Genomic DNA, 71,578 nt, shown 5'->3' on the forward strand with positions numbered 1-71,578 from the left:
TGCGGAATCACAAGAGTCAAAGACGAATAACAGTTGTGATTACTCTTTATATTTTACTATCAGAGATAAATCTCGAGATAATCTTAGAGAAAATTAAACCCAATGCGATAAAAGAGTAAGATCAAGATACACAACTACAGAGAAAATACTTGGACCTGGATTTACGAATCCCAAGCGAAGTCTTTAAGTCGTTGAACCTAATAATGGTTTTCAGAAGAACTGAAAAACCTAGGTTTAGAGAAAACCGACTCTAGTTTGCAACTAGGACACACAGAAGTGTCTGGATTAGGTTTCCCAGATGCTAGAGCTTCTCTTTATATAGTCTTTTAAATCAGGGTTGCTTAAAATCAAAACTAAGATAGCTTATTAACAAAGCATTCAATATTCACCGTTAGATGAAAACCTGACTTAAGATTCAAGATAAGTTTGCTTAGAAATAAGCAATCAATCTCCATCGTTAGATGGTTTAGCTTGATATACACAAAGGAAATATACTTATATTCAGATATGGATGAACCGTACCTAAACTTGTATAACGAGTTGGCTCAATAACAGTTAACCGAAGATAGCCATATGAATACTTTTAGCTTAGCTATTTCATGTAACATTTCTAGACTCAATCTGGTAATCAACCAATTATGATAGTTGATCAAGTATATCTAAATGTGTTTTAACAGAATTGTTCAAATATTCACTATCTCATAAAAATATATGTGAAGCATTTGGAACATATTCGGCTTGGTTTGTATGTGTACAAAGTACGTACATTAAAACAAATACATGAACGTAATGGAACGGTTTGCAAACCGAGTTCCAATACCTTAAAGCTTTAAGAATTCAGGGACTTTAGTTCGCAAACAGAGTTCACAAACAAACATGAGTTCATCAGTATAGATAATTTAGTTTTCACGCAGAACTGACTGCTGACTCGGCACGAGTCAGGAATCATCACAGACCTAGACTGCAAGTCAACTACAAGCAAACAAGGTGTTATAGTCTACATACAATCCATGCGCCTGCAAATTGATAGGATTTTCTGGGACGTGCAACCACACAAACTGCAACTCACGGTGGACGAAATAACATAAGAAACAAAATCATGGTCAAACTTACGACGTTACACAACATTACTACAGCACCACCCAATGAAGTTGAACGATTGAATAATTGTTAATTTGACTAGTCTGGTATGCGTCTGGCCATTGACTTTTCTTCTTTTCTTTCTTTCTTTGTGGCGTTTTTGGGACGGACGACTGATATGCTAACAGCAAAACACGATCACGCGATCAAGGGGTCGACATACACAACGCTCCATAGTAATAAATAAAGTCAATGTGAATAAGTGATAACGAAATAACAGTTACCTTAATTAATTTTTTAATCCATCGTACTTTGTTGCTCAGACTAACTCAAGTAAACTTAACGCAAAGTATTTGCTTTTATACGGTTTTGTAGCTTTCATTAATCTTCAGTTGTTGCATGCAAACTCGAGTTGTTATATTGATAATTTTAATAGAGGAAAACTTCACTAATTTGAATATGACATGTTACATTTGTAACAGTACACAAAGATTAACGCTTATCTATGCTCCGAACATGGATTTGTTGCGAAGTGAGAATTGCCTGACGTAGGACTAACGTTTCACACTCCCAAAATATCATTAGAAAGAAGAAGACAAAACCCACCAACTGATAAAAAGTTCTGGCTAACCCTCCTATGCTATCTTTTCCCATTTCATTTTTAATATGCGGCTCCTCATTTCATGCTATTGTTTTCCAACTCAGTAAACAAAACTTAAATTAGGTAGGATTTCCGATTCCACACTGCAACCATATGTTGTATGTCGACCAGATAAGCGCGCGCCCAGCACGTTAAAACTAAGCTGAAGTGCTCAAATTTGATTTCCCTTGTTTATACATCGCATGTCTACACAAGCTAGAAATGCGCTCCCCACACTTCAAGACAAGATTTTTTTCATTCCATTTATATGTTGAAAAACACTTATTTGTATGGGCTCTAAATTAGAAAATTACATCATTATTTACATATTATCGGCAACAAATTTATCACCGATCCCTATAATATCCAAACAAAATATAATCTTAATAAATTATTTTCATTATTATTATCTATTGAATCCAACGACTGTGACAGTTGGGATCATTAAAAACACGTGAGGTTTGGTTGGTGGCAGCCACGTCCTGACCTTCTTTGTGTTTTGTGGAATCTCATTTCAATAATTCCATATATATACCGTTTCCTTTTTATCCAATACTCCTACTTTTCTAAGCCGTCCAATATTTAATCCAACGACTTACATGCATCATCGAATATTCAATGATCAAGATATTTTATCTTATCCTACGATGTTATACTATTTCGGGAAATTTATTGATAATTTTCCTAATCCTACTAAAAATTTAATAATGGCTTATTACGTAATTCTCCCGAAAAACAAGGTTAGTTTTATCCTAAACCTTGTCTGTGAATCAACAACTCTCTCAGACGCTCAGCCATATCCCTCCAACCTTTCTAATTACCACGTGTCATAATCCTAATACAATAAATTCTGCCAATGACGCGAACTTTACCATTACGATGTTGCCACATTAGTAGGGTACCCCAAAACAGGAAAATAAATTGATAGGACAGTTTTTATAAAATTAGTCAATGAATCTGTGATCTGCCCTTTGTTTCTCTCTTTCTCTTCTACTTCTCTTCTGAATCTCAAACTCAAGGTCTTCTTTTCTCTGCCACTACAAAAACCCCTTTCTCGATTTAATCGAAACAACAACAAAAAGAAAGCACTAGACGAACCCTGAAAATTCACACGAAAACCACACAAACAAATCTATCTCGAATCATGGAGGAGAATCATGAATCATCAGGTTTCAATGTTGAGGATTTCACCGTTTCCAATAACAATAATAAAGATCACGGATGGCAAAAAGTTGTTTATCCAAAACGTCAGAGGAAAACTGCAGCGGCGGATGCTGCGAAGGATGTAAAAGCAAATGGTGGTGGTGGTGCGAAATCTAATGTGTTTAGATCGGTGGAATTACATGCTGATGATAGACGTCGTCGGATAACGGAAGCACAGAAAGCGAATAATGTAGAACCTGTTGTTAGATCGAAGAAACAACATCGTGGTTCTGATGATGATTACGATTATGAAAGTGATGAGGAGGTTGTGGAGAATGGTAAAGTTGAAGAGAAGAAACCTAAAGTGAAGAAAATTAAGAAACCTAAAGTTACTGTTCAGGAAGCTGCTTCTAAAATTGATGCTTCAGATCTTGCTGCATTCCTTGTTGATGTTACGGTATGTTTCAATTTTGGTGAATTAAGTTTTGTATTTTAGGGTTTATTCTTTTTGAGTCTGATCTGTTATTGTTGTTTTTGGATTTTAGGCATCGTATGAAGCTCAGCAAGATATCCAGCTCATGCGATTTGCGGATTACTTCGCTAGAGCTTTTTCAAATGTAGCTGCATCACAATTCCCATGGACAAAGACTTTCAAGGAATCCCCAATTGCAAAGATAGCTGATGTGAGTTTCAATTAAAAATGTTTCTTTTTTTGTTAGATGGGAATTTTGAATTGATAATTTAGTAATTAAAAGTCGTCGGTCTCTTTCTCTTGATCAAATTGAAGTGATGTCTTCATTAATTCATTATTTGTTCTTGATCTATTTTCAATTAATATATGTCTACATCATGGGATTTTGGATTTTTATATATCTATTTGGTTGATATTAACAGATACCTCTCAACTATATCTCCGAGGATGTTTACAAAACATCAGTTGATTGGATTAACCAACGATCTCCTGAGGCACTTGGCTCCTTTGTTTTGTGGTCTTTGGACAGCATTCTCGCGGACCTAGCAGCACATCTACAAGTTGGTTCCAAGGGATCCAAAAAGGCTGTTCAACAGGTCTCCTCAAAGGCCCAGGTAAATAGCACCAGTGTCTATTAATTATTAAGCTAGATATGTTACAAAAATTTCCCTGTAACTTTTGTTATATAGCTCATATTTGGTAAACATCTTATACGACTACATCTATCCAAAGTGATGCTTGATAAAAATTGTCAGCACATATTTTTGTCTGCATTGCATGTTATATACCTTTTGAAGTTCGGTAGTGTTTCCAAGGAATGTCTCATGTAGCCTTAATAAGTCCGATGAGTTTAAATCTTAATTTCCATTGCACATATTTTTGTCTGCATTGCATGTTATATACCTTTTGAAGTTCGGTAGTGTTTCCAAGGAATGTCTTATGTAGCCTTAATAAGTCCGATGAGTTTAAATCTTAGTTTCCATTGCATGGTATCTATCCTTTGAGCTTTTGGAAGCTTTTGAAAATAAATCCATTTCTTCATTTGCTGCTTAAAACTAAGGTCACAAAGGTAGGAGTTACTAATAGTTGCTTGAATGTCTAACTTCTCACTACTAGGAGTTACTAGTAGTTGCTTGAGTTATTAGTCATTAGCCTTACTTGAATCTGTTTGGCATACTGAGGGGACCACTGCCTCTCAAGTCTATCTTCAAAGCAATCAAGCATAAATGCATATATGGATGTATCTGTTTATGCTTTGTAAATGCTTGAACAATTTTCACTTTTGGAAACAATATCCGTACGCTATACACGTGGCTATTTTGGATATGTTAATATTTTCAAATTCCTTAATTTTTTTTCAAAGCATGGCTGAGAAGTTTGACCAGCTTAGTTATGTTAGCTGGCAAGTTTAACCGTGTAGCAAGATTTGCTCTAGGATTTAATTGCAGTTTGATAGTTGTTGGTTTTCATGGTGGAGATGTTTTTCTCGGCGTCCTCTGGTTCTTGCTCATTTAGTCTTAGCCAAGAAATGAAAGTCGTCTCTTAAAGTTGTTGCTTCATGTAGCTGTATTAGAGATCATAACAACATGTTCTTTCTTGTCTTTCTTTGATTTCTTTTATCAAATTTCTGGCATAGGTTCTTTTGGTAGGGTAGGGTACATGTTATCCCATTTTTCTTTAGCTTGTAAATTAAGTACTAGAATTTGATCCTTGCTGAAACTTCAGGTTGCGATATTTGTGGTCTTAGCAATGACGTTGCGACGAAAGCCTGATGTTCTTGTCAGCTTGTTGCCAACTCTGAGGGAAAACCCAAGATATCAAGGTCAAGATAAACTGCCAGTTCTTGTATGGGCAGCCACTCAGGTGAGCTTTACAAACTCACATGCGGGAATAATATTGTTACATGATGAATCTGAATTTCCTTCCCCTGCTAGATTTTGAATTTTATAGTAATGTGCAGGCATGTCATGGAGACCTGGCTGTTGGGATGTTTGCATGGGCATATAACTTTTTACCCGTCATCAATGCAAAATCGTGTAATCCCCAGTCTAGGGATTTGATACTGCAGTTAGCGGAGAGGTAGGTTTTGGTCGAAAGTTTTTTTTTCTTTTTTCTTTTTTCTATCTAATATCATTATTATGTACCTAAAATTTTCATTTTTTTTTTTGTTTCAGAATCTTGTCAACCCCAAAAGCCCGCCCTATCTTGTTGAACAGCGCAGTCAGGAAGGGTGAGCGTATGGTTCCACCTTCAGCTTTTGAGCTTTTAATGCGACTTACCTTTCCAGCATCCTCAGCTCGAGTCAAGGTTAGCATCTCCAGCAGTATCAATCATGTTTTGTGGTTGCGTGTTCAAAGATGCTATTTCTAAACTTCCAAATGTAGACAACCTGATGATCATATATACATATATATGAATTTTTTTTTGCAGGCAACTGAGAGGTTTGAGGCTGTATACCCTGTCCTGAAAGAGGTGGCTCTTGCTGGTTCCCCTGGAAGCAAAGCAATGAAGCAAGTTACCCAGCAGATATTTACTTTCTCACTCAAAGCTGTCGGAGAAAGTGAGTAAAATGCTTCCTTTTAATGATACTTACTTTCAATAGGTAAACTTCACTTTATAGATATCTGCATTATGTGCTTGCAATCCGATAATTTTTGCTACCCAGGTGCTCCGGAATTATCTAAAGAAGCAGCTGGTGTTTGCATATGGTCGTTGACTCAAAACACCGATATTTACAAACATTGGGTGAGGAATTCTTGTTGCTCTCAGCAGTAGTAGCAATTTGCTTCATAATCATTATTTTCATTCTTTTACTTTTAATAGTGGTTTCGTTTTAGTTTTCCTGAGGTTTCCGGCTCACTAAAATATGTGCATATGTGCGACTACAGGAAAAAGTGTACTTGGAGACTGTAGGAGCAAGTGCTGCCGTTCTTAAAAGGCTGGCGAATGAATGGAAGGATCACTCTGCTAAACATTTATCTCTTGATCCTTTGAGGGAGGCTCTTAAGAGTTTCAGGCAGAAGGTAAAATACATAATTTTTTTAAGGCTGCTACTCAAGTTTATGCATGATATCATATTTAAAAGATTGTTTCAATTGATTTCAGAACGAAGAAGAGTTGGCCGATGCAGAGAAATCAAGCCAGCATGCATCCATCCGGGAAGCAAACAAGTATTGCAAGGTCTTATTAGGAAGAACTTCTCGAAACCATGGATGCTTGAAAGGCATGGCCGTTGCACTTGTTGCAGTTGCTGTTGGTGCCTTTGTGATGTCCCCAGAGATGATGGAGTCATTGGACTTGGAGAAGATTAAAGTTATGCTTGGTAACCTGGGATCCGTTTAAATGAAAGATAGCTACATTACCCAGTTTTCACTCGAGTTCCTTAATGGACATGTTATCTTAGTTGTCTTTTTTCTTCTTCTTTTATTTTTTTGACAAAGTGTGTCTTGTTTTAGAAAAACAGAACTTTTATCTTATGTGGCTCACAAAAGTTTCTATATCATACTAACTCTGTTTCTGTTCTTATACAAACTAGTATAAACCTGGGCTAAGCCTGGGATCAGCTTTTTATTGAGAGCTGTTAGGTTAAATCAAGCTGTATTTCCTTTAGCACATCTTATTGCTTGACATGTTTTAATCTAAGTTGAGACTAGTTTTTTTGGAACAATTTCCTTCTGTATTTTCTTTAAACAGCTGTAACTTCTTTGTAATTGTAACTTATTCTAAATCAGCCTTAATTCTCCAAGCAGCGTAAAAGGCTTGTCAATGATAAATGTAGAACATCGAGCATTAATACATATTTCTCATTTTTTTTCTTCATGTTGTCTTATGAGCATTATTCTCTATACAAGTTTTAATCATTAATCAAAAAAGTTGTACATGCAATGCAAGGCATGTTCTAACAATTCAGGAAAACTAGTGTTTCATCTATGGAAGGGCCAGACGGACTACAAGGGGTGCAGGGAATTTTAGCATTAATCCTGTTGGACCGGAAATGCTTCTTGTACGTTCAATGCCTTGCCGTCAGCAATCTTTGTGACGACGAAAAACCTTACCTTCTACTTTTACAGATGGGAATCGAACTCTAGAGAGAGGGATATGAATCTCCACAGTACTGAATTACGCGAGATCTGTAATATCTAAAGAATCCGTGTTAAAACGAGTCCCAGTAAAAATATGCCCGATTGGCAATGTTGGCATGGGAACGGGGAATTCCCAGAAGTGGAAATTGAATAAATATACTGTACTTTTCAAGCATATGAAGTTGTTTCATTAATCTAATTAGTCAATGATCTGGCTTCTGACACTGGAAGAAGAAAAACAACAGAGTTTACACTGAATGTTATATGTATTTATACAAAGTGATACAAGACATTGTATGCACATACAAGCAGCCTCTTTCCATTTAATCACTCTGTCAAAGACTGGTCAGAAGGCGTGGACCATGGATATTTCATATTTGGATCCTGGGGACGTTGCCTGAAGTTCAGAAATGGTGCCCAAAGCAGAATTCTGTCCAAACAAGAGTATGATAATTAGTCTGACATCACAAGTAATAGAAGCGGAAATGAAGCTGTTGAATTTACCCTGGAAAGAACATGAATGTGCACAAGAACTGAAAATACATCTCCACGAACTTCCTTTTATACCATCTGGTTCTCATCCAGTTCATTATTATAGGCTGCAATAGATAGATTATGTCTGGTCGTTAAACTATTTCACCTTGACTCAATGTACATACACATAGAGCAAAATTTCCATACTTGTGCTCACTTACCGGCATGATAAGGAAATACCAAAATGCAAGAATTCCTAGTTGTATCAATATCCATGACAATTCTTCTTCGTTGTTAACACCTGTTATTGCTAAAGCCGGTTGCTCAACCTGCATTTGCAAATATTCATCAATACCTATAGTATATATTGTTCTTTTAAAATTTTAAACTCTGATGGAACCACAACAAAAGTAAGTGAACTTTAGTCTTACAATGCTTAAAAGAGCTCCGATCTGAATCGCTAAGCCTGAATTCTTGGACAATATCCCTCCTGGTTTCAAACTAATTTGATTGATCAAGGTTTGTATCTTGTTTGGCTTGCCACTTTGTTGTTCTGTAACTTTACAAGTTATAGAGAGATTGCGAGAAAGCTTGGTTTTGTGAGGGATGGATGGAGAAGGTAAAGCCCTGGTGGCAGTTGAGAGGCTCAGTGAAGAAGTCATGTTTAGTTTGGTACAATTCTCTCCCTCCTCCTCTCCTCTCCTCTCCTCTTTCTCACTGTTTATTTTGTTGCCTTATCTCTTCTATGTGCTTGGGCGGACAGAAACACACATGGGATTTTTCCTAAGTCTGTACAAAATGTAAATGGTGCCAAAAAGGAAATTTCGGTCCCCATTGTAGTTAGGTGTTCTCTTGGCAAATTTGTACCAACCCTTGGGTTCAGTTAGTCAAATGAAAAACCTAGTAATTAAATGTTATGATACTCCAAGATTAAAAATGCTCGTGTTATTGATTTCTTTGCATCATTTTCGTGTACAGAAACTCTTCTTGGCGAAACTACTCTTCATTAATCTAATGGGCGATTATGAAAGAAAAATTTGATTGTCAATCAAATCCAATTCCAGATATTTTTCGTGTACCTTCTGCATTTTCACTTTGAAACTTTTTCCCAACATACACAGTATATATAATGTGCTTTTGATATTGTAAAAAATCGAGGGTCAAACCATGACTACTAAACAGTTGCACTCCCAAGAAAAAGAGAAAAGCATTCACTCAAAATATCTTAGGAGTTGGGCGTAATAATTAGAACTGCCAAAACATTACTTTTGAAATGCAATGCTAATCAAACCTACTCTTATATTTTGTGACCAGTACGGGTACATCTGCCGACACCGACTTTTACAGAGGCATTCGGCTGAAACCTTACTTCTTTTTTATCTGATCCGTAAAGAATTGTTGTTGTCGAGTCTCGAATTCAGGTCACTGGTAATTATAATTTTACATTCCATGCACAGATGAGAAGGGAACGTGATCATAAGTCATCACTCGTCATAGCTTGAAAGAATAATGCATAATCTCGGCCATGATCCAAGCCAACCAACAAAATCAACTAATACCTCCACATACACGCCTATATCAGCGTAATTTCTCGTTTTCTCCTTTTGTGATTGTGACCTTACCCTACATGACTTTTTAACCCTAATTATCTGCCACAAACAACGGTTTACTGTTCTTGATTTAGTGCCCGTGAGACATCTTCTAATCATTAACAGTAAACATTTATCACTATAAATGTAGCTTCAATATGGACTAATATTCTCACCCCATCTAAAGAGACTAAAGAGATCTCAGCTGGTAGAAATAGAGAGAAATGGCAGGATCATCATCAAGAAGAGCTACTTCCAATTCTCAATTGTTTCCTTTGTGTGTCATGTTCTTGTTTGCAACAATTCTGCTATCTCATGCAGTTGAGGTATTAGTATTACTACTTTGTTCCACTGTTACTACTGATATCATCACTCAACGATTTTATTAGTGCCTCACTAGATATACATTACATGCTTTTTTACTCTTTTTGTTCACTCATTACCTTGTCTATATTTTTCACAATTTATAAAGGGGATACATGTCCTACTAAGTGCTGGTACAATTTCATCGATCCAACGGCCGGGATCCGTGGGATTTTTTTGTCCTATATGAAATGGTATCTGCACTTAGTAGAACTGGTATCCCCTTTATAAATCATGATATTTTTAACTAGCTCATTTTGTTGATTTCTTTTTTGTTGCTGAATCACAGAGTTATGGGCTGTCGGTACTCCGTCCTTCAGGTAAACACATATGTTTTTGACTGCTGATATTCTCCGAATGTGCCTAAAATTCCATTGAACCTTGGAGACCTCTAGAATCAGCAATTGATGGACAACAAGAGCTTTTCCTTTTTCTTTATGATGAAACATTTTAAAATATTGGATTATGTCGCACAATTGTAATTGAATTTTAATATCACAGTCTAGCAACAAATACAGGGAATTGATATTATTTACTGTTTATTGTATACTCAGATTGCCAGCCAAAATGCACAAGTCGTTGCTCGGCGACATCACATAAAAAGCCATGCATGTTTTATTGTCTCAAGTGTTGCTCCAAATGCCTCTGTGTACCACCAGGAACCTTCGGGAACAAACAGACATGTCCATGTTACAACAACTGGAAGACTAAAGAAGGGAGACCTAAGTGTCCTTAAACTTTAATCATTCAGGGGAGAAAAGAAATGACAAGGTTTTGGCTTTGCTAGCTTCATTTTCAGTTGCTCACTCTCCATGAAAAGCTTAGTAGTAATGTAAAGCGCCAATTAATCATTAGATATTGGTTGCTTGTTCGGGTTTGTGTCGATTGAACTTTAAGATTTTAAAATTTTAACAATACTTATGTGTGAGACCAGCTTCATTTGTCATGCAAAACCCTAATTGATATTCGAATGGGCCGGTGAACTCAACTCCTTAACAAGTTCTTTTGAGTTTCTAGCATTTTACGCTTCAAGCAAATTTGTATTCCTTCTTCTAGTTTTAATTACTTTAGTTTAATCTTAGTCGAGTCTATAATTCGTCATGTTTGTCTTAGTGACCTTTGTAATAGCTTATTAGCACTTTTAGCACTAACCTTCAAGGATAGAAATGGGCTACTTCAAGACTCACTCAAAAACTAAAGACTCAACTTAGAATTATGGATCCAATGGAAAAACAAATGAGTAGACATATATTTCTCGAGCAGTCCACCACAACAGCATCAGCATGCAAAGGTCAGATTAACAACTTCAATCAACTGCATCGAACATCTTCACCACCAACTGAGTTCCCGTGGACACCGTTCTGTCCATCAAAAATACAACTTTTCTTGTGAAAAGCATTGACCGAAGGCTTTTCGACCTTCGACTCCAACATCCTCCCCTGGTGCAACTCCAATCCAAATATTGTTAATTCGCTCCAATGTCATGCCACTGTAGATTCATGGCTTACCAATCAAATTGTGATTGATGAATCTTGGGGTGTAATATACACTCGTGTAATAGTCCATTAGTAATGCAATGAATTCATGCTTTAAAAAAAAAAAAAAGCTTCACTTGTGGCTTACATCTATACTTGTTATTTTGTTTGGCCATTTGACTGCCGGGTAGGGACGGAGCCAAAAATTATGTGATGGGTGCAAAAATTTGTCATGGGGTGACTTTTTTCTTTAGGGCGTGCAAAGAAGTAAAAATAGACTTATATATATATATAAAAAGATTTTGTTAGTGGGCTTAAAATAGGCTTTGGAACCAGCTGGGCTGGGTGTGCAAGTGCACACCCTTGCACTAGGCTGGCTCCGCCTCCACTATCGGGATATACCGTTGGTCGAGACAAATTAAGTTTCGAATGCAACTCAAGTTCCTTTCTGATCTTAAATTGTGTAAACTTTGTTTTCTACGATACGAAGAAAAAAAAAAGTTATTCTTTTCGGAAAATCATAAATTTTTACTAACCAAAATTTACAACCAAGAATCAATACAAAAAGATGTCCCAAACTACAAAAGGATAGCCTCATGACACCAAACTTTAACAAAATCTAAATATTTATCATCTGGCCATTCTAATCTTCCCATAAATGGAGGTCTCTCACTATACCTCTATACTTGGCTCATGCTTAACCTCACTCCTCTTTTTGCTAGTGCATCCGCATAGAAATTAATTTCTTGGTAAGCCAGAATCGTAAAAAACTCAATATCCTTTGCGGTCTCCACCAACGAGCTGACATAAGGCACCTTATTTGATACGAAAGCTGAGATGTATCTGCCTCAGAATCCGACTGCAGAAGCATCCTGCAGTGACCACAGATTACTTCCCATTTTAGATCTTTAATCACTGCCATAACTTCACTCTACTCCCAAACATTCACCACTATTTTCCAGTATATAAATTCATATCCAGCCACTCCTAGGTTGCCTCTAGCTATACAAAGAAATTTTTATTAAGTAGAATAAGCATGATTCTTTAGAAACAAAAAATTAATTAGAATGAAGTTACATTTTTCATATTGTTGAGAAGTTGTTACCTAAGTCATGTACCTCTTAATAATCAACAGAATTATCATTTGATATGTTGGATAAGACAAAATAGCATTAATTTTAGACTTCCAACCCTGAACTGAATTATAGTACTTTTCCAGAAGAGATATTGTTTTTGTTCTTATCAAAAATAGAGGAGTACCTAAGCACTTATCATTTTTTGATATTTTCTTAATTTTTAAGATTTTGGATATGATTTTAGTGTGGTTATTAGGTAATTTAGGGGAAGGTAAACCCTTGATTTCTGAAGATTGACAACATGGCCAGGAATGTTGCCAAACTTCTTAAGGATATCCATTAGGTTTTTAGCATCAGACATACTTGCTTTCGAGAAAAGAAAACAGTCATCGGCGAAGAAAAGATGAGAGACAATTGGAGCATTCTTAAATTTTGATTCCATCCATATCTCATTTAACCTCAACCTTAATAAGTAATCTAGAAAAAAAAAATCCATGGTTAGAACGGGGGGGGGGGTTCTCTGGGTAGAAATGAAAAATAAGTGGTGATATACTAATTAGTACCAATCCTCTCAAAAACCAAAGGCTGAAAGGATATTTGCTATAAAATCCCACTCGACTCTATCAAAGGCTTTGATAGGTCAATTTTAGTGGTCATGTATCCCTTTCTGTAGTTTTCATAGTGTGAAGAATTTCGTGTGTTACAATTATAAAATCAGTGATCCGCCTTCCTGATATAAATGCAGATTGGTTTGGAGCCAACATGGGTTTTAACCTGTTAGCGAGAATTTTCGAAATTATTTGTAAGTTGTATTACTTAGACTGATTGGTCCAAAATCGTTTGAATTAATAGGATTTTGAACTTTTGGAATTAAATAATTATAAGTTTGATTTATAGTTTTTAGAATGTGTTTGTTTTTGAAGGTATCTTGTACTAGATTTACAATGTCCTTTTTAACAATTTTCCAATGATTTTTGAAAAATCCAGGTGGGTATCCATCCGGAACCGGAAATCCCCACAGGTTCATATCGAAGAGAGTAATTTTAATCTCATCGGAAATTTTACAAAAGTTAATATTATCAGTAGTATCTATGACCAGATTAATAATATCATTTATTAAGTTATTTTCACTTATATTATTAGAAGTCCCTATGTTTTTAAAGTGTCTAATTAAAAAAAATTGAATTTGGTGATTATCTTCAATCCATACACCATAATTATCTCTTAGTGTATTTATATGGTTCACTCTTCATCTACTAGAAGCTTGCTGATGAAAGGTAATATTTTATCATAATCAATTATACAACATATCAAGTTTTTCTAAGTGTGTTTAATTCCAATCACATGTAAAGGTGAGATTTTATGTAGGTTTTCAATTTTACTAGTTAAATCCTTTATTTTAATAAAATATTTCCAAAATCATACATGTTCCAATTTTAAGAATTTTTGCTAGATTTTTAATTTTGTTATTTAATTTGAAAGCATTAGAACCTCTAGCTTCAGTTCTCCAATTTTCTTGCACTAACTTATAAAAACTTTCATGATATTCCCAAACTCTAAGAATCTTGAAGGGTTTATTATTTAGATGGTAGTTTGGTTTTGTGTCAAGCATTATTGGAGTGTGATCAGATCCCACTCTGACAAGATGCTTGACAATGGTATTTGGATAGATATTAGTCCAAGCCGGAGAAGCAAGGACCCTATCTATCATTTTTTTTTAAATATTTTTTGCTTTCCTTCTCTGTTATTAGACCAAATGAAAGGGATTCCTTGGTGATTAAGGTCAATGAGTCCTAATTTTGTATAGAGTCATTTATTAACTTAGTTGCACTCGAGCTTTTTTCTTTTGGGTTTCCTCGATCATTTTCATTAACATGAAGAATGAAGTCTAAGTCACCCACAAATATTATTGTTTCTAAACCCAAAGTTATTTATTACATTCCATTGTCCATGTTTTTCTTGAGATAAAAGAGATACATAAATATAAAGAACATGTTCCACTTATTATCATGATTATCAATAACTTCAAAAGAACTAGTCTATCATAAACATAAATGCAATTCATTTTAATGAATTATGCCATGCAATCATCATTCCATTAGATAAACCAATTATAGGCACATAAAAAGCATCAGAAACCCAAAACGTCTCGTTAACTTTTCCATGTTTTCTATCTTGGCTTTTGTTTCGACTAGAAAGATTATGTCTGGATCATGTAATTTCAGTAAGTATCTTTAGTGATTTATAGCGACAGGAGGACCAATCCCCTGCACATTCCATGAGATTCACATCTCTTTTGGGAAGAATTTCTGTACCAAAAAGAAGATTACACCAAAGAAATCAATTAGAATTGAAGTGAAAATAAATCTCAATCAAATCTATAAGAATCGAAAATAAAGAGGAAGATAAAAAACTGAGAGACAAAATTAGAAAAACATCACAAACCTCAAAAACTTTGATATAGAGAAGAGGGAGAGAGAGACTGTAATTATGGAGTTGGCGTCCGAGAAAAGCAACTAAAACCCTAAAAACAAATACGAGAATATATATTAAAACCCTTGGATTTTGAAGCAACACTCAACCATAGGATTAAAGAAAATTTTCGGATTGAAAGTTTTACGGAACACATAACGGGTCAAGTCAAATTAATTTAATGACTGGTCACAAAAATTTAGGCATCAAAAATTATTGTTGTTCTAGTTTCCTTAGATGGACTTTTTTTTATCGGGTGCTGTGAGAAAAAAACCAAAGAAAAAAAAACGGACTTAAAAAACGAAAAAATCGGACTTAAGAAACAAAAAAACTGACAAAATAGAAAGATAAAAACGTTTACCGTTTTATTCTTTTCTCTTGAATCATTTTTTCCCCCTTATTTCTTTCCTTAATTCTTGTTCTTAGTTTTGAGAGAGCATATGCGACTTAATTCTTCTTTTTTCCTTAATTATTTTTTCATAACCTCGTTCTCTTCTTATTTGATCAAGACTTCTTCTTTTCATCTCTTTAAATTCTCCATAACCTTGTTCTCTTCTTATATGATCAAGATATATTCTCTTCATCACTTTAGATTCTTCAAATTTTATTTTTTGTAATTTTCATTGTATGAAGAATTTCATGTGTTACAATGATAAAATCAGTGATCCGCCTTCCTGATATAAATGCAGATTGGTTTGGAGCCAATATGGGTTTTAACCTGTTAGCGAGAATTTTTGAAATTATTTGTAAGTTGTATTACTTAGACTGATTGGTTCTAAAATCGTTTGAGTTAATAGGATTTTGAACTTTTGGAATTAAATAATTATAAGTTTGATTTATAGTTTTTAGAATGTGTTTGTTTTTGAAGAAATCTTGTACTGGATTAACAATGTCCTTTTTAACAATTTTCCAATGATTTTTGAAAAATCCAGGTGGGTAACCATCCGGACCCGAAATCCCCACAGGTTCATATCGAAGAGAGTAATTTTAGTCTCATCAGAAATTTTACAGAAGTTAATATTATTAGTAGTATCTATGACCAAATTAATAATATCATATATTAAGTTATTGTCACTTATATTATTATAAGTTCCTACCTTTTTAAAGTTTCTAATTAAAAAAAAAAATGAATTTGGTTATTATCTTCAATCGATACACCATAATTATCTCTTAGTGTATTTATATTGTTCACTCTTCATCTACTAGAAGCTTGCTGATGGAAGGTAATATTTTATCATAATCTCTTAGGTATTTATCTTTTGAGAGATGATTCCAGTAATCAGTCTCTCTATTGTGCCACATATCAAGTTTTTCTAAGTATGTTTAATTCCAATCACATGTAAGGGTGAGATTTTATGTAAGTTTTTCAATTTTACAAGTTAAGTCCTTTAATTTTAATAAAAATATTTCCAAAATCATGCATGTTCCAATTTTGAGAATTTTTGCTAGATTTTTCATTTTATTATTTAGTTTGAAAGCATTATAACCTCTAGCTTCATTTCTCCAATTTCTTGCACTATTTTATAAAAACTTTCGTGATATTCCCAAACTCTAAGAATCTTGAAGGGTTTATTATTTAGCTGGTAGTTTGGTTTTGTGTCAAGCATCATTGGAGTGTGATCAGATCCCACTATGACAAGATGCTTGACAATGGTATTTGGATAGATATTACTCCAAGCCAGAGAAGCAAGGACCCTATCTATCATATTTTTTTTAATATATTTTTTGCTTTCCTTCTCTGTTATTAGAACAAGTGAAAGGGATTCCTTGGTAATTAAGGTCAATGAATCCTAAATTTTGTATAGAGTCATTTATTAACTTAGTTGCACTCGAGCTTTTTTATTTTGGGTTTCCTCGATCATTTTCATTAACATGAAGAATGGAGTTTAAGTCACCCACAAGGATTATTGTTTCTAAACCCAAAGTTATTTATTACATCCCATTGTCCATGTTTTTCTTGAGATAAAAGATATCCATGAATATAAAGAACATGTTCCACTTATTATCATGATTATCAATAACTTCAAAAGAGCTAATCTATCATAAACACAAATGCAACTCATTTTAATGTATTATTCCGTGCAATCATCATTCCATTAGATAAACCAATTCTAGGCACATAGAAAGCATCAGAAACCCAAAACCTCTCGTTAACTTTTCCATATTTTCTATCTTGGATTTTGTTTCGACTAGAAAGATTATGTCTGGATCATGTAATTTCAGTAAGTATCTTTAGTGATTTATAGAGATTGGAGGACCAATCTCATGCACATTCCATGAGATTCATATCTCTTTTGGGAAGAATTTCTGTACCAAAAAGAAAATCACACCAAAGAAATCAATTAGAATTGAAGTGAAAAGAAATCTCAATCAAATCTATAAGAATCGAAAATAAAGAGGAAGATAAAAAACTGAGAAACAAAATTAGAAAAACATCACAAACCTCAAAAACTTTGATAGAAAGAAGAGGGAGAGAGAGACCGCAATTATGGCATTGGCGTCCGAGAAAAGAAACTAAAACCTTAAAAAGAAACACGTGAATTTATATTAAAACCCTTTGATTTTGAAGCAACACTCAACCATAGGATTAAAGAAATTTTTCGTATTGAAAGTTTTACGGAACACATAACGGGTCAAGTCAAATTAATTCAATGACTGGTCACAAAAATTTATGCATCAACAATTATTGTTGTTCTAGTTTCCTTATCTGGACTTTTCTTTATCGGGGGCTGGGAGAAAAAAAGATCGAAGGAAAAGAAAACGGACTTAAAAACCGAAAAAACAGAAAAACCGGACTTAAGAAACAAAAAAACTGACAAAATAGAAAGATAAAAAAACGTTTATCATTTTATTCTTTTCTCTTGAATCATTTTTTTCCCCTTATTTCTTTCCTTAATTCTTGTTCTTACTTTTGAGAGAGCATATGCAACTTAATTCTTCTTCCTTCTTTAATTATTTTTTCATAACCTTGTTCTCTTCTTATTTGATCAAGACTTCATCGAAGAGAGTAATTTTAATCTCATCAGAAATTTTACAGAAGTTAATATTATCAGTAGTATCTATGACCAGATTAATAATATCATTTATTAAGTTATTGTCACTTCTATTATGAGAAGTTCCTATGTTTTTAAAGTGTCAAATTAAAAAAAATTGAATTTGGTTATTATCTTCAATCCATACACCATAATTATCTCTTAGTGTATTTATATGGTTCACTCTTCATCTACTAGAAGCTTGCTAATGGAAGGTAATATTTTATCATAATCTCTTAGGTATTTATGTTTTAAGAGATGATTCCAGTAATCGGTCTCTCTATTATACCACATATCAAGTTTGTTCTAAGTATGTTTAATTCCAATCACATTTAAGGGTGAGATTTTACGTAGGTTTTCAATTTTACTAGTTAAATCCTTTATTTTAATAAAAATATTTCCAAAATCATGCATGTTCCAATTTTAGTATTTTTCGCTAGATTTTTCGTTTTGTTATTTAGTTTGAAAGCATTAGAACCTCTAGCTTCAGTTCTCCAATTTTCTTGCACTATTTTATAAAAACTTTCATGATATTCCCAAACTCTAAGAATCTTGAAGGGTTTATTATTTAGGTGGTAGTTTGGTTTTGTGTCAAGCATTATTAGAGTGTGATCAGATCCCACTCTTACACGATGCTTGACAATGGTATTTGGATAGATATTAGTCCAAGCCGGAGAAGCAAGGACCCTATCTATCATTTTTTATATATATATTTTTTGCTTTTCTTCTATATTATTAGACCAAGTAAAAGGGATTCCTTGGTAATTAAGGTCAATGAGTCCTAAATTTTGTATAGAGTCATTTATTAACTTAGTTGCCCTCGAGCTTTTTTATTTTCGGTTTCCTCGACGAAGAATGAAGTTTAAGTCACCCATAAGGATTATTGTTTTATACCCAAATTTATTTATTACATCCCATTGTCCAAGTTTTTCTTGAGATAAAAGAGATCCATAAATATAAAGAACATTTTACACTTATTATCATGATTATCAATAACTTCAAAAGAACTAGTCTATCATAAACATAAATGCGACTCATTTTAAAGTATTATGTCATGCAATCATCATTCCATTAGATAAACCAATTCTAGGCACATAGAAAGCATCAAAAACCCAAAACGTCTCGTTAACTTTTCCATGCTTTCTATCTTGGCTTTTGTTTCGACTAGAAAGATCATGTCTGGATCATGTAATTTCAGTAAGTATATTTAGTGATTTATAGCGATTGGAGGACCAATCCCCTGCAAATTTCATGAGATTGATTTCATTGTACTTATGTTATTGAAATCTGAAGAAATCTTAATATAACTTTGTGAGATGTGAATCTCTCTGGGATTTTGAAAATACATGTGAATCTCCCCAAGATTTTGAAGAGAGATTTGAGTCTCTACGAGATTTTGAAGAGAGATTTGAGTCTCTACGAGATTTTGCAGAGAGATTTCAATCTCTCTGAGATAGATTTTGTAGAGAGATGTGAATCTCTCTGAGATGGATTTTGTGGAGAGATATGGATCTCTCTGACATTTTGCATACGGATCAAAATCTCTATGAAGATTTTCTTAACAGATCCAAATCTCTATGTGGTCAGCTGGGACTCGTCCTGAAGAGGGAGAAAAAGCTTTGTACCCCCGATTAATGTCACCGCGCGAATTTGGCTCACTTGTCTTTGACCAACGTATCTTGGAGAGATGTGCTAGGAATCAGTTGTGTCCGTGTTTATGGGTCCGACAAGACTAGTGTATCTCGAAAGGATATTTTAGGAGTTTGTCTAAAGATCCCGGAGGCAGAATAACCAGTGTATCTCGCTGGGATGTACTAGGAATTATTCTGATGCCTCAGTAAGTCGAGTCAGAGCCTAGAGTAGACATGACCAGTGTATCTCGTGATGATGTACTAGGAATCAGTCTTTGATATCAAATAGGGTGAGTCGTGCTTACATGAGACATGTATGTCTCCGCTCTGGGTCATAAGTCCGGCGGGGACGTTTTTACGCATCTAAAGAGCCTACATGACCAGCAGTATCTCGTCGATGATGTATAGTAGGAATCATGGCATCACAATCAGTTACGTCTCGCGAATACATGCTGGGATTATGGCCGTTATGGTTCATAATTCTACCGGGGACATTGTACGCTCTATAGAACCTACGTGACCAGCAGTATCCCGTCGAGGACGTGCGCTAGGAGTCACGACATCTCGACCAGCAGTGTCTCGTGGGGACGTATACTAGAAATCGTGGCTATGAGTGCCTTTGGGACCAAGGTCTTAATCTCTCTTGTGAGATTTGAATTCGGTATATGGTCTTGAAATGACACTTTTGACCCTTATCCAAATTTCACCATGTACATACATTAACTGAAACTATGAAAACCGAGTTTTGTCATTCATTGCATATCTTGAGAATATTTTCGGTTTTGGAAATTACTTGGTGTCCCGACATCCTTGGTCTATAAATACCTAAGTTTGCATTTCTAACAAACTATCCTAAGAGCCAGGCAAATTTCATTTCTTGTTGTTTCTAGTGGAGCCATCTATTCAGAGAAGAAAGTATCATAATTAGGTAAAATCTCTTATGACCGCTCGTTTAAAGACTTTTGTAGGATCAAGAAGCTCTACGAGTACCGTTGGTGGGAAACTAGATAATTGCGGTGTTATCAGTTTTCGATTTGATTCGATTGACTAATGGTTGTTGAAACTTTGATTGCACCTAGTTTGTTTTTTCTTGAGAATCTTCTTTTCTGATATAAGATTCACTCAAACTAGATCGAAGTATCGACGGGATCTTTAAAACTGTTGTTAGATCTAAAGACATCTTGTGATAATCCATTGTTAGTAGACTTCGTTCTATGCATGATTGATCACAAGAGATTCAAGTGGTGTTGTGTAGGTTTTGAAGATAAAAGAAGATTTGGAGACGAACATGATTTCTTATTTGTTTTTGTATCTTGTGGATTTAGTGCACAAACCTTGGTCGTCTGGGATCCAACTAGAACCGATTTATCTTTTATAAATCTGATTGATTAGTTGCATGAGATCGACAATTATCATTTGGTGGTATTCTTCAATATCCGAATCTGATAATTGTAAATCTGAATCTAACTTACTGATTTGGATTGATCTAAACCCGACAAAGGAATTTATTAGATTAAACATAAGAGCCTTTGACAAACTCATATCACAAAGATTGAATAAAGTTGTTACCAAACAGTTTGTCATCCTTTGCTGTTTGGAATACGATCCAAAGGAGTTTGTGATTCACGTGTGTGACTCTAGAAGTCGAAGGCGTAGGGATACTGAGGGAACTAAGTATCTAGGGGCAGTCTGACTGGTCTCAACTATACGAAATTGGTATTAGATTTTGCATAACTGCTTAATTCTGAGAGTATTCAAAACTGGACCAGGTCCCGGGGTTTTTCTGCATTTGTAGTTTCCTCGTTAACAAAATCTTGCCGTGTCTTTTACTTTTCCGCGTTATAATTGTTATTATAATTAAGTAAAATACATAAGTACGTTAACTCCATAATACTTGATAGTGATCCTATAGAGTTTGGTTATTACCGAACCTATTATCAAGTAACACACTTTGTTGTTGTATTGTCTTGATCTTGTATCCATAGTCAATCACACAAATTATCTTGTTTTTGTATTGTCTCGATCTCGTATGGATAGACGATCACACGAAGTGTGAACCAAATTGTCGTATTGTCTCAACTATGCCAATAGACGATCACATTCGGTAGAGGACTTATAGGTTGATAAATAAAAGATTGTGGTGTATTTGGGTACCCTCGTCCTTTCAATACTTAAGGTTCATCTAGGAGATTTAAGATACAAGCATCCCCTACAAATTCCACAGCTACACACCCCACAAAGATATAACAATTAAGAACAAGTTCATTTAAGAACTCTCCTCCATTAGATGTCATTCCCAAGAGAACAACATGAGCGACCTTTCTTTAATGAAAAAGAAGGATTTTGTTGGACATTAAAAAATCACATGGATTTGTATCTTGAATATCGACTTAAATTAATCTCAACACCAGTTACGAACAAGGAGATAATTTTAATCGGTATGACTCAACATAAGAAAATCTTATGGAGTATATATTACAGTAATAACAAAAAAGGGTGATCACGAGTAGATCGATACTGCGATAAAATTTCTCAAAGAGTTTGTTATATTTTCAGTTTATAAAAAACGTAATAGATTTAACTTCTGAGCATATACGAAATATCGACTCGATTCACGAAAAACGTAAAGGAACATATATTTCATAAGACTTTTGCAATAATTAAACCAATAATGATCACATACTACAAGCTCATCTTCCAAAAACTCTATAATTTCAATAAATAAATCTAAAAACATGTAAGATGAAAAACATCAGAAATAACTTGTGTAATCATAATTTTCGCTATACCAAACCCTAGTTATCCTTCTCAAAAGTAAGAATAAATTCTCACAAGAAGTTTCCTAGTATTTAAAGTCTTTGACAAATTCTTTATCATCTCCAAACTCCTTATCAACGACGAGCATATGGACATACGGTTCATGAATGAAAGGTTAGTTCTTGCAAACCTGGTAGGTTGTTGATTGACAAGTGCTTCTTGTAGTTTAAGAGATGTTTGTAGAATCTTCTTCATTCCCTGCACCTCCTTCTTGGTTTTCTTAAGTTCTTGAAGAAGATTTTCGAACCTTTTCTGTTTGGAATGATCCGCTATAGGTTTCTTCTTATTCTTCCTTTTCCTTTTAAGAGATGAGTCAAAAGGATAGGACATCTCTTGTTCCTTTCTAGTTGGATGAGTATCAAAAACCATTGGAGCATAGATTTCACGAGAATATGTTGTGCTTGGAGTCTCCATCATTCGTGAGAATAAAATGGATTTATGAAAAAAAAACAAATATATTGCTTAACAAGCAAGACTTCTTGTGAAAGAGATACGAGCAGAAGATATCTATCATACATGATTTCGGAACATTAAAAGCTCACGTACTAGAGAAAATACATAAAACCTAAAAAAGAATGAAAATGTCACTTTTTATCAATCTTTAAGTTTCATAGATCAAAAATTCCAATACCATTACTTGAAACATAGATTAAGATGAATAGACAAGAGATGTTCGTCCAAGTAATAATATTCAATTTTGATCCAAAGCCTTGATGTGCACGGTTCTTGTCTCTTTTAAGGGCACATGAGACAAGATGCACTTTTTAACACAATTGAATTCTGTAAAGGTGAGCATTAGATTGCTCACCACTCGATTCCTCCACTGATTTAATAATATTATTCTTTACGAGACGTTTAGCTTGGACTCTTCTCTTTGTTTGAGATTTTACCTTAACCTTAGAATCAATCAATCTAGAAGAAGAAGAGTTAACTTTGCGTACCTCAGGATTGGACTTTTGAAAAAGTTTAAGAATGTTAGACAAACGACTATCCCTTCATTGCAGTTTGTTGACATACCTTAGTTTGTGTTTGTACTTGAAACATTGTGTGAGTCTATGACCTTCAATGGTACAGTAAGGACATGTCGGTTTGGAGATTTATTTAGGAACATCGTTAGAAGATAAACACAGGGTACTTGAAACGTTAAGAGAATTTTCATTAGTATACGTAAAATCCATAACATCCTCCGATGATTTTGATGAAGAGTCATCAATCAAATTATCAAGATTGATATGAGTGTTGCTACATTCATCAAAATTGATAATTTCTCTCAAGAGGGTTACACCTCTTCAGAATAATAATGATCAGATGTTTCATCAAGTGTTGCAGCCAAACTCTTGTTGCCAGTGTATTATTTCCTTCGATTTGAACACTCATTGGCAAAGTGACTGAACCCTTTACACTTGAAGCACTGTGGCATATCTTCATCGTCATTATCGTTAGAGTCTCTGTTTTTGACAGAAATACTATTATGTGGCTTAGCTGACGTTGGAGGCTTTTCTCTAGTGAACCATTTATTTCTCTTCCAAAGAAGTTATCTAAACTGTCTTGTGATCAATGAAACCGAGTTATCAAGATCTTCATCTGAAAAATCAGGATCAACAAGATTGTCCACGGAGTTATCAACACTTTTACTTTTAAGAGTTTTAGTGTTTTTAAGTGCCTTGAACGCAATATTCTTTCCAGCTTTGGATTGCAGTTCATGATCAAAGATCTTCAAATTTCCAACTAACGTGTTTCTGGAAAGTGTAAAAAGGTTATTTCCTTCCATAATGACATGTTTCTTAGAATCGTATCTTGCTGGTAAAGATCAGAGAATTTTTATCACAATGTCCTTTTGAGAGATAATCTTCTCTAATGCAAAACATGTATTAACAATTCCAGACACTTTTTGATTAAACTCATCAAACAAATCTTCATCAGCCATACGAAGATTCTCCCAGTCAGAATTTTGGTTTTGAAGCCTAGCTTATTTCTCTGAGGTGTCTCCTTCGAAAACGGTTACTAAGATATCCCAAGCATATTTAGAATTAGTGCACGAAGTCATATGGTGCTTAAGATACGGGCTTATGGCGTGGATAATAACATTCAACCCGTCATAATTATGCTTTTCAGCACTTATCTCGGTTTCACTATATTTTCCTAATGGCTTCGTAATAGTTATTCCGTCTACAACAACTGTCGGCGCATCATATCCAATAACTACAGGTTTCCATGTCTCAAAGTCACGGGCTTGTAAAAAAGAACGCATAACAATTTTCCACCACAAGTAATTTGTGCCATCAAATGCTGGCGGTATGTTTATCGATATTGCACTATTGTCCATATAGTCAGATTGCTTCAAACACAAACTTGTTAGGTCTTAAACGTGTTTTCCTGCTCTGATACCAATTGAAAATGCGGGGTTACCAAAATACACCACCAACTTTTTCTTAGGCAACCCGTATGGACAGACTCAAATATAATTATGAGAGTTCAACTTAATGAATCTCAATCAAGGAAGAATATTCATAGTTATATTTTTTTCTCTCCCAATCAGAAAGTTTACAGAACCAAGTCTGTGAACCTGATTTGCGGGTGAGAGTACTTGGTGATTCAAAAGATCAATTTCCAAGTATCAATCAAGTCGTATCCAACAAACAAGGATGGATGTATCTACTTTGATTGATTAGCGCACAACCTGTGATATTTCAATTATAAAGATAAACAATATAATGCAGAAAAAGAATAACACAGACACCAGAAGTTTTGTTAACGAGGAAACCGCGAATGCAGAAAAACCCGGGACCTAGTCCAGATTGAACACCAAACTGTATTAAGCCGCTACAGACACTATCTTACTACCAATTAACTTCAGACTGGAATGTAGTTGAGACCAAATTAAACCCTCACATCAATACAGTTACAGTCGCGCTCCTTGTGCCTCTTAAATCCCAGCAGAACTCCGCACAATTGATTCTCTTAGCCGACGTCACACCAACTAAGAGTTGCTTCAACTCTATTAAAGACTTTAAACTAATCTGCCTCCCACAATTAAGCCTATATGTGTGATTTCCTTTTTGACTATAGATCAAGATGATAGAAATAGATAGCAACAGACAAAGTCTAGCTAACCTCAGTATCCGGACTTATGCAATCCGAAGTGCAGCATAAATTATTATTCACCTCACAAGTATTAAACTTGTGGAATCAACGAAGTATGAGAGGAAGATAACTTTGATGAATTATATCTATCTTATTTAAGTGAGCAACTCAACAATCGAACAAGATCAGGATACTCGAGCTATCAAGATAAACAATAGTTGGACCTGACTTCACGAATCCTTATGAAGTCTTTGTAGTCGCTAAACCCTAAAAATGTTTTATGAAGAGGAAGGATCTAGTTTACAACTAGGACACACCAAGAAAAGTAGTGTCGGGATTTAAATATCCCAGTTATTTGAGGTTCTCCTTTTATAGACATTCAAAGCATATGTTGCTTTAGGTTTAAGCTAAGATAGCTTTGGAATCAAGCAACCAATATCCAGATGAATCTTTTAATCTGATTAATATAATAAAGATATACACTCTGGTTAGGATGAATCGCAATCGAACCATGTATAAGACCACGCTCATGAATGGTTAGCCGAAGATACCCAACTGAACTATAAGCTTGAGCAATTTCATAAACACTTAAGACTTAACTCGAAACACAAATATGTGATCAAATATGTCTGTGGTGTTTTTAGAGATTATTCAAATGCTAATTATCTCGGAGAAATAATTTATGTGCATATGAATTTAATCGACATGGAAAGTAGGCGTACAAGGTACGATTACTTAGCCTATTCGTGAACAGTTATGTCATGGTACGTGTACCACTATGTAAATTTTAAGACATAACCAAGTTCCGGAGTTGACAAAACTTTTTCGGTATGCGTACTGGTATAAATACCATTTAAACATAACGAGTTCCGGAGGCCACAGAACTTTCGTGGTATGCGTACTGGTATGGATACTATTTAAATATATCCATGTTCCGGAGTCCACAAAACTTTTGTGGTATGTGTACCGGTATGGATACAAAACTGGTTTCGTAACCAACAGTTCTTTTCTAGTACACGTACTGGTTTGCGTACCGATCCGGATTCACGAGTACACAGACCTTTAAGGTGTGCATACTAATATGCGTACCAAAAATTTGTTTGTCGACATATAGCTACTCCGTTATGTGTACTGAGTACATTTACTACGTCTTCAGACTTATAACAGTTTTCTCAGTTTGCAAGACTGGCATTTACACTGTCATATATCCGAATCTACAGTAGTTCTATATATCTTTCTAAATCGATTCGAAACATTCCCGAATAACATCAATGATACATGTCACTGTTTCGGGCTATTTTCGAATGACAATTCTTGAATCATGATTTTGATTGCAAACTATAAATTATCCTTAACTGAAATTCATCAAGTATGAATAAATGTTCATTAAGCTTAGTCATATTTGGAGAGCTAATTACAAGATGAATCTTGATTCGAAATTCTTGATATGCTTGTGATAGTCTAATTAGTTATGCGACATCGTCTCATAGATAGAAAGATGAATATAACTTGAGAAATAGGTGGTTCAGTCTCCACTTACCTTTTGCTGAAGAAGTCCTCTAAAAACTTCAATTGATCTTTGCCTTCAAACGGTAGACCACAATGATAACTGCCGTGATGTTCGTTTCTCAACTACACTTCAATCCTAATCCGAGACTTAACTAGTTGTAGACAAGAAATAAAGATATAATTTTTACAACTAAATTTTATAACAAGTTTGAGAAAGCAACACTTGTGAGTTCGACCGAGCAATGATCTAACACTAACTACACCACATCTTATTTTACTACTTTCCATTGAGTCTAATAATAGCCTAGAGGAGACCACTAGGACCTGGGAAGGTCTAGGCTTCCATGAACATCAATGCTCCATAAGTATCAGTTACATCAGGAATTTAGATTAATTCTCTATTGTATGTACTGAAGATAAAAAAAAACTATTATCAGGAGCAAATATGTACTTATGTTGTGGAAAGAAAAACTTCCAAAGATTCTTTGAGAAGTCAATATGGGCCATAATGAAGATTTTTGGTTTTATGGAAATTCAGGGACCCAAAATTTTGGGTAAGAGAGCATACGTTGGGTCACAATGGCAGGTTTTAGGTTAGATAGTTCAGAGTAGCCATTCTTGAGCAGCATGCTAGATTTTAGGTTCTGGGCATAATGCTAAATCTTGAGTTACGGGGCTTATATCAAGTAACAAGCCGAAAACTTAATCGAACTACAGAAATACAGTTCTCGCAGTTTAAAACTTGAACTAAAATCCCGTGAGAGGATAGAACACATGTAATCTGATATTCTATGGTAGTTTTTTGTCCATCAAGGAATGGTTTTATAAAATTTAGTACTTTGAAAGTTAAATTTACCTGTAGATTCCCCGAGACTTGAGTCAAGTTTCAAAAGACTCAACTCCAAACTCAAATACTCGGTTGTTTAGCGTAGCTAAGAGCATATCAACTTTGAACACACCATTTGCCGCACCGAGTACATCTTCGGACAATGCCTACCTCATACTTGAAAACCGAGTATGATGTTAAGCGTTTATTTTTCAACGTTGCTAATAGAACATCAATTTGTTTGGGCGTGTGTCAATCCTGACGAGAGATATTTTGTTTTATATGGATTTTGTGTATCCCCAAACAAATTATTTCTCCTTGCTCATTGGCGCCGTGTCATTTTGGTTGAGCTACAACGAGTTTTAAAATGTTAGATTTATTTCATGAGAAATCCCGAAGCGTCAACAAAAAAGAAAAAACGGAACCCACTTAACCACACCTATCCAGAGACTGTCGGATTTCTTTTCAGAAAAAATCTCGTAAATTTTGCGCTATGTCTAGCACGAATGTATAGTACAAGTCCCTAAACATATGTTTTTCCAAAAAACACAAAAACTAAACGGAAATGCTAAATATCTCGAGATTTCTCCGAGGATAAATTCTCCGGAAAATATTTCGCTCTAGCAGCACAATAATTGGACATGTGGCATTTTATGATGTCACTTAATCCATTATTTAACCACTGTTTAACCACAGGTATATGTAAACAGGTTTACCGTATTTCTAATAAGTTCCTGAATTTTTAACTGCCGCGTATTGTCTTTAGTTTCTGTTTTATTGGTACAACCTATCTTGCTCGTTTTACTTTTTTTTTTTTTTTATTTCCCTAGAGTTCCTTAATCAAGATGAATGTTTCATTGGTTTACAGTGGATTCACTCTCCTTCATTATCATGCCTATGACAAGTTCAACCTTGAGTACATATCATTACTAAGCTCCCACAACTATTTTATAGTATGAACAACTCTGTATTTGTACTTGTGAATTTCAGAAAACTACAAGGAACGTGATCACAGTTGTACAAGTCTTGATATACCCTTGCAGAACTATTGGATACAGAATAAAATTTTGAAATATAACAAACAATTGACAACTATTACCAACGAAAAATTCATATCTTGTTGAGTACTACAAAAGAGAGAATGAAAAAAAGGTATAATTTTTTTTGATGAAACCAAACAATTTAACGATCAAGGTATGATTACTTTTTTTTCCTCTGATATTGAAGTGGCGTGATTGGTCTGTGTTACTACTCTCTAGTCCTCAATTTGGGATTTTTCTTTTTTAAAATTGTTCTAAATCGGTTTAGATGCAATATACTCTTCCCAAAATCTGTGTATCTTCACATGTTGCTATCAAAGGTAGCGATATATGTAGATCTTCTTTAAGAATACACTGGATATTTTTGGCAGCTACAAGTGTGTTTCCATATAGTTATAGTTAGATATCGGGTTAGATGACATCACAAAATGCCACGTGCCCAACTACGGGGCTGCTATAGCAAAATCTTTTCCAAATTCTCAGGAAAGAGAGAAAGAGTGTGCTCTCACTTTGCCAGCACTAATCCAAATGCTATACGTGCCGGCCAAACACCGTACAATCACCTTTTGGGATGTTTCACCGAATAAAAGCCGATAAGTATAGAATGGTTGAAAATTAAAACCTACACATCACATGACACAATTTTGTAGTTTTTTTTTTTTTTTTGACCGCCACCAGATTGGACTGTGGAAGCTCCAGAGAGATAACTCAGCTCGTGAAGGAACACAAGTGGAGATATGTTGGATGCATCTGACATTTGAGCATCTCCCACTGTCTACCGACGTCCTCAAAATCCACTTCAAAGGCTGAAAAGAAACCTCTGAACGGTCTGGATTGAAAGTTCGATTTGTCATATAAACTGTACGTATGTGTAAAAAACTTGTATTGCGAACCTCTCATAGTCTCATCTCATATTATCTACTCCACTAGCAGTCAATAACAAACATGTTTTTTCGGACCACACAACTAACTAGTCATATTATTCTTCCAACTCTCTTGTTTGCTTTGAGGGTTGGCAAATGAGGGTCCATATACTTCATTTGTGGACTCAATTTCTTGCTTGTAAGTTTTTTTGTTTCTATGGTCCCTCTCTACTCTTATTTATCACCCCTTTCACTTCTTACACAAAACTTTCTTTCTTTTTCCATCCTCAACTTCTCTTCCAATCCTATACTTGCATCTTCCTCTCTGTCTCCTGGTTATCCACAGTTAACAAAACAGGTCAGTAATGGACTTCATGGTGTTTCTTATCCACACTTAAATAACCTGTATTTTCTTTAAAAAGATTTAAACTAAATGACCCTTTTCCTTTGTTTTTGGGATGTACATGCTTCAGTTGATACTAAATCACTATTTCCAGGTTATTACAGGAAAAAAAAATAATCAAATCATGCTAATATAGTTTTTCTTTCTTTTCATTGAGCAATTGAACTTGTCTTGGACAAATTAGTATCCCCACCTTTTCTGTTGTTTGACAATTTTATGGGAGGAATTTTTGATTCAGTTTTACTTGTGATGGGTACTTGGAACTAGGCAGCATATCTAAAATTTTAACTTGGTTTTTCTATGAACTAGGGTCCTTTTGGATTAACATTTTTGTTTTAGTTTGTGGAACATCCCAGATTGAAGTATGGATTAGCTAGGGTCTCATTGTCCATGTTCTCAAAACGCCCCATCATGTGTAGCATTGTCCTAAGCCTAAGATAGTTACATGATTCTGAACTTGTGTCTCAACAAATGTAAACCCTTAATTTGTCTGACAATATGTCTGAGTTAAAATTGCATAACAAAAAAATTTACTCTACTTTAATCAGTTTCTTCGCAAATTTAATTTGAAATCTTGTATCAGTATAATGTACTGATAATTTCACTTGTTTCAGGGTTGAGTTGTGGTAATATAGTTCTGGTTAAGAGGGATATTGATGATTGATTCAGTCTTACTACATTGATGAGCTTAATGGCACTCACGACAAGCAAGATTTTAGCCGGTCCAATGGTTGCTAATAGAGCAAATGGCAGTGAACAATGTGGGATCATTAGTTCCTTTTGCAAGTCCACACAACAGAATGGATTGTATTCCAACTTCCATAGAATTGAATTGCGGAGACCTGGATGTGGATATCTATTGTCTGCGAAGCTCATGTTATCTTCTGAGGCTTTGTGGCGCATTTCTGTGAAGCCATGTACTTATAATGTAAATCAGGAAACTTCTTTTGTATGCCATTCAAGAGGAACACATAACGCAGAAGCTAAAGAATGTGTTAGGAACTCTGATGATTGCACTGTGAGGTAAAGGAGTAAATTTTAGTTCTATTATCTGTTTGCTGTGACAAAGTAAATGTTATTAATAAACATACGTATTAGTTACAGAGCTCAAATTGGAGATGAGGAAAACACTTCTATTTACTCAACTCAGGGCTTAGGTGGCATCGGTAAATTTGTTGACAACGATGCGAAGTTTGTAAATGAAAGAGCACGTAATGACCTTGTCTTGCTTTCACGGTAAATTTCACTTTCCTTTTCATCTGTCTTATATACTGTTTGTTTAGAAGTGTTTACTTATTATTGTTCAATCATGACTCAGTGGCCTAATGAGGTTGAATGACCGTGCATGCCAAGATGTTGCAGTTCTTGGACTGGGTGTTCTTAAGCTTGATGGTAATTTCTTTTGCTTTTGATTGAGTCGTTGGAATCAGAACATTATATATCTATTACATTTTGATCTAATTATACGAGTCATGTTCTAATCTGGGCTCTTCTCATTACCTTCATTTTCACTGGGTAGCTCGCGCAAGAGAGGATACTGAGAAGATCGACAATGGTGTGAAGGAAAAAGCTGAGCGCTTACATCATATAACAACAGTATGTTTTTCTACCATAATTCACAACTTAGCTATCAGTACTGAATCTATGGTATACCACATAATGGTTGTGCGATTGAGTCAACTCTTAATAACTTCGTCTCCATCCACCACCCCCAGATTCTGAAAGAGATAGCTGAATCCAAATTGTTGAGTGTTGCTAACAAGCACTGGAATGATGGGGCGTTAGAGGTGCTTTCGTGATCCCTCTTACAACTTTATGCATAGTTTTTTCTTACTCTTTTTCCAGAATGCTGAACTTAAGTGTTGTACAAAGCTTCACGCCCTCTAAATGCATGTGATACTTTGGATAATCAAAGCTATCTTTTGATTCCTTTCTAGGCTGATTTGAGGCGTGCTGACTTCTTGGCTAAAAGACGTGCCATGGAAGATGCCTATACGGCTTTGGAGGTAATGAAACTTAACGATTCTGTGTTTTTGTGTAAGCCTTTACGAATTAGACCTAACTTCTCTGTACCTTGTCTTCTTACAGTTTGTGAAGAACATCCATGACATGATGGTTACTAAGATGTACAAACTGTAAGTATAAAGTTCCTGCTCTGATGATTGCGTTTGTTTCTTTATCTTGACATTTTGTAATAAGCTGAAGTTTTGTGTGTAGACCTATACGTAGGAATTCAGATTCTTCATCAGCAAATGACATCAGAAGTGTAATGCTTGAAAAGAATGGGAAGACTGCTGATTTTTTTCCTGGGGAAATTTCGTCCAGCAGCATAAACTCCATTAAGGTTTGTCTTACTGATCATATGGAGTCATTTGTTTTGATCGGTCAGTAGGAACCTGAGTGCTTATGACTTTTGAACTGAAGTTGTGGGTATCAACACCCAATGCCTTCACTACTACTATCTTCCATCTGCCTTATCATGTCTGTTACTGTATGGCATTTTTGTACCTTTACTCAATTCTTCAATATTAACAGGAAGTTTATTTGAGCATGGCGTCTGCTCTATCTGAAGCTGATGGAATTGACTACACTGACCCTGAGGAGGTTTATTCATCTTACTCATTCTCATTTTGTTTATGGTATCATATCAGTTTGTCCATTCCAAATGACTACTTTGTTCACAGAATCTCTCATTATATTGGTGCAGCTTGAATTGTTAGTTTCAGCTCTTATAGATCTTGATGCAATGGATGGTAAAAGTAGTGTCTCGTTATTGGCGGAGTGCTCAAGCTCTCCTGATGATAGCACAAGGTAATTTGCAATGCCTAGTCATAATGTGTCTACAACCTAATCCTATCTGAAATTTCTGCAATAGTGGTTTATGTGCTGAATTGATAATGTTCAGTTCGACTCAAACTTATTGAGTTCAAGCGTTGATTCAACACTTAGTGCTGACACGTTTTTTCTTTTTACATTTTGCTTTTGTAGGCAAGCACTTGCAAATGCATTGTCATCAGCTCCATCAATGTGGACTCTTGGGAATGCTGGTATGGGAGCATTACAGGTAAACTTAGCAGCTTAAAATTCAAGATATGGTTTCTGTGCTAATTTAAACTTATAGAAGTCCACTTTCCTTTGGGAAAAAAAGTTAATAGCGGTGTTTTTCATCTTGGTGTCTCTGAAAACAGAGATTGGCAGAAGATGACAGCCCAGCTATTGCTGCAGCAGCATCAAGAACTATAGATGAACTAAAGAAACAATGGGAAATTGAAGAAGGAGATAGTTTGAGATTCATGATGAACGACAAGCCATGGAAGGATACAGATCTCACAGACGATGAGGAAGACGACACAGATGTTAAGAAAGACTGAGAAACTCATTGCTTTTTTTATTGTAAATATATAGAAGAAGTTCACAGAATGATGATCAATAGACTGTTAATTCTTCAAGAACTGAAACAAGCTGATAATATGTTATGATAAAAGCTGTCTCATTTCTTGTTTTGTCATGTCTCTAGACTCTCAGACGATTAATTCTCTAAATAAACAAGTTCTAATCTAATTCCATAAGTTCACTTGATCTTTGTAAGAGATTATTGTCCATTAAAAAGAGTGTTTGTGTAAACTGAAAAGCTCCAGTGAAGCTAGAACCAGAACTCACGGGCATATATGTACATGGTTTTGGCATCGAAAATTGATGGTCCCAGAGCTCAGGAGTTGCTATCTCTATCTTATCATCTCTGTCTAGAGATATAGGGCTTGTGGTTCAAAGTTGAAATTTGTAGAGGATTAACAGAACAGAATGGCTAGTCTAAGATGTTCTTCTTCTGTAATCACCAACTCCATTTTCGCAACTCTACCTAACAGCAACAACAACAATGTCTCCAAAAGGTCACCTGGTTCTTCTGTTCCAACAACCCAAAGCAAGACAAGACAGCAGGGTCTGAAGGGGATAAAACAACAGCCGTCTAAAGCAGAAGTCGAAAAGGCTATTGGTGCCGGCATGTACCGCAACAGAGATTCAGAGTATGTCCTTACTTTTTCTCCTCTCTAATCTATATCTATGTTCTATACGATGGGATACGAATTGACTGTGAACAGATATGAACATTGATAGAGACTCTGGAGAAAAAACCCTGTTTGATAAGATTCTGACAAACCCATTTGGAGAAGAAGAAGGACCTGTTGAGCAGAAACTTCGAGAAACCGGTGAATGGATCCTCGACACTACAGAAGGGCCTACTCGTTCAGCTGGTATTATTCCAATCCATTCTTCTTTCCCACTCTTTTCTAATTTATTATCCTGATTTCATTTTGGTCTCTTGTAATTAATCTCTTGATCTGCTGCTGCAGGTAAAGACATTTTTGTGATACTATGTACATGGGTGCTACCTGTCTGGGTTTTGTGCCTCTTGGTTGCTTGCGGCTTTGTAAAGTTGCCATTTGATGTCCCATTTCTTGATGACTTGATAATGTAAAAAATTTCAACACATGCAAATAACCTCATTTTCTGCTGCATTATCCCAACTCGCCCAAGCAGATCCACCAAGCTGTTGCGGGAGTCGATCCTCCTACCTCTCCGCTGCACTATAGACTAAACGGAATGGGTATTTCCACTTATAACTATGCTCGACAGTGGAACCCAATTTAAAGGCAATACTTGAGCAGTAATCAAAGAATATATGTACTTATGTAGTGTATGTACCAGATGATGGTGGTTGTACTCATGGTTTTTGATTATGGGCATAAGTTTCTTTTAAGGAAGCATCAAATCTTTGTTGTCTATTTTACCTTTTGAATGATTAATAATTATGTGCATACATGAATCAAGTACGATTAATGCTTGCTTACGTATAAAGCAACCTTAGTCTCTGCTTAATGTTTTTTCTTGCAGAGTCCTGTTTTTTTTTTAACTAAGAGAGGTTCTAAAATGGCATATGTTAAACTACTGTTTGTTCTTGAAAGTTGCATTTCACTTGCAATATATACTATGAAATTTTAGGTGACAACTCAGACTCAAGATTAGTTAACCAAGAAATTTGTGGGGTGTGGTTAGTTAACAAATCTCTTCTGCCCGCACTTTTTGTTGTCATTGTTGTTGTCATTGAAAGCATAAAAAATAAGATTAAGATATACTATGTTTTATTAAGGATGTCAAACAAGATTGATTACCCTAAGAACTGCGTTGTCATACACTCATAGTCGGTGGTATATAAAAAATAAATATATAAACATGTTTTATCTTAGCTCTATTCAGTGGGAAGTTTTAAGTCACCTTTGAAAATTCTGCTTGGTTCTCTACTTCCTTGTACGGTCCAAAAGTAAGATGGCGAAGGTAGTTAGCCTAACAATTTTAACGACTCTTTAACAATTTGGAAGATCCTAAGAAAGTCAACGGCCGTCAAAGGAAAAAGAGTCAAAAGTCAAAGATTTGAATACATCTAAACGACTCAAAAGTGCAAGATTTTAGTTCTCTGAGCAAGCAGCCGAGCAAGGCTTTTGCTCCACTCTGACTTCATTGTGCATGATAAGATGTAAGTAGTAAGCACCCATTTTTAGACGTAAGATTGTTGCAATTTTAATGTCCTCCTTTAACAAGTAAAAATCCTATTAAGAGAAAGCGGAGAAAATGGAACGCATCAACATATAGAATTGCATTTTATGGTTTGTTGCAGCTACCCAAACATCTTTACCATCACATTCAAAAACAAAAAAACAAAAAACAAAATGCTCAAGTAAATTTCACGGAAAATGATTCATTTGTCCAAATATTTTTAAAACATGGTTCAAATGGACGAGTAAAAATTAGTATGGGTGAAATGGACAACAAAAAAATAGCAAGGATGAAACTGGATTCATCCTGACTAAAACTTAAAAAATAACAAGGATGAAACTGGATGCATCCTGATGTAAATTAAAAATAAGAAAAAGTATTTGAAAATGGGTAGGATGAAACTGCTTACATCCTGGTTATTTTTACATTCTCGTTCATTTAAACAGTATCAAATTTTACATGTCTTTTTCACCCATAAATTGTTGATTTTGGTCTTTTTAACCAATTTTGTTAATACATAATAACAATTTAGCCTAACAATTTCTGCGTCTTTTTGTTTTTTAAAATATAAACTTCTTTCGTTAAAAGTGAAGTAAAATATGGTAACCTGTTATAGGGGCGGCATGGTTTATTAGAGGGGCGGCAGTGTCATAGTAATGTCCCTCTAGTTGATTAGGGGATGTCCTATAAAAGGTGTAAATTAACTAGATTACCCTCCCCATTTTTTAACCTAAATCAAAGCTAAATTGAAAACTTGTTTTCTTTCTTCTTCTCTTCTCCTCCTCCCATCAACCGTAACCTCCATTAAAACTCAAAATTTCATCATCTTCGATTAATCGACGATTCGAAAATTAATCAAGTGTAGTGTAATGACTTATATGAGGTATGTTTTGAAAACCCAGTTATGATTTGGTTTATTTTGTTCGATTTAAGTTTAATTTCTATCAAAAATTAGGGTTTTAGATGAAAATTGAAATTGAAATTTCTGGATTTATGTGAGTTACGGTTGATTTTAACTCAATTACGAACCGTAACTGGATATTTTGATGTTGTTACGGTTGGTAATAGTTCAATTACCAATCGTATGTTTTTATATCTGATAATTTTCTTCAGTTACGGTTGGTAACCATTTTAGTTTACGAACTGTAACTCAGTTACGGTTGGTATCGAGCATTTATTTACCAACCGCAACTCAGTTACGGTTGGTATCGAGCATTTGGTTACCAACCGTAGCTGGTTTTACTATTGGGTTTTCTTCAAATTTAACCAGTTACGGTTGGTAGTTCATCTTTTACGAACCGTAACTTCGATTTACGGTTGGTTATGAGCAAAATTCCAACCGTAATTAGCTCTGAAAATGTAAAAAAAATAATTTTTTTTATGTATTTTAGATAACTTTGAGCAACAAAAGCTAGTTGGCACTAATTTGGAAGTATACCCGATCATTTTCAGGTCCTGGTTCTTCATTTTGTTGGTTAATTTCTTCAATTGATTGAGATTGACCTTCTCCTCTAATTTTTTTTTTTTTTTAACTCTAAAAATCTGATTTTGATTTTGAGTTAATATAAGTGAAATTAATCATTAACACTAAATTTGATTATCATCATTAAACTAGGTTATCAATTATGAGGATTAATTTATCATTTACAGTATTTTTTTTTATAACGGACATCTTGAATGATCGTGTAATGACCCTTTTGTCCTATTAAAATGTCGCCCCTCTAATGAACCGTGCCATCCCTGTTAGGTTACAAAATAAGAGGCAAGAAGACACTACACAGATCAATGTTATTCGAAATGGCCACGGAGACAACTAAAGTCCAAAAGACTCCAAACAAACCAGCTGGAAAAAATTCTTGTTGGAACATAGATATACAAGCTACGAAAATCTTTCTTTTGGGGCAGTAGAGACGGGCAGCATCGAATGCATGCTATCGGCTGGGATAAGATAAGTACGCCTCTAGAAAGTGGTGGTTTGGGAATCAGGAATTTAGAATTCCACAATCTTGCTTTTCTAGCCAAAACGGCATGGAAAGTGCTCATGAACACTCTCAGTCTGGTCCATTCAATTTTTACCGCTAAATATGCTGGTAATGATAGCTTATGGGATTGTCCAGTTGCTAAAAATAGTTCTTGGTGTTGGAAGAGTATACTGAGAGGCCGGGAAATTGTTAAGGCTGGTTTACGATGGTGTGTTGGGGATGGTTCGGATATTAAGGTGTCGGATGAGGCTTGGGTTTTCAGCTGCCTTCCTCATATGTTGTCATCAAGTGGGTAATCACTATGTGCCAATATCATCCACGAGGTATGAGGCATTTAAGTCAAATGATCAATACCTTTTCTTCTATGACATATCTGGATTGCTAGAAATCAAACAGTTTTTCATAATCAGCCTTTCAATACTGAACTAGTTGTCCATTTGGCGTTTTCTCAAGCCTCTGAATTTGCTGTTGTCACCTCTACAACAAATCGTATTCCCCTATCTGTTCAATACTATGGTTGGACCTTTCCCTCACCGGGTTACCACAAACTTAATACGGATGGTGCGGCAAATTTATCTCATGATGCAGGTATAGGTGGAGTTATCAGATCTGATCAGGGAGCGTTTGTTGCAGCCTTCGCCAAACACATCTTTAAGAACGGCAGTAATATGGCTGAACTGGTTGCTATTAAGGAGGGTTTGCAACTAGCCCTTTCCTTGGGTATTCATAAGATTGAGGTTGTCAGTGACTCGACATATATAGTTAGCCTAGTGAACAATAAGTCTATTGTTCCTTGGTACTTTGTAAACCTTTTAAAGGATATTAGATATCTTGTTTCTCTTTTTGACCATGTATCCTTCTGTCAGGAGTATCGCGAAGGTAATTTTGCAACCGACAATCTGGCTAAATATGTTGTCTATCCAAATGTAAATCAGCGATGGGTTTCTAGTCCACCTAGATTTTTGAATTATGTTCTAGCTGATGATGTAATGGGGAGAGCTTTCCCCCGTGCTGTGAAGCTCGTGTAGTTTTCGTTTAATAAATTACTCTTACCAAAAAAACACAAAAAACATATATATACAAGGCAATGAAAAAGAAAAGAAAAACTATTTAAAATGTAGTGGGAATCACTAGGACCACTCAGTTGGATGATAGGAACTACTTGCCGTTGTATCAGTCATTGTGCCGGAATAAGCTTATGTTGTTACTAGCATCTTCACTTTCCCGTGTCTTCTCTGTATCGGTTTTTGCAGATTACAGAAAATTGGACTAGTACAGGAAATCCCACTCAAAACATGAATAATACCACTTCAGACAACCCACATTCAGGTGTCGAATGAACCCCAGTCCACATGTCATCCTCCAGCTTGTTAGTAGGGTCTTACCATATGTAATAAAGTAATAGTATTTCTTAGAAAATAAACCAAAAAAATAATCATAAGAAAGTACCAAATCATAGGGCCAATAGCCCATCACAGCAAAATAAAATAAAGTGACAATACACATGAATTATGAAGCAATACACCTAGACATAATTTTGATACGGTCGACGAGTCACATGAGCATCATTTCTCCGATTTTTCACATTCATTTCGTTTGGTTCTCTTCTCTGTCAAAAATAAACTATCCACGTAAGAACCAAACGACCCCCAAAAGAAGGGTTCTTTCTTCTTTCGTCTTCTTCTTCGTCTTCCCTCTTTTACCAAGAAAGAGAGCGATCGATTCGCAGAGTTGAAGGGAAGAGAGAAACTGTCGGGATTTGGATAGATTGATGGCGACTTTACAGTCATTGAGGAAAGCATATGGTGCTCTCAAAGACTCTACTACTGTTGGTTTAGCCAAAGTTAATAGCGAATTCAAGGTCTGTCAGTCAGTCAGTCTTCCTTAGATTTCATTTTTCTATTTTTAGTTTCCTTCTTTTTTCTCATTCCTTTTTATAAATCTTAATTTTCTGATTTTTTTTTCTATTTTTTTGGGGGGGTAATTTGAAGGATGTTGATGTCGCAATTGTTAAAGCAACAAATCATGTTGAATGTCCACCAAAGGAAAGACATCTTAGAAGTGAGGGAATCATAATACTTCTTTAATTGAATTTTGAAGTTATTTTGGTGACAAATTTTATCTAATTGAATTGTTTTTTTTTTGTTTCTCTTTTGATTTGATACAGAAATTTTGGCTAATACTTCTGTGGTTCGTCCACGAGCGGATGTTGCTTATTGTATACATGCTTTATCTAGGCGATTGGCAAAGACTCATAACTGGACGGTATGCTATACACTTTTTTCTCTCTCTTTAGAATGTTGGATTTTTAGATCTTAGGCTGCTGTTGAATTTTGAATGAATTCTATTGTGAAGGAGGAGCACTTAAATTTGGTTAAGATACTGGAATTTACTGGGATTTTTTATGTGAGCGGGTCGACATTTAAGAAAACTCAGAAGATCTTGAAACTAGTTATAAAAGGAATTGGAAATTACAACTTTTGGTCGAAATTCAGTGTGACATTGTATACACTAGTAGTGCTGTTTATTTGGATGAATGACTGTTAAATGCATATCAGAAAACACCGCCGCAAACAACGTCTAACTGTCACCTTCCTGTGTTTGGGCATTTACTCTATTTATGTTCATTTTGTAACTATTATGTTCTTATTGTGTGGTGTCCGCAGGTGGCATTGAAAACACTTATAGTTATCCATAGAATGTTACGAGAGGGAGATCCTACTTTCAGGGAAGAGCTCTTGAACTATTCTCAGAGAGGACGTATTTTACAACTATCCAACTTCAAGGATGACTCAAGTCCTATTGGTTAGTTTGTCATTGTCCACCTTCCTCACAGAATTCTCCGTTATTTACGTATTCTTTTTATAGTTTAGTAACTATTTATTTCTTAATTAAGGAGTAGCAGAACATACAGTTGAATGTATTTGTTTCCTTTTCAGCTTGGGATTGCTCTGCATGGGTTCGTACATATGCACTTTTCCTGGAGGAAAGACTAGAATGCTTTAGGGTTTTGAAGTATGATATTGAAGCTGAACGTTTACCAAGACCTGTCCAAGGTCAGGATAAGGTATGTGCTTGAAGTAAGATTCTTGCTCCATCGAAATATATATAGGCTGTCTTGCTAGGCAATGAGGTGTATGATAGAATAGTAGAAGCAAAAGACTAGGAAGCAATCAGGTTTCGGAAGAAAGATTATTAACTACTGAAAGATAAAGGTTAATAACAATGTGAAGTAGTTTAGTTTTAGATGGCATCAACTGTAAAGTTTCTCCACGACATGAAGCTCATATAGTATTTAACAATTGTTTTTTTCCTTTGGAAAGACTGGAATTTCTGTTGGACGTGTAGGGTAGTTAGGGTACCATCTGACTTGGAGATATGATTGTAGTGTGTCCCAAGACGCAGTAAGAAACCCACATCTTTTTGAAATTCAGTCAGTAGAGAATAGTAGAGAGGCCTGCGGTTTTATTTTTAGAGCATGTTGAATTTTGGTTATGGCAGCATCTGTAGTTCGTATGCTAGAAACTAAGATGGTTTCTGGATGAAAGCTTACTCAGTCTCTGTCGCATCATACTTCAGTTTTTTATTTTCACCACTCGCGGTTGAGTAACATTTATAGCCTTTCTTGCTTTTATTATCAGGGGTACAGCAGGACTAGGGATTTGGACAGTGAAGAATTGTTGGAGCAGTTGCCTGCCTTGCAGCAGCTGCTGTATCGTCTTATTGGATGTCGGGTAATGCATGCATTTCTGATAAAAAAGATTGTTCCTTTTAGTCGCATATTACACCAAGCGATTTTCACTTTTCTTTCTTTGTAAAATGCAGTTTGAATTTTGTTTTCATTTCTTTGTTTTGTAAGACTGACATTTGATTTTGACTCTACAGCCAGAAGGGGCGGCGGTTGTCAATTATGTGATACAATATGCCCTTGCTCTGGTAAGTCCATGTGATACTATATATTTTATGTTGTCATAATGATCTCGCTAAAAAGTGCAAGTTTCTGAGTGACAGCTAAATTAAGTAGTAGTAGAAGTTACAAGATAATACAGGGTTGGTTAAATTAATTAGTAGATATGAAAATAATACTCTTCCCTTTCCATTCAATAAAATGATTACCTAGTTAAACGGCATGGAGGGAGTTAGAAACTTGTTATATTTGGAGGATGGAGGTAAATGCTTTCCTGTTCCACCCATCTGTCAGCAACATTAAATAATGCGTGGAAATGCCTGACCATGGTTCTTATCGGCTTTTTAATAACTGCATGATCCCCATTCCCCTGCTCAACCTTTTTGTTACTCTTTCAGGTACTAAAGGAGAGCTTTAAAATTTATTGTGCCATCAATGACGGCATTATAAATCTTGTTGATAAGGTATGTTATCTTCTTGTATCATAGTTAACTAATCTTTATAGTTCCAAGCAACATCTTGCATATTCTTTACCTTACCTGTTTGTATCTTTCACAGTTTTTTGAGATGCCAAGGCATGAAGCCGTGAAGGCCCTCGATATCTACAGACGAGCTGGGCAACAGGTATTACTGCAGGCTTGGTTGAAAATAAATCCTGGAGTTAATTCTTTGGATTGTATACATCTCCTCTTTGCACTGAGGGGTAGTGTCTCTTGAGGGCCTAAGCATAATGAACCTTAAACGAAAGCTTTTATGTTTATTCTGGTTTACTAAAGAAATTTGTGTTTTTTTTTTTAGGCTGGGGGACTTTCTGATTTTTATGAGATTTGCAAAGGATTAGAACTTGCCAGGAATTTCCAGTTTCCAGCCTTGAAAGAGGTAATCCTTCTAAAAGGGACCAAAGTTCATTTCGTTTATTTTCCTTTTAGGAGACTCTTTTGTTGAAACTAACCTGTTCTTCTTTCCCCATCCAGCCACCCCAGTCTTTTCTTGCAACAATGGAAGAGTACATAAGAGAGGCACCGAGGATGGTTACTGTTAGGGAGCCATTGGTTAGTTTTAACACCCTCTTCGCATTCACATTCACATTCACATTCTATCAGCATGAGAATTTGGTTTCAGAGAAAATTCTTGATCTTGATTTGGTAGTCATGATATTTTTGTAACAAAATTTCATTCGATTACCAAACAAGCTGAAGAGAGAAATCTTTTCACTTGTAACAAAACTTGGATTTGCTTGAGAAGATTTATATTGAGTGACAATTGGTCATCCTGAAACAGGAAATGCCTGAGAGGCTCCTCTTGACATACAAACCGGAAGAAGGTCCCTCTATTTCAGATGATATAGAACCATCTTTGGAGGAACCAAATCAACTGCCGCCTGATGTGGAATCTGCATCTGACATGGACGCTCCTCCTCCTCAGGCTAACAATCACCTGGATGACAGTGATCTGCTGGTACAACCCCTCGGTTGATTACATTAGCTCTTTTTTGTGTCTTTTTATTTTTATTTTTCGTGGTAAGTTGTACCGATGCGTATTGTTTTGTTGCTTTATTGTGAGTAGGGGTTAAATTCTACACATCCGAATGCATCTGCAATTGAGGAAAGCAATGCATTGGCTCTTGCCATAGTTTCATCTGGTAAATCTTGCTCGTTAAGTTCTGTTTCTTGTACCTTATTATAGTCGTACAGGCCCATTTATGCTTTATATTTTACAACATGCAGATAGCTCTGCTCCTGCTCCACCAAACGCATTTGATCCTTCTGGATGGGAGCTTGCTCTGGTTACCACTCCTGGAACCGACATTTCTTCTGCCAACAATAGACAATTGGTTGGTCCACTCTACATATCTTTGTTTGTTTTTTTTTGTTCCCTAGCGTATTTTTCGTGCATGATTTGTGATGAACTAGAAGAAACACTGTCCACATAGATATGCCATCTTTATGAAGAGTTTCAACTATTTGTCTTCCGAGATGTGTTGCACATGTTGGAGTTAAATCTTGAATTTGAAATGGAAACTTGTGAAATTATTCACAGGGTGGTGGACTGGACACACTGACTCTGAATAGTTTATTCGACGAAGGAGCCTACAGAGCATCACAGCAGCCTGTTTATGGAGCGCCTGCCCCGAATCCGTTTGAGACGATGCAAGATCCTTTTGCAGTATCAAACAATATTGCACCTTCTCCAGCAGTTCAAATGGCAGGGATGAATCAGCAGCAGATGAATCCCTTTGGTCAGTATCCACCACAACAGCCAACAACAGCTTATCAAGGACACCAGGATCTAATCATGGGTCCTTCAAATCCAAACTTAAATATGAATGCATCAAATCCATTTGGTGATATGGGATTTGGGCCTTTCCCTGCGAACCAGAACCCTTCTCATTCTCACAACAATCCTTTCGGAGCCACCGGTCTCCTGTAACCGCGTCAATCGCGCTAAACTTACACACAAGCGAGGTTCGGCTGGGTTATCTTTTCTTTCTTTTTTTACTCAATGTGTATTCTATTCATGTATTAGGCTTTGTTTTGCCGATGTTTTTGAGTTGGAAAAAAGAAAGAAAGAACAGGAGTTGTAATATTTGGATTGCATAGAAAGCTGTAAGATTTTTCAAGTTTTATATAGTAGTTTATATGCTGATAATTGAACCTGTGTTGTAAATGCAGGTTGGAGACATGGACTGCTTCTAATCTCTGTAAATTTGGGGAAGTTTTCCAACAATAAGATAACAGAGGAGAAAGTCATAAGCTTCTAGATCATTGAATTGAATATAATTTGAAACTCTTTTCAACTATTTCCTTCCATAAATTCCTCAAGCTATTCTCTGACTATATCTCTATGCTTCACATACTTCTCAAATTATCCGTTGAAAATATCAACCAAGAACAAGCCGAAAATTTAAATTTATCGAACACAATTTTGCAACAATGAGTTGTCACTGAAACAACAATGAGATGTCAGTTGTCACTGACCCACTACTGCTGCAGCGGCGCAGCCATCATCCAAAAACCAATTTTTGGAGTACATGGATGGGCAATAAGAAGTGGTTCTGAAATATTTGTCCCTGCGGTGTCTGGTATGTTGATCATGATAATCATTCTTAATTAACTTCTAAAACAAAATAAATAAAAGCTACAGTGTACCAGTTAATTCAGAACAATGGTCCATAGGGACCACAATTGCATGCTTTATCAGAAATAATCACGATGCATCACATTGCCTTAAAAAAGAATCAGTGACGTTTCACCTTCAACCGGATATAATTGATTGATTGGAACATGTTTTTATTACACCTTTAACATTTCTAGCAACAGTTCGTCAGAGTTAACGTTTCTAATTACAGGTTTTTACAGCTATGCTGCAGCGAATAATCAGTATCTCATGTTCCCCTATTAAACTGGCAGCGTCAGCTTGGACGAGATTTTGGAGGTTGCCTATTTATAACATTTTCTTTGGACAGAATTTAGGAGTTTTGAGTCCATAGAACTCAGTCTAAAATACTTGCTCTCAAACAATTTGGTTAGAGTCCCGGAGTTCTTTGAATAGCTTTTCAAAAGTAAAAGAGAAGGTGCTAAAATTAGCAGGAAAAAAATCTAGACAGAGAAAGAAAAAAAAGGAGAAACCTCAAAAAGATTATTCATTCAAAGTTTCATATACATATATATATATATGGTTCCTTCTCTTTAATTACTTTTCCTTTGTCCACAGTACCCGGGCCTTCTTTTTCAAATTCATAAGCGTACATTTGTTGACAGCTAGGGCCATCATCTCATTTACTTACTGATTCATTTCTTTTTTTCTGTACAAAAAAGAACTCGGAGTATTTTGGATCCAAAATTTCTGTTTAATATAGAAGATTTGTTAAAAATCATAGAAATGTAGAAAACATTCCATATGGATGGGCAGCTACAATGGGTGAAACCTGACAATAACAAACAATGAGAATTACATTTTTTTTTTGTGTAAAACAATTTACCAAAGCATTTGTTTAGCATGTTGGACAGTGGCGGAGCCAGGATTTTTATTTGGGTGGGGCATTATGAAAAAAAATCCTTTAACCTTAGTTAATCATTTTTTCTTTTGGTAAATAAGTTACATCCGTTTGCATCATACACTGTAAAATAAAACTTAATGAAAAAATAAATGAACTTTTTACCTTAAAAAATCAATTGTTCATAATACCAAAGGTAAAAGGATTTATAATGGTAAAATGAAATATTAAAAAATCAATTGTCCATAGTATCAATTGATATAGTATTCGATATTGGTTAGGTAAATTGGTACAACTACAGTATAGAGACTATAGTACTTACAACCCTGTAAGGGAAGGCAACCGACTAGGTTCACAAAAGAGAGGAGGAGATTATCGATTTGATGAAATTCCTGATGAACACTAAATAGAAACCCTATGGGTTGTGGCCTTATATTGACGTCTGTATTGTATTTCTCCTACTCGCATACTCACGTACCAAATGACTCACTACCAAACATGTAACACTAGGTACGAGATTTCAAAATTTTAGGTGGGGCCATGGCACCACCCACCCCACTAACAGCTCCGTCTCTGCTGTTGGAGGATTAAATCTTTGACACCATGGATAGAAAGCTTCATCTATTTGGATGAGATATCTTGTGCCCACCTAAGTCTTAGGCCTATTCCTATGGACATGCCAAAAAAATGCTATTTGGCATGCCATGTGGCATGGCAAATGAGTTTCCCCACTATGGTAGATATGTCAAATTTGATTAAAAACATATATTTAATTGTGTTGGGTGGGACCCTAATGAATAAAATATATTTGTGTTTGTATTTAATTAGTTGTATAAAGGGGTTTGGCGGGGTTGGTCTAGCAGTGGGGCTAGTCCAGCTGGCTGGATTTGGGTAGGGGCCTGGGTCCGACTTTAGCCCATAAAAAAAATAATTGAGTGGGACCTTTTAAATATAAAAATATATTAGAATAATGAAAAAGTAAGAAATCTTTTCTTTCACCCCTTCTCAAAAGCGTAGAGAAACTCATCATTTTCTTCCTCCTTTGCTCAAATCTAGTCCCGAAAGGACTAAGATCTGAGCAAAGATTGTTTGTTTTTAGGAGCTATTTAGTTATTTTGAATAAATTTCTTCGCTATTAGAGCGATTTTTTTCTTCGTTGTTAGGGCGATTATTCTCTTCGTTATTAGGGCGATTTTATCTGCACTTTTGATAGTGTTTCATTCTATAGATTTTTTCGTGATTTGGTTTGTTGGATACAAGTACATCAGCGATTTGACGGAGGCAAGATCAAATTATTCTTCAAAAAAATAATAAATCTAGAGTTTCTGGGCTTCTCGCTACGCATGAGTTTTTGGGCAAATCACTCCTCTCTCATAGGAGTATCTCTTTTCAAGAAGAAAATCAATCAAAATGGTCGAACTATGATTTCGAATACCATTCCTTCTCCAATATCTACATACAAGATTTGGGTGCTACCGTTGTGGATCGCTCTTTCTCTTCGCGATTTATTTTCATTTTGCATACATCACTGTAGTTGTTTCATGCTTATTTTGTACTTGTTTTTTTCTTAAAAACCATCATGTAAACGTTTCTTGTTTGGAATGAAATACTAATGGTTTGATTATCCAAAAAAAAAAAAGTAGGAGAGAAGGATAATTTATACATATATATATAATTACTCAGCGATGGAAAGACCAACGTTGGCGGTTGACTGACCAACGAGCGACGAAAAGACCATCGAGCGATGAAATCTCTATCGCTGGATGGAAACTCTGTCGTCTGTGCCTATATGCCAGGACTGACATATAGACATACGAGTTTGGCAGTTTGGCATACCCATAGTGGGTGCATATATGCCAAATTTCATATTTTGACATGTGCATAGGAATAGGCCTTAAGGTGGCCTAAGATTTAGGAAAGGTGAGCTAAGCAATTTATAACTCATAGGTATGAAGTTGGTGAAGGGCCTAAATTTTATTAGGAAGTGCTCCGAGGTCTAAATACTTTTCTCAACCCCAGAATGATAAAATAAGTACTTTTTTAATGTTTTTTTTTCCTTTTTTTTGTAAATTAAATAATCATTCGAAAAAGCTAACTAAGTGAGTTAGCAACCCTTATATCAAAGTGAGTAGAGCCATCGAATGTTCGGATTACAGAGTTTTCCTAATATTTGATTTATTTACTCCAAGAGTTGCAATACAAGGAGGAGGGACATTCACCCAATCCAAATCGGATGTAAAAGATCTAGCCTCCTAAGCTAGTATATCAACCACATTGTTTATTGTTCTAGGAATAAAGAAAAAATCCCAAAAAAAATTGAACAAAAATTAATTTCCTGTTTCACCTCTTCCATGAGGTTCTGATTTTTCCAAGATAAGTACTTTTCTAATGTTGGTTGAATGATTCCCTAATTCTGCTTGTCCAAAATCTTGTTCTTGGAACTTGAAAGTGTCTGATCACTATTAGGGAGCTCATTAAAGCTTTCAACTTTTGGATTGTGGGTGATGACCAATTTATAGATCCTTGGTGTTATAAATGGATTTCATTCTTCGGAATTGTTACTCTCAAATATTTGTCCTCTCCTGATGTTCCTTTTAGAGTTGTTGGTATTGATCATGTCACTAAAACTTCCAAATGAAAAATACTACAACCCCCTACTATATGGGTTCAACATATAGAAACCAAACAAAATGGATCCTTCATTGTCAACTCCATACTTTAAGAAAATGCTACTACTAGGCCCAAAATATCAAATTTTCTTCAGATCTGGCCCATAATTAATTATTATGGATTTTAATAAAACCAAGACTTCCCTTTAGTATATGTAGGTAATAAAACTAGGTATAGATTTCATTTTTCGGTTTCATTTTATTTTTCACTTTCTCTCTCTCATTTTCTTTTGCTCTCTCCGGATGAAGAAACATGTCGCGAAAAAACGATTTCTTAGCGAAATTTGCAGCGAAAAATGGTTTCAAAACCTAGATCTAAGCTTTACAAACAAAGATCCTGATTATCTAAACATGAATTCGACATCAACATCACCTGTTCTTCGGAGATTCAATGAAACGCAATAGAAAATGAATGATAATCATCATCAACAACAACTAAATCTGAAGATTCTCCTAGAAAATCAGACGAACGGGTGACATTTCAATTCAATTATGAGATTTCAATTGAATTGGTTGATTTAATTCTAAGATTTCGAATTTTTATTTTCTGAAAAATCATTTGGGAAACTTTAATAGTTTGATTTCAGTTCAAATCTGTTACAGAAATTATAATCAGTGTTAGATCTATTATAATCTCACCTCTATTTTACTTTTGAGAGAAAATTTTCACAGAAATTTTAAAGAAAATTTTCTAGGGTTCTTGAACAGAATTCGATCTATCTTTTAACCTCACATCTCGATCGATTATCGGTTTTCAGATTCGAAATATGTGAATCATTATCCGTTTTACCCATGTATTTGATATGAATTTCATTTACTTTAATTTTCGAACTGATTTGAGCTCATCTTTCATGGATTTTGTTCTTTGCAGATTGTTTTAAGTTCAATCTATATTGGATTTGGTATTGAGTAGAAGCCATGAAGAATTGTTACAGTTGGTGGCTGCAGAGAAGAGAAGATTGAGATGTTTGTGGTTGACTATGCTGAATTTCAGGCAGTGAAACTGATGGTGGTTGCAATTGAAGCTGCAGAATGGACTGGTGGTGAGATTAGGTGTATGCTTAGGTTGCAGTTACAAAGTTCAGGTGCAAGCTAGTAAGGCAGCAGGATGAGCTGCAGTGATGATTGAGTTTAATTGACTGAATGCTTTGAGCAGAGCCAATAAAGCATAGGCAGTGAAACTGATGGTGGTTGCAATTGAAGTTGCAGAATAGACTTGGTGGTGAGATTAGATTTATGTTGAGGTATGTCTATCTAAATATGAGGCCATTGCGCCTTATTCTGCTTCTAGGTGGCACACAACAGGTACATTTGAGTTTTTTTTTTTAAAATTCTTTTCGTGTACCTGTCTTTTTATTCTCGATTGTCTATATAGATACATCTATTCCAGGTTTATTATATGAAGCGAAAGGCTGTCATAAAGAGGCCGTATTCACTTGTAATGTTGGATGCTAAGTATGTTGTACTAGGTTTTCGGTTATTCAAACTTGAAATCATAGTTTTTCGTTATCTTTAGGCAATATACAAAAGAGACTCTTATAAGGAAAAGAACATTCTTATTGTTTTCAGTTCTTCTACCACAAAGGTATATAACTTATAGATGTGTAACTTCTAGTTACACATGCTAATTAGATATGTAACTTTTACTTACACATACTGATTGAATGTGTATTTTTTCACAGAATCATTTAAATCACTCTCAGACGATAATTAGATCAGTATTGTAATAGGCTTGTGTTTTGCTTTCTCAATTAGTTTTGGTGCACTAAATGATATCTGAATTTGTCTTTTAGCTTGTAAGCATTGTTCTATTCAGTATGTGAAATTGATAAGGTTTATCTTGTCTTCCTAATGGTTTATAAATATAGTTGAATCGTGTCAATTCAAATCAAAGTAAAACGTGCAGATGATGAAGTTAATTTAATATTTATTCACTTTGAACTTAAAAGGGTTGTTTCATCACTTCTCCTTGAGGATCAATTCAATTTTCTGAGGCACAGTCTTCGAAATTTATGTGCTTTTGTATTTTGAAGTCACATGTCTGAACCGTGTATTCATTTGAACTTTGTATTAGGAAGAGAAATGTTTATTTGTTGTAAGTTACCTGACCTTTTTTGGATGTGTAACTATTAGTTACACATGCTAATTAGATATGTAACTTTTAGTTACACAAGTGAAATGGATGTGTAGCTACTAGTTACACATGATAATTAGATGTGTAACTTATATATACACATGATAAAATGCAGTTTACACAAGATGTGGAACTGCAGTTTACATAAGATGTGTAACTGCAGTTTACATAAGATGTGCATATGATATGTGAAGACGTTGAGGTGAAACTTTATTACAAGCAGTGTGCATATGAGATGCAAGCAGTGCTGAGCTTCAATGCTCGTGTTGTTGGAAGTATACAGTGAATACATTGAAGTGAAATTTTATTTCAAGTTTTTTTTTACTTTTTGTTCTTTATTAAACAAGAGGTTATTTACTACTTTTCAAGTGTTTTTCATCTTTGCTTTGCATTTTTGTTTTGTCTCCTGATTTATGATTATTGAAAAGTTAATTTGAACATGAACTTGTGATCCATTGATTGTTTATGTTGAGGCAAATATTTGAGTTTTTTTCATGGTTAAATGTTATTAAATGGTGGTTGTAGACCTTAGAGGATGAACAAGTATTTCGAGTGTTTACTTGAAATGAGGATGGTTAGTTCTGTTATTGCAATGTCTGGGGATTATATATTTCAATACCGATTGAGGCTTTGTTGTACATTTTATGCTGCAGGCGATTTTTTGGACAGTTCATGTGTTGGTTTATGGAGTATCTACCTTAAACAGTGCAGTTGCTTGTAAGAAATGCTAAAAGGTCAGTCTTGTGCCTTATTATACATTTCATGTAGTTTTTGAAACATTAAACAAAATAAGCAAAATGTAAATGTGCTAGGGTAGTAGTAATAATTAGCGGATATATTTGTTGAATTCTTTGTATTGTGTTGCGTCTTCGGTAGCTGAATAGATGGTATCTGAAGACCTCTAGTTTTCATACATTGTTTCTGCTACATAATTTTTTGCAATATTACTTGCTTACACAGGAAAATCATATCTTAGAATGTGAATGGTGACTACTACATTGGTTGACATTGATGTCTTTGAAACTTGTTAGTTTTGATGCTTTGATGAATTTTTTTCCAGAGGTACAAAATTAGGCTTAGTATTTGCTGATTACGTAAGTCATATGTATGTGTAATTCCTAGTTACACATGCTATATGCATGTGTAACTTCCAGTTACACTAGCCAGATGCATGTGTATCTCCTAGTTACAGATGTTAAATGCACATGCAAAAAGTGTTATTCTTATTTTTGGTAATTTTATTAACAGAAAGTTGATTCATTTCTCATGAAATATTATATGTAAGGTTCTATAGAATCTAAAAAAATATTATATGTTCTATATACACTGAAACTATTTTTGTGTTCTACGGAGACAGGAACCGTAGTCATGGTTTGCTTATTTGTGGTATTGGTCTCGCTGGAACTGGAGTTGACGCTGAATACACAAGTCAGATGCATGTGTAACTCTCAATTACACTAGATAGACGCATATGTAACTCTCGATTACACTAGACAGATGTGTGTGTAAAGTCTAGTTACACATGCTAAAAAATTGTTGTAAACGAATATTAAAGTAATACATGTATTTTTTTATGTTTTCTTTTTGATGTCTATTTTTTGCATATATATACAAGTGTAACTTTGCATTACACATGTCACAAGGATGTGTAACTTCTGGATACACATGCCATATGCATGTGTAACTTCTTTTTACACATTCGCACTGTACTTTAATAATTTCGGTCCTAGATTTAATAATTTTGGGCTAGATTTAAATAATATTTAATTACGGGCTTGACAATATACATAAGGGTATAAAAGTCTTTTAATAATTTGGGGGCTAGATATAAACTTCTTTTAATTAAGGGCCTCATATTATGGGTTACCCATGGGTGGGGCCTGAGCCTAATTTTCCCAACTTCCAAAGTATTATGGTTAACTCTGATGATGCTTTTATTCGGAAGATCATTTTTGTTCCCTTGAGAAAGTCATGTACTCCATATATGACGGTTTGAGTTTTTTCTAAAGGACAATAAGTTCTCTTATAAATCTGCATATTTGGGGATTTTAGAGGACTTAAGTCCTCTCCAAATATGAATCTTTGGAAATGTGTTCGGAAAATCAGGACTCATTATAGAGTCCAGTTACTTGTTTGGAACGCTGCTAGGAATCATATTTGTAAGGATGGTTCTTAGTTTTGGAGCACCAATTGTTTTTATTACCTGTTTCAGATATTTTTGAGTGACGCTTCAAGCGGGTCAGGGTTTGACACACTTGACAAGCGCCAACTTCCAGATACACCACTTGAGAAATCCGATTTCAAATTTTGTGTTTCAATCTAATTTCACCAAGTAAATGTTCATCGATTATTAATTTTGATTACCAACTTATCCAATAATTTACCTTTTAAACAGTTGTTCATAGAGTTGTCCCAGATGCTTTATAAACACACAAACAAACAACATCAAAATAAACAAATGATACGAATTACCTTACCTTAATACGTAATAATCATCTCCTAACAGACACCAATGCTTCTTAAGGAGGATTCACATTAAAATCCTAAAAAGGGGTTTCCACCAAAACTGCAGTCTGCAGATAGTTCTAAACACTTAGAGCATGTTTGGTACAATTTTCAAAAATAGTTTTCCACTGTTTTAAAAACATACATTTTTTTCCTTTTTTTCATTTTCTAAATATTGTTTGGTAAAATGTTTTTAAAAACAAGGAAAATCAACTAAATCGGATCAAATGTAAAGATTCGTCTAAGAGATAGTGATATTAGCCATGACTCACTTGCAATCGTTTCTCCGATCTCTTATTTTGTTCTGAAAAGAAAAAAAGAACAAAGAAAAGAAAAAGAGAAAACACAGGAAACAATATTTGTTGTTTTCATTTTTTGGTTTTCAAAAACAGAAAACAGATGGAAAACATTTTCTGAAAATATCCCTACCAAACGCGTTTTCTCCTGTTTTCTGTTTTATCTGTTTTTGAAAACTGTACCAAACATGACCTTAGATTCTATTGGACAACTACTTAGTTTTAATTACCTCATGCAGTCTCCGTGGAGCTCTGGGCCTATATATGTGAAACCCATATTGATGTAGCCAGTACTTACCTCTTAGCTATATACAGATGCTTAAATCTATCTAATATATGCAACTCACCTCTAATGAATAAGAGTTCTCCTTTTCCCCTTCTTCCATATTCTAGTAATAATAACACAACATCCTCTTGAATTAATGATTACAAAAATAGTTTTCTTTTACCAGAGAGTTAATTTTAAGGTTTTAAAAATAAAATAAAACTGAATATGAGATTTATTAAATGTAAAATTAAGTGAAATTGTCTCCCTCAATTGAGGTTAATAACCATAAAAGAAAATCATTTTGCCTAAGTAAAGTAAACATACAACCATAAGCTTGTTTAGCTAGTAGGTCTGCAGAACTATGGGTCTCTCTCGGCACATATCTACATTTCCGGTTATCAAAATTTGACAATAGACTTATGCAGTCCAGAATCACAAGATTTTTGATTCATCTACCTAAATTTTTTTCCCATTAATAGTTGACACTACATTCATATTATCTCCCTCCAAGTGCAGATGTGTTGTATGCATTTCCTTATCCCATAGATTGCTTCCGCTGGACATAATGCCTCTGCTTGCTCTTCATCTGCATCAGGTGCTTGTAAGCCATTTGATCATTTACAAATCCCTACATCAGACGGAATGATTAGACCAACCCTAGCAGTTTTTGTAATATCATGAAAACTAGCATCAAAGTTAATCTTTTCGAAAGACTGTAGTCTAGTTTACCAATCCAGACACGATTTTGTGATATATTTTGGTCTAACTAACCAAAAGGCATAGTAAAGTTCATTTTAGCTTAACTAGGCTAGAGTGGTAAAATTCAGACACACTTTTAGGATAAAATTCAAATATGTGCATACTTTCGCCTAAAATATGTCATATATGTGGCTTCCCCTTAGCTTGATAAACGAATGTTGGTATTGATACTTAGTTATTATTAATTAGAGGAAAATATTAGTCGTTGGTGAGATTTATATAATTATTAGTTGTTAACGGCAGAGATGAATTGTATTATCTCAAGGTAAGTTTTATTCTGGTAGCCAGTATAAAAGGTCTTATATCCGGTTGTTTGGTGGTTATGAAATAAGAAGATAATATTTAAGCTGTCATGTTTGTTAAGAGACGGATTTTGTTTGTTTGTGAGAACGGTTTGTTATACCAATATGTTCTTGTCATAATAATTAGTATCAGAGCAGGTTTACATCTCACCATGACAAAATATTCAATAAAGGAATTAAATGATTGTTTGGATAGTCATGCTAAAGAGATGAAGCTGCTACTGACCATGTTGACAGAAGAGTTGGAATCTTAAGCTTCACGTGAATCTGAAGAACGTTTGGCCTCAATGAAAAAATAGATTAGACCTTGGACACCGTACACAACCTCGTTGTTCAGAAATCAACCACAAAAACACCATGAAGGATATTCTTATCCAAAATACCACCACACAAGATAGGAATAAGTCAATCAAGGATAAATTCAACACAACTCCGAGAGTAAAAACTACGGGGGTACCAAAATACACCACCAATTTTTGCTTATGCAATCTGTATGGACAAACTTAATATAACTCCGAGAGTAAAAACTCAATCAAGGAAAGTTCCTAGAGTTATATCTCTTTCTCTATTGTTGTTATAACGTATACATAATTGAATCAGTGAACCTAACTACAAAGAGAGTTCTTGAACAGTACCAAAGACCAATGTCCAAGGATCAATCAAGACTTATCCAACTAACAAGGTTGGATCTAGATACTGTGACTGATCAACGCACAACCTGTTTTATAAAGATAAACAATATAATGCGGAAAAATAAATAACACAGACACCAGAAATTTTGTTAACGAGGAAACCACAAATACAGAAAAACCCCAAGACTTAGTCCGGATTGAACATCAAACTGTATTAAGCTACTATATACACTAGCCTACTACCAATTAACTTCGGCATGGAATGTAGTTGAGCCCGAACTAAGTCTCTCACTGATTCAGGCACAGTCACGCTCCTTATGCCTCTTTAATCCCAACAGGAATCCACGCAATTGATTCCCTTAGACGATCTCGCACCAACTAAGAGTTGCTTCAACTCAAATGGAAATTTTAAACCAAACCTAACTCCCACAGATTAAACCTATGATTGATTTCCTGATTTACGATCTAAATGGATGATCAGATCAAATGATAGATCCAGGTGATGGAAATCGATAGTAACTTAGACAAAAGTTTGGCTATCCTCAAAATCCGGACTTATGCCACCCGAAGTCCATCCTAGATTATTATTCACCTCACAAGTATGAAACTTGCAGAATCTAAAAAGTATGAGACGAAGAGATTTTGTTGATTACTATCTATCTTGATTGATAGAACAAGGCTCTACAAACAATCAAGATCATGAACTCACGTTATCAAGATAAAAGATAACTTGACCAGGCTTCACGAATCCCAATGAAGTCTTTGTAATCGCTAAACCCTAAAAGGGTTTCTGGAGAGGACGAATCTGGATACAACTAGGACACACCAAAATTTAGTGTCAGGATTCAAAAATCCCAGTTGCTAAGAGTTCCCCTTATATAGACTTCAAAGCCCAGGTTGTTTTAGGTTTAAGCTAAGATAGCTTTGGAACCAAGCAAACAATATTCACCGTTAGATGAAAGCCTTGAATCTTATTCACATATACAAGATTTACACTATGGTTAGGTAAACAGTAACTGAACCGTGTATAAAGACTATGTTCAACATGGTTAGTCCAAACTAGCCGATTTGAACTTAAAAGATTAACACTCATTTTCATGTTCACTAAGTCATTAATATTGAGTCACAATCATGTGATCAAATGAGTCTAGTGTTAATTAGAGAATTCATCAAATGAAAATTACTTCATAGAAATAATTTAATCGCAATTGAATCATGATCGACATAGTTTGTAAATGTACAAAGTACAATTACTTGAATCATTCGTGAACCGGTTGGGTCACAGTACGCGGACCGATTTGAAAACTTATATGCAACAACCGAGTTTTGGAGTCTACAGTACTTCTCAGTTCATAAACCGGTTTGCAAACTTATGCAATTACTGAGTTTCGGACTCTACATAACTTTTCAGTTCACGTAACCGTTTGCAAACTTTGACCCAACTCAAAGTTCCGGAGTATACATAACTTTTTAGACGTATTGGTTTGCAAACTCAAGACCTTTGCCGGTTCCATAGTTCCCAGAACATTCATCTTGCATACCTATTTGAATACTGAACTGGTTCTAGAATATAAAATATACATACCCATCCGGATCACGAAACAAACAGATCTTCCCATGATGTACTTGAAAGTAGGCATATCACACAAATCTGAAAGTCGATATATAGCTACTCCGTTACGTGTATGGATACATGTAATACGGCTTCAAACATATAACAGTTTTCTCAGTTTGTAAGACTGGGAACATTGTCTTATATTCTGAATATAGTAGTTCTATATTTCTCTAATTCGATTCGAAACATTCCTGAATAACATCAATGACACATATCACTGTTCCAGGCTATTTTCGAATGATGAAATAGAATCATGATTTGGTTTCGAACAATTTTTCTCCACCGACTTTGATCAAGTATGAACAAATGTTCATTAAGCTTAGTCATTATATTTCGAGAAACTCGTAAATTAAATAATTAGTTCTCGACTCGAAATTAATGTCTATGCAAGCTAGTCTAATTAGTTATGAAATGTAGAAAACTGAATATAACTTGAGAAATAGATGGTCCAGTCTTCACTTACCTTTTGTTGATGAAGTTCTCCAAAAGCTTCGGTTGATCTTCGCCTTCAAATGGTAGAACGCAAATGATGACTTGTTTGTTTCTCAACTCCATTATCCTAGACCGAGACTTAACTAATTGTAGACTAGAAATTAAGATATAATTTTGACAACTAAGTTTGACAACAAGCTTGATATAGTAACACTTGTGAGTTCGGCCGAGCAATGCTCTAACAATAAATACAAATGACAAAATTTGTACATGTTGATAGCTGATGAACAAAAAGAAGGTACAAGAATCCATACACAATGTTGAGGAAGAAATGAAGGTTTCACCGGTTGAGCCTAACATGTAAATATATTTACATGCTCTAACTAGGAGTACAAGCAGTGGGACTATCATAATTCCTGGTCATCTCAAAAAGAAGTTCATCTCCATTCGCATAGACACATGAAACACGCATAGCTTCATTGATACTGAGTTAGCTCAACAGCTAAACTTTATACTAGATCTCATATCTCATCTCCTTGTTACAATGGCCAGTTGAGACAAGATAATCAGGTCTGGTATGTACAATCAACTCCAATGGTAAATGCACGGTAATAAGTTCATTGGAAGCTTGATGTTGTTACCACTTGGCGGATGTGATATGGTCGTAGGAGCTGACTAGATCAGAACTTTGGAAGATGTGATTTTAATTTTGAGAAGATTTACATGAGTTTTATTCACTAAGGAAAGAAAACTACTCTCTCTGGTACTAGAGAAGATGACGAGCACAAGTGCAATTGGAAGATTCTTCCAAAAAAAACATTCATGGCATAATGTGGCATTTCTTTTCAATCTCTACTTCAAATATAACTCAGCAAATACCTATTTCTATCGAAACCTTGCATCAAGAATTTTTAAATACATTGAAAGAACCAAATTGACTACCTCCTCAAAGAGCTCTAGACCACATAATTCCTTTGAAACTAAACTCAATACCCACAAATCAAAGGCCTTGTAGATTTCCATATATACAAAGGTATGTTGTTGAATCCTTAACGAAGGAAATGCTACATTCAGGAATCATACAAACCAGTCACATTCCAATTGCATCTCTCATTCTGTTAGTCAAGAGGAATGACAATTTATGTAGATTTTGTGTGGATTATAGACAATTAAATAACATAACCATTAAGAACAAGCTCACTATCATTGTGATTTATGAACTTCTAGATGAGTTGCATGGTGCTTAACGTAAGATGGATCTCAGGCCACGCTACCAACAAATCAAAATGAATGATCCAGATATCTATAAGACAACTTTTAAAATTCATGAGGGTCATTATAAGCTCTAGGTAATGCATTTTTTCTACTACATTCCAAGCCACTATAAATGAAGTATTAAATCCCTTTATTAGAAAATTTGTGTGAACGTCTTTTGATGATATCTTGATTTATATCCATTCGCACTCACATCATGTACACCACTTGAGAACAAGTGCTACAATTGTTAAGACAACATCAAATATTTGCTAAGACATCTGAATATTATTTTACATAAGAAGAGTTGGAGTACTTGGAACACTTAATCACACCTCAAAGAGTAGCATCTTGTTAGAGCACTGCTCGGTCGAACTCGCAAGTTTTGTTATCTCAAGCTTGTTATCAGTGATAGATGTACAAAACTGTATCTTGATTTCTAGTCTACTAAAGTCAATATCATAGTAGGATTAGAGTATGGTAATTGAGTATCAGATATTACTGAATAACCCTCGAAAATTGAAGACTGAAGAACAAATGAAGACATCTGCAAGAACTTCATCGATAAAGTGGTATGTGAATACTGAACCATCTTATTTTACTCACGGAATTACAGCTCTATCTTATGAGACTATGTCGTATGATTTTAGTAGATTAAACATTGCAAAGAAGAAATTTCGAGTCAAGCTTGTCTTGATAAATCTCTCGAATTATGATTCAAGTAATATCTTAGATCCTTAGCAATCTTGGTTAAAAAGAATTTGTTCATGAACTATATGTTTTTTTTCAAGTTTATCATTTAGAAATTTCTCAATCAGTGATATTTGTTGTCTATGGATATTGGAAATGTTTTAAATATTTTAATGAGAGTTTTCAAAATAGTCTGAATTCCGCGAACATGATAGGTACGCATACCTAGTACGCGTACCCTGTTGATATGAGTTCAGGAATAGGGGGAGGTATGCATACCTAGTACACGCGTAATCCTGGGATTTGAGCTTGCAAACTGGATAAGGTACACATACCCGGTACGCCTACTCCTAAAGCCTGAGTTCGTGGACTGTCCACAGGTATGCATACCTAATAGACATACCTACACGGTTCCGATTTAAGCAGGAGATCACAAACTATTTTTATGTGTTCGGGTTTGTTACAACTCTCTTAGACAGTTCTAAGACAATTTTTTTCACAAAGTCTTTTGAGCTTCTGGATCATGGTTTCAGTCTTGAGTGTAATTGAACGCCGCTTGTGCTTGATAGTTCAATAGGCATACTTGCCAACATGAACCATTATTGTGCACGGTTTCAGAATACTGCACCATAGCGTATATTATTATGTGTAATTTCAAGGAAGATATCTCATATGTTTACATGGATTCCAAATAAAAATTTATCTAAACTGAAACAGTGTTTGATTGAATTCCAAGAAAAACTAGTGGGAATTCAACACTACATTGACCCTTGAAAATCTATAAATAGAGAGACTCTTATAACATGATTTCTCAATCCCTAGCATTCTTCTATCCTAATTGAAAACTATAGTCTTCCACTATAACCTAGGATCTTCATAAATGTATTACAACTTTGAAGACTTCACTTAGTGATTCGTGAAGCCTGTCAGACTATTTCTTTACCTTATAGTTCGTGTACCCGGATCTTGTTTTTATTGATATTTGAGGTTTTAGTAATCTCATATCAGGAACGAGATAGATAAAAATTACAAAGTTCTCTTTGTTTCACACTTTGTTATTCCTCAAGATACTTATCTCTTCTTTGATTTTGTAGATTGTTCTTGAGAGGTGGTCAAGAATCCTGGCTTCTCAGCTAACGGAGTGTAAGTTACCAGATTTGTGAGGTTTGTCGGACTTTGTGTACTGCAAATATATTTCCAAACCTAGATTGTAAAATCAAAAGGGAAATTAAATAGACTTGTATGTGAAAGACATATTGGTATTAAAAGTATTCACTGAGGTTGAAGCAACTCCTAGGATGTAAAGGATATCAGCTAAGGGAATCAAGTGCGCAGAATATTGCGAGGTTCAAATGGTGTAAGGAACACAACTGTAGGTACATTACTTGGAGGGTTAATTGGGTCTCAACTACATTCCATTCCGAAGTATGATTGTAGGCTAGTGTATGTAGCGGCTTAACACAACGTGGTGTTCAAACTTGGACGAGGTCCCGGGGTTTTTCTGCAGGTGCAGTTTTCCTTGTTAACAAAAGTTTTGGTTCCTTGTGTTTTTATTTTTCGGAATTATATTATTTTATATTTATAGTAGGAATATCACAAATAGTACGTAATTAATCTAGATAGTTTAAGTCCTTATTAATTGAGATAAAAAACAAGACTCGCTTTTATTGAATTCACATCTTGAAGATAGATTGCAAGTTCTATAGTTGAAAAGACGAGGGTACCCAAATACACCTCAATCTAAAACTTTTCCACCTATAAGTCCTTTCTCCGAAAGTAATTGTCTATGGACTAAGACGAGACAATACAACTAATCAGTTCACACTTCGTATGATCATCTATGGATACGAGATCGAGACAATACCACAACAAGATAACTTGTGTGATTGATTATGGATACAGGATCGAGACAATACAACAATGAAGTATGTTTACTTGATAATAGGTTCGGACTTAACCAAACACAATAGGATTGCTATCAAGTAGATAGGAATTAATGTTTTTGTATTTTACTTCTAATTATAATAAAAAAAAATTAATTACGGAAATAGAAAAGTAAAAGACACAGCTAGATTTTGTTAACGAGGAAACCGCAAATGCAGAAAAACCCCAGGACCTTGTCCAGAACTGAATACTCTCAGGATTAAGCCGCTATACAAAATCTAAACCAACTTCGTATAGTTGAGACCATCCAACTAAACCTATAGTTCACCTAGCTCCGTCTGTATCCCTGCGCCTCCAACTTGCAATAAGTCACGCACTTGGAACAATTCCTTTGGTTCGTATTCCAAACAGTAAAGGAACAACAAATCTGTTCGGTAACCACTCTTTTCAAACAAGTGATATGAGTTTGACAAAAGGCTCTTCCATTTATCCCAATAAACTCCTTTTTCAGGTTCTTATATCTATCCAATAACAACTACCAAAGTAATGGTCAAGACTTTGCAATCAATACTTCGAATCACAGAGAAACATATTGATGCCGATCTACTCAAATAATAAATCAAGGTTATCACAAAGATAAATTGGTTATAGTTAGATCTCCAACCGATCAAGTTTTGCGCACACCAAAGATTATGAACCCAAATCAAAAATCTTCTTCGTCTTCAAATCTTATTAGATCTTCAATAAACACCTACACACAATCAACTTGAATCTCTTGTCATCAATCACACACAGAACGGAGTCTGTTAACAATGGATTATCACAAGACATCTTTAGATCTACAAACAGTCTAAAGATCTCCGTCGAAACTTCGATCTAGTTTGAGTGAATCTTATATCAGAAGAGAAGATTCTCAAACATAAACAAACTAGGTGCAACCAAAGTTCAACAACCGTTAGTCAATCAAATCAATCGAAAACTAATAATAAACTGCAATTACCTAGTTTCCCACCAATGGTACTCGTAGAGTTTCCTAATCCCAAAGAAGTCTTTAAAACAAGCGTTCGTAAGAGATTTCACCTAATTAGGGTACTTTCCTCTCCGAATAGACGGATCCACCAGTAACAACACAAATAGGTAGTTTTGCTGGCTCTGAGGATTAGTTTGCTCGAAATGCCAACTTCAATATTTATAGACCAAGGAAGTTTGGACACCAAGGAATTTCCAAAACCGAATATTCTCAAAGATATGCAATATATTTCAAATTCGGTTTCCATAATTCCATGGAATGCTTTGTCCAAATATTGACCGAAATCTCAGTAGAAAATCTCCAATTAGTAAATGCACGTTACTAATTTTTATTTTCTGAAGGTATGCATTTTAGTTGCTGGAAATTAAAAGCATATAAAACTAAAAACCTTAATTAAAAGATTCTCTATTTATTTCGATCCGGGATTCTCCTTTAGCTATTAAGGAATATCTTTGAACAATAAAAGATAAGAGTTACTGCACATGTTAAAAGTATGTCGACATCTTTACTTTGTAAATCCTTTTTCATATTTACAATCTTGGAACCGATTTACCACACTTCCAAACGAGTTTAGAATTGGTTCATCTGATTTCCAAGAACTAAGTGATTGATCAAAAACATTCAATCACCATTCATGGGTTTAACGGTTCTACTAAATCAAATTTCGGTTCTACCTCCAAGTGTCTACTAGGATCGGTCACATTAGTTTCTAAAGTATTGTTAACTAAGTACCAGGATCGGTTACCACTTATTTATGGTACTTACTTGTGATCGGTTGCACAAGTTATAGGATCGGTCACACCAATTACTAAAACTTGTTAACCTACTACAAGGATCGATTATACATCTTGTGATTAGTCCCAACCAAGTTCTAGGACCGGTTACCCAATGACTAGGAATAGTCACACCAATTATAAATATCGATCATACCATCTCAGGTGATTACTTAGGATCGGTTTCACTAATAAAAGTCATACCAATACAAAAGTCAGGCATTGTGAATAGTTTTACCAAGATACATAAACAAGTTATGAGCGGTTATACTAAACACACATATTGGTAATCCAAATATTTGCAATGAATAACAATATCAATAAGCCTAGCGATTTCCCTTTCGATTCACAAAACAAGTTTATGAATTGTACTTCCTTTAAACGAATGTAAATTAAACATTTTTTTCTACGGTGAAATCTTCACTCATACCCATACACATAATTACAATAACATTGATACGATTATGACGATGTCTTATATACGAAGTTCAAAAGATAGATGTTATACTTCGTATTGTAATTCCTTAATACTATGTCTAACTAGAGCATAATCATTCACAGCTTCGCAGTTATGTTTTCAATATGCACGACTTGAAAGATATGTTAGGAATGAAACAGTTCAAGTCAAATGTTACTAACCTGAAGTGGAAGGATTATGTTGTCATTGTATCTCTTTACTTCTTCACATTTTTCAAGTCTTCATGTAATACTTGTAATTCTGATATCCTGGTAACTTTCTAGCTAACCTATACGAAGTTAGAATTAGGATCCTCTTAATTCGGATACGACAACCAACCTTGACATATCCTTGTAATTCTCATATACTTGTAATTCAAGCGACTCTTTAAATGAGTTTTGATTCACTAAAATTTGACAACCAACCTTGACATACCAACGCTTGGTGGGTTCAACCGAGCTATGATCTAACAATACTTGTTAGAATTAGGATCCTCTTAATTCGGATACGACTAGATTAATCTTAGATATTGATATTTGAGATCTCCCAAGAACTCTTCTACACAATCAGGTTCACTAGCTTTTTGTCTAAACATGTTGATTATAAAAGAGATAAGAGAAAAACTCTACATACACATTGTTCAAGGATCTTTGCCCAGCTAATTGTACCTACTTGTAAATGTATTGGGTTTTTTCCATACAGGTTCAGAACAAATTTTTTGGTGGTGTGCTTGGTACCCCCCCCCCCCCCAGTTGATCCTTCTAAGATAAGTAACATTATCTTGGCCTGCACCAACCACCTTGAAGGAGCTGAGAAGATTTTATGATTTGATTGGTTATCATATAAAGCTTGTAAAATGGTATGGGGCCATTTTCAAACTATTAACTGATATTTTAAATAAGGATGCTTTTGCATTGTCCAATTAAGTTGCTCAATCATTTATGGAATCGAAGTAGGACATGAGTAGCACTCATGTTCTAGCTCTCTCTGACTTCCGTAAGCCATTTATTCCGAAGACCGATGCTTGTGCAAGAGGATTGGGAGTTGTATTCGAATTCGTGCAAGAATGTAGGCCAATAACATATTTAAATAAGTCATTGGGTCCTAGATCATTGAGTTTATCTACATATGAGAAGAAATTACTGGCCATTATGACAGTTTTCACCAAATGAAGAAGTTGTTGAGTAATCACTTCATCATCCATACTGATCAGCAACGAATAAAATATTTCATAGAGTAAAGAGTAAAAATTGTTTTATAACAAAAGTGGCTAATGAAGCTTCTCGGGTTTGATTTTGAGATTAGATACAAAAAAAAGGGTTAGATGATAGAGCTGCAGAAACATTATCCAAAATTCTAACACTGCTTGTTGTCAATTCATCTCAACTTTTCAACCAGGGATATGACAAGATAATTGCCTAACCGGTAGTTGCAACGTGTGGTTCAGATTCATCTGCGCATTTTTTTTTAATGTTGTCGTCTTATGTTTTTTATTCAGCTGCATTCACTTTCCTTCGTCCAAGAAATGGAAAACCTGGCGGTAAAACATCCAAGAAAATTGGAAGCGCATGCAATTTTATCATTCGTTCATGTCAATTATGACCAGGGGCATCTAGCCACCAAATATATATGGTTAAAATTCGTAAAGCAATGAAACTTACTAGTTAAGGGCCACTTATTTGGGAAGGATCTATTAGAGCAAGCACTATGAGAGGGTTTTGCCCACCCCTTTCCCCTCAAATCAACGAAATAACGAAGTACTATAAAAGGAAATCACACTGAGACTTGTAATTTTCTACTAAGTTTGTATATATTGTCGTAAGACACTTCCCTATAATATACTTAGTGTCTGGTTAGGAGTAAAGTTGCCAAAACCCGATAACCGGATACACATATATGGTTGGAAAATTTAAAGATACGTGGGGGTTGAAGAATTTTGTCCCTTACCAGTCACCAAGGTACTTGCCCCCAATGTCATTGTGGAAACACTAACTGTGGATCAGAATAGGGTATACAAATATAGACCAATATTTTGTGGTTCATGGTGTTAGAAAGAAACCAATCGCTATCCAAAAGAATTCACCATTCCAAATCCTATGACTTGGTTGGTGGCCGCATTAGGCTCCTACATTTGGCCTGCCTCTAGTCATGTCGATGTCAGTGGAAGAAACCATCATCAAATACTGAGTTTCAAGATATAGTCTTATGGGAAGCAGAAGCAGGTGTCGGATGCTTCAGAGTCTTAGAGCAAGGGCTATATATGGAATGAGAATTCTCATTCATAATGAAAGAATTTGATCAAATCAGGTGCTACTATGAGAGGGAGAAGTCTCTTTTCACCCAAACTCATTCATACACTCATTCAGATGAAAGAGTGTCCAACAATCGATACTAAGAGGCAGATGTTCAGCCACCTGGGAAAAAAAATCCTTGAGCGGCTCATGTTTAGCCTCTCAAACAATTTTTTTTTTTTTATTTACTTAAAACTCTTTAAAGCGGGTCTTATCCTAATTTTATTATTAAAAAGATCCTAAATCTATATACTTAGGAGGCACATGATCAGCTGCTTGAAAAGATTGTTTCTCTCAAAGCGACTGAAAATCAGCATCTTAGAGCAATTCCTGTGGAATGAACAAACCATCAAGTTTGTTGATTTTGATCCCCACTATGGACTCAACAAACATGAAAAATGGATGTTCACACCAACAAATTTATTGAGTTGGATGATGTAGTGCGTGCTTGATGAAAGAGCGGGCGATTGTGCCACAATCGCTGGAGCTGGAGGGAATATCGTTGGAGTTGGAAGGAAGATCGCTGGAGTTTGAAGCAAAACCGCCCCTTGTTTTTCTCTCTCCCAAACCGGGTTATTATATTTAGGGTTTATTTTTTATTATTTGTTAATAATTCGTGGAACCCAACTCTTATTAGTTTATATAAATAAAATCATTAGTGGGATCCAACTCTTATTAGTTTATATTAATAAAATCACTAGTGGGACCCTAAAATATCAGATTTGTTCATTTTGTTTTGTTTCCCATAATGGAAAAAGCAGTTTGTTCACCCACGTGGCTCAACAAAATAATAAGTTTGTTGATTGCCATAGGAATTGCCCTTAGGCTGAGTGTAGTGGATGATTTAGAGAGAATGATAGATAAAGAAAACCGTGGTGTAAAGTTTTTAAAACCTGAATCCCCGTTCTCTCTGCTTGAAAGCAGAGAAGGTGAGTGCGGATTTCAGAATAGACGAGGATTGAATCCTCGCCAGAAAAAGGAGAAAAACGAGGATTAAATCCTCGCTTACTCTTTTATTCTAATAAAAAACTAATTAAATATATTAATATCAGATTTAGGGTCCACATTCAGTATTTTATATAAAAACTAATTAAATATATTAATATTAGAGTTACTGTGCAACCCCTATCTTCCCTCCTCCACTGCACTCAGCCTTAGTCTCTCCGAATTGCTTTCCATGATCAGAAAATAACTCCTTCACCTAATTTTTTACCGGATATAGAAGTAAATGATAACACTCATTCCATAACTCTTACTCTTAGAAAGGAGATGTTGTATAATAAAAACAAATATCAATCCAGGCATTCTTTTCCTGGAGTCTGCTAAGAGGGGTGCGAGTCAAACTGATTTTGCTTTGTCCGTGTTCTCCACAAATATAGTAGGTTCCATGGGTTTCGACTTACCAGCGTCACTCATCTTGAACATGTCTGTGAGAACTTTTCACCAAAATCATTCAAATTATAAATGATTAAATGTGCAAAATTAAACTGCTGAAACTATCGTAGGCACTTTGGAGGTTTTTGTTTTGTAGTTTCTGGTTTTATACTTTTTTATAGGTTTGGTAGGATTAGTTTTCTCTTAGTTAACCCACATTTTTTTGTTTTGTAGTTTCAGATTTATTAAGTCATATATGCCAAAACACCTCACCGACCTTATATTTGGTCGAGTTGGTGGTGCTAAATGCCAAACCCACCAGTCGGATGTCCACGCTAGCATTTCTTTGCACCCATGATTCAAAAATGAACAAAAAGATTAGCTAGCATTTGATTAGCAACAACCAAACTGCAGGTGATCAATTAATTAACATAGCAGTTATTATGCGTTCCTGTTGTGATGGTATTTACAGTCTGATTTATCGAGCCAAAGAACGGTTTTGTGGAGGCTAGAAGTACAAGTAACACCGCTGGCGCTGTAAATCGCAACTAAAAGAATCTTTGTAAAATTTCTGTTTGCTGAATTGTCAATTGTTAAACTTACTTAAACCTGTCACTATAATCAGCCATTTTGCTGAACCGTCGCTCTCGAACATGTGCCTCACTGTTCTGCTTATCCAATAGTATTGGACCAAATACTTTGAAAAGCCGTTATAAAGTTAGGAACCATATGAAATAGACAATACAGTCACAGTAAATACAAATGTTGCATAATACTAATAATAGTGATTTCCAACGATTACTCAAAACATACTTTGAACATGCCCGTACTCCCTAACAATGAGTACTATTACTGAATTTAGAAGAAGAAAAATATGTATATATAGGATTATAATTTTACATAACTGAAAGACAAGCACGTGAAAAATCAATTATTTGGTCGGCGTATCTCAAAGATACTAGCCCTCGTGCCTTGGATATGCTGTAATTACTTTCCATCAAAAGAAAAAGAACCAAAGTTTCCACCTAAGTGAGTCAGTAGTCCCAGTGGTGCTTTTGTACGTAATCCTTGGAGGCTTGACGTGCGGCTCCTTGGCTTTTCCACACTGCTAAACATCATTTGTATACACATAATCCATCACTAGACACTTGTCATAGGAATCACACGTGGACAACACGCAGTCAAGAGACATCAAGATATGATGCCACGCTTCAACACCCAAGAGGCATGCATCATCTTCATCTACTCATCATCAGATTGATCTAACGAGAGGGGACCAAGGAGTACGGCCGAATCAACCATCGCGATACACAATAGAAGGCCCAAAATCCACTTTACTCTATCCCAAGACAGATCCGAAATGAAGGGAGGAGATGAGCCTCGCTGACAAGGAGGGGACAGCCGCAGTAACAGTTGTCTGAGGCGTGCAGATTGTCTCAACCACTCGCATTAAATGCTACGCACCTAGGATACGTGTCAGCATTTCCATGGAAAAAGCATAGGCGGGTCATTGTTATAATAGGATACCGTTGGATACCATCGCATCAGAATGAAGCTACCATAGGGATCAACAATTAACCAAGACGATAAGGAACAACTGTCTCAGAGAGGAGGACCCCATTTAAGAAGCCTATAAATACCCAACTCCACTAAGTGAGAAGAGGTCGACCAAAATTCTAAGAGAGAGAATTATAGTTAGAGTAAGAGAGATTGTAAACAGTAAGTATGAGTTTTATCTTCTTCACTTACCTTCGTTCCCTACTCAGAGTCGTTTGACTACACTTTGTAACCTCTTATAAATCGTAGTGAAAACAAATATCCCCGTGGATGTAGGCCTTAGTGCTGAACCACGTAAATTATCGTCTTATTTACATTTCTGCACTTATGTTCTTCTTTTATGTCTAGAATGAAACGTTGAAATCATCATGGGCTCTTCTATGATGTGAAACGAGGACGAGCCCAAAGGCTCATTGTTTCTTTTATATTCAGCATGTGTTGTTTTGTATGTGCTTTAATCATTATCGTGATCTTGTCAACATTGCGAACATTGATTGTGGACACAAACATACCATCGTTATTTCTGTGTTCACATCGTTCTCTGATACATCAAATTTACTTGTTTTTAGATGCATCTCATAACTAGTGTATTATCCATAGACCATCCAAGTATCCACAATCGTGTACGGTAAATGTTGTAATTGTAAGTCATCAATGGATTTGAAATTTCTCTAAGTGCAAGGGTTGTTTGTTGTGGTTAAAATACTGAGATTATCCGGCTCTATCCAAAGTAGATTTCCAAACCAGACTCAATCTGAGAATGATTATGGTCTTAAGGTGCCTATCCAGTGCAGTGGATATTATTGAAAAGAAAGAAAAGAGGTAGTTTGTTCAGACCACGAATTATTCCTAGGAATAACGATTATGAACTGTGATAATTATTTGGACCTCGGTTTCCCGACTATAAATAACAATCAGAATTAAACTTGAAAAAGTGCAATAAAAATAAATTTAATAAATCAACTGTCTAGAATAATAACTCTGCAAACTCCTAAATATACTTGGGAAAAAAACCATAATTTGTGCAATAAGAAAGGATGAAAACAACTCAAAACCGACTAAAACCTTAATTCACTATTTTGAAAATTTTTAGGTTATTTAGAATAATAAAAGTACTCTCTAAATAAAACTCTACGCCACAAACGGCGACCAAAACAGAATCCTAACGAAGAAGTTATTAAGAAAACAAAGACTTTTTTAAAACGATCATTTGAGACATAAACGATGTAATTTGGCTAAATTTTGAAGACCATGCGACGTTGCATGTCTTGTTCGTTGGGTTGTTTCCCATAAATCTAGACCCGCCTTGAGCTAAATTACAACCCTCGTCTTTTTACCTCCAGATAGGCTACAGCTTGCTCATCTGCATCACTATCTCAACTTGACACACACGCACACACAAAGAGTTTGAAGTGACTCATATTTTTTTTTATTATTATTTTAAAAATTTTTGACACATTTAACGGAAATTAAGGGCCTCCAACCCAAACAAAACACACAAGAAAAGAATAAAAAAACAACAACAACCTAGACAAGACTAGATGGAACCAAAATGTCATATTAAATTACACCTTCTCCCTACTAACATCCATGAGGAAACCATAAAACTCATCCGCTAACCTCTCCCTATGAAGGCCTACTACAACTTACTTAAGAGCGTTAATCGTCCCCTTATGCACCAATAATCTAAATTAAGCATCATGAATAACTAGAGGTTTTGACTTCCTACCTCTAGCAAATTTCCTCAAGTTTGCACCCCTTTCGTGAATGCTGTTAACTACAGCATGATTCTTCTTAGTAAAATGCACTCTTACACTACTCCCCCCAACCTCAGAGAAAGAGTGTCGATCCTGATCCTCCAAATTTGGATTCAAATTCCAAGTTGAGGAAGTACTAACCTCAGAGTTATCATCCTCATTTACCACATCATCGATAACTTTAGTAACCTCCATGAGAACATCAGAGGCATTCTTGATAGGTACCTCAAAAAAACTAACATGTCGTGCATTTAACTTACTATCCCCTGAAACATTCTCCCTCTCATCAAAAAGTCTCTTTCTAGCTAGTCTTTTGAACCATCTCTTTCAAAGGAGCTTTATCCACAACAACCTCAGCAATATCCCTCTCATCCTCAATGTGCTCATCCATAACATCCTCAACAATATTTGATCATTACCTGGAGCAATAACAACCCAGTTAGACTTCTTATTAGTTTTCTCAACCCATTTGCTCCATTGTGGTTTTGCACCAGACGGTACCTTTTTACTATCATCCTTAATGTGATAAGCAAGGGGACACTTAGCATCTGAATGACCAAAGCTCTTGCACCCCATACACGATAGTTTCCAAGAGCATTCAACAACAACATTGAAAGCCTCTTTCCCATCAACAATAAATGGAATCTCACTTTGGAAATCACGAGTATCTATATCCATACACACTCTAGCAAATTCATTCTAGACCTCTCAAAAGTTTTCCTATTAGTCAACTAGCAATAATTCCAATACCTTTCCTATTCCACATGAGCATAGGTAGTTTCCTAAGAGTAAACCAAACTGGGAGAGTTTTCAAGTCCTCAACCAGAGGACGCCGAGGCCTACTCATGAACAGTCTACTTATAATATAAACATGCCTATTCTCAAAAACAACCTGCCTATCCCCATCATTATTGAACTCAAACACAAAAATAGAATCACTATGTAATTAAAGCCATATGAACTTTCCCTTTCAATCTCCAAATACGCAACAAAGAATTCTTCACAAAATGAAAAGGTAAATGACGACAAACAAAAACACCCACGACCAGTTTCTCAAATTTCTTAATATACTCCTCAAAATCAGAAAGAGAAGCAACAAAAGCTTTCTTACAATTAACAATCTGAGGAGCACGATAAGAAATTTCCTCCTCCTTTATCATTGATTGACCACTCTTAGCTTCGGAAGCCATCTCATCCCAAGTATTTTTACAAGATCCAAAACTAGATTGACTTGAACGGAACCAGATTGAATCCTCTTTTCACGTGGAAGAGAAGGAAACTTCTCTATGAACTTCTTCTCTGTAAAATTACTCGAATCAACTCCCTGAACAGACCCCTCTAACATCATATGAGAAGATGGTAGAGGGCTAGACGCATCAATGAAACAAT

The 71,578-nt window shown here is 35.3% G+C and overlaps 6 protein-coding genes across 8 annotated transcripts; 5 read left to right on the forward strand and 1 right to left on the reverse strand.

Moving 5' to 3' along the window:
* The first annotated feature begins 2,683 nt into the window (after positions 1-2,683).
* Positions 2,684-7,002, forward strand: LOC113275567. Its single transcript, XM_026525100.1, has 10 exons — positions 2,684-3,320; positions 3,409-3,546; positions 3,758-3,949; positions 5,061-5,198; positions 5,296-5,414; positions 5,510-5,642; positions 5,766-5,895; positions 6,001-6,080; positions 6,224-6,358; positions 6,441-7,002. Exons 1-10 carry the CDS (start codon positions 2,865-2,867, stop codon positions 6,675-6,677), a joined length of 1,758 nt encoding a protein of 585 aa, XP_026380885.1. The 5' UTR covers positions 2,684-2,864; the 3' UTR covers positions 6,678-7,002.
* Positions 7,003-7,563: 561 nt separating this feature from the next.
* Positions 7,564-8,625, reverse strand: LOC113275568 (NAD(P)H-quinone oxidoreductase subunit L, chloroplastic-like). The gene is made up of 4 exons (XM_026525101.1): positions 8,323-8,625; positions 8,113-8,220; positions 7,922-8,016; positions 7,564-7,847 (listed from the first exon to the last, which is right to left on the reverse strand). The coding sequence occupies exons 1-4, from the start codon at positions 8,551-8,553 to the stop codon at positions 7,745-7,747; spliced, it is 537 nt and encodes a 178-aa protein (XP_026380886.1). The 5' UTR covers positions 8,554-8,625; the 3' UTR covers positions 7,564-7,744.
* A 1,044-nt stretch (positions 8,626-9,669) lies between these two features.
* LOC113275569 lies at positions 9,670-10,924 on the forward strand. Its single transcript, XM_026525103.1, has 3 exons — positions 9,670-9,806; positions 10,133-10,163; positions 10,398-10,924. Exons 1-3 carry the CDS (start codon positions 9,796-9,798, stop codon positions 10,584-10,586), a joined length of 231 nt encoding a protein of 76 aa, XP_026380888.1. The 5' UTR covers positions 9,670-9,795; the 3' UTR covers positions 10,587-10,924.
* An 18,946-nt stretch (positions 10,925-29,870) lies between these two features.
* On the forward strand, positions 29,871-33,654 carry LOC113275570 (senescence-associated protein AAF, chlorolplastic-like). Of its 2 annotated transcripts, none has more exons than XM_026525104.1 (13): positions 29,871-30,026; positions 30,686-31,094; positions 31,170-31,307; positions 31,390-31,463; positions 31,591-31,667; positions 31,787-31,858; positions 32,009-32,077; positions 32,160-32,206; positions 32,289-32,415; positions 32,607-32,675; positions 32,779-32,882; positions 33,060-33,135; positions 33,260-33,654. In XM_026525104.1, exons 2-13 carry the CDS (start codon positions 30,754-30,756, stop codon positions 33,440-33,442), a joined length of 1,377 nt encoding a protein of 458 aa, XP_026380889.1. In that variant the 5' UTR covers positions 29,871-30,026; positions 30,686-30,753; the 3' UTR covers positions 33,443-33,654. The 2 variants fall into 2 exon arrangements, with proteins under 2 accessions (XP_026380889.1, XP_026380890.1); XM_026525105.1 differs by having other exon boundaries at positions 31,176-31,307.
* A 96-nt stretch (positions 33,655-33,750) lies between these two features.
* Positions 33,751-34,888, forward strand: LOC113275571 (probable NAD(P)H dehydrogenase subunit CRR3, chloroplastic). The gene is made up of 3 exons (XM_026525106.1): positions 33,751-34,096; positions 34,188-34,324; positions 34,424-34,888. The coding sequence occupies exons 1-3, from the start codon at positions 33,873-33,875 to the stop codon at positions 34,546-34,548; spliced, it is 486 nt and encodes a 161-aa protein (XP_026380891.1). The 5' UTR covers positions 33,751-33,872; the 3' UTR covers positions 34,549-34,888.
* A 4,314-nt stretch (positions 34,889-39,202) lies between these two features.
* On the forward strand, positions 39,203-44,447 carry LOC113275572 (putative clathrin assembly protein At2g01600). 2 transcript variants are annotated; one of them, XM_026525108.1, is made up of 16 exons: positions 39,203-39,467; positions 39,598-39,667; positions 39,774-39,871; positions 40,273-40,411; positions 40,546-40,673; positions 41,248-41,340; positions 41,492-41,542; positions 41,912-41,977; positions 42,072-42,137; positions 42,312-42,392; positions 42,488-42,565; positions 42,795-42,971; positions 43,080-43,155; positions 43,241-43,347; positions 43,554-43,978; positions 44,186-44,447. In XM_026525108.1, the coding sequence occupies exons 1-15, from the start codon at positions 39,378-39,380 to the stop codon at positions 43,941-43,943; spliced, it is 1,710 nt and encodes a 569-aa protein (XP_026380893.1). In that variant the 5' UTR covers positions 39,203-39,377; the 3' UTR covers positions 43,944-43,978; positions 44,186-44,447. The 2 variants fall into 2 exon arrangements, with proteins under 2 accessions (XP_026380893.1, XP_026380892.1); XM_026525107.1 differs by lacking the exon at positions 44,186-44,447 and having other exon boundaries at positions 43,554-44,162.
* The last annotated feature ends 27,131 nt before the right edge of the window (positions 44,448-71,578 follow it).

Source organism: Papaver somniferum, chromosome 4 (genome assembly GCF_003573695.1).
Source record: "Papaver somniferum cultivar HN1 chromosome 4, ASM357369v1, whole genome shotgun sequence".
Taxonomy (NCBI): Eukaryota; Viridiplantae; Streptophyta; class Magnoliopsida; order Ranunculales; family Papaveraceae; genus Papaver; species Papaver somniferum.

Coding starts and splice junctions, on each gene's coding strand:
- LOC113275567 (XM_026525100.1), top strand. CDS start 2,865: ATGGAGGAGAATCATGAATCATCAGGTTTCAATGTTGAGGATTTCACC. Junction 3,950..5,060: donor AGGTCTCCTCAAAGGCCCAG/GTAAATAGCACC, acceptor CTGAAACTTCAG/GTTGCGATATTTGTGGTCTT. Junction 5,415..5,509: donor ATACTGCAGTTAGCGGAGAG/GTAGGTTTTGGT, acceptor TTTTTGTTTCAG/AATCTTGTCAACCCCAAAAG.
- LOC113275568 (XM_026525101.1), bottom strand. CDS start 8,553: ATGACTTCTTCACTGAGCCTCTCAACTGCCACCAGGGCTTTACCTTCT. Junction 8,221..8,322: donor TCGGAGCTCTTTTAAGCATT/GTAAGACTAAAG, acceptor TTGCAAATGCAG/GTTGAGCAACCGGCTTTAGC. Junction 8,017..8,112: donor GGTATTTCCTTATCATGCCG/GTAAGTGAGCAC, acceptor TATCTATTGCAG/CCTATAATAATGAACTGGAT.
- LOC113275569 (XM_026525103.1), top strand. Junction 10,164..10,397: donor GTCGGTACTCCGTCCTTCAG/GTAAACACATAT, acceptor TTGTATACTCAG/ATTGCCAGCCAAAATGCACA.
- LOC113275570 (XM_026525104.1), top strand. CDS start 30,754: ATGAGCTTAATGGCACTCACGACAAGCAAGATTTTAGCCGGTCCAATG. Junction 31,464..31,590: donor GGGTGTTCTTAAGCTTGATG/GTAATTTCTTTT, acceptor TTCACTGGGTAG/CTCGCGCAAGAGAGGATACT. Junction 32,416..32,606: donor GCAGCATAAACTCCATTAAG/GTTTGTCTTACT, acceptor CAATATTAACAG/GAAGTTTATTTGAGCATGGC.
- LOC113275571 (XM_026525106.1), top strand. CDS start 33,873: ATGGCTAGTCTAAGATGTTCTTCTTCTGTAATCACCAACTCCATTTTC. Junction 34,097..34,187: donor TACCGCAACAGAGATTCAGA/GTATGTCCTTAC, acceptor GAACATTGATAG/AGACTCTGGAGAAAAAACCC. Junction 34,325..34,423: donor AGGGCCTACTCGTTCAGCTG/GTATTATTCCAA, acceptor CTGCTGCTGCAG/GTAAAGACATTTTTGTGATA.
- LOC113275572 (XM_026525108.1), top strand. CDS start 39,378: ATGGCGACTTTACAGTCATTGAGGAAAGCATATGGTGCTCTCAAAGAC. Junction 41,543..41,911: donor TACAATATGCCCTTGCTCTG/GTAAGTCCATGT, acceptor TTACTCTTTCAG/GTACTAAAGGAGAGCTTTAA. Junction 42,972..43,079: donor TGGATGACAGTGATCTGCTG/GTACAACCCCTC, acceptor TATTGTGAGTAG/GGGTTAAATTCTACACATCC.